This window comes from Hemibagrus wyckioides, unplaced genomic scaffold, assembly GCF_019097595.1.
Source record: "Hemibagrus wyckioides isolate EC202008001 unplaced genomic scaffold, SWU_Hwy_1.0 Contig20, whole genome shotgun sequence".
NCBI classification, from domain to species: Eukaryota; Metazoa; Chordata; class Actinopteri; order Siluriformes; family Bagridae; genus Hemibagrus; species Hemibagrus wyckioides.
In genome coordinates, this window is record NW_026690781.1 from 124,186 (window position 1) to 196,274 (window position 72,089).

At 37.9% G+C, this 72,089-nt stretch overlaps 1 long non-coding RNA gene and 2 other non-coding genes across 3 annotated transcripts; 2 read left to right on the forward strand and 1 right to left on the reverse strand.

Moving 5' to 3' along the window:
- Positions 1 to 9,357: 9,357 nt before the first annotated feature.
- On the reverse strand, positions 9,358 to 9,832 carry LOC131350090 (uncharacterized). Its single transcript, XR_009204129.1, has 3 exons — positions 9,725 to 9,832; positions 9,520 to 9,615; positions 9,358 to 9,407 (listed from the first exon to the last, which is right to left on the reverse strand). It is a non-coding gene; the product is annotated as an uncharacterized LOC131350090 (long non-coding RNA).
- Positions 9,833 to 30,201: 20,369 nt separating this feature from the next.
- On the forward strand, positions 30,202 to 30,274 carry trnar-acg (transfer RNA arginine (anticodon ACG)). The gene has a single exon. It is a non-coding gene; the product is annotated as a tRNA-Arg (tRNA).
- A 26,018-nt stretch (positions 30,275 to 56,292) lies between these two features.
- Positions 56,293 to 56,364, forward strand: trnae-uuc (transfer RNA glutamic acid (anticodon UUC)). Its single transcript has one exon. It is a non-coding gene; the product is annotated as a tRNA-Glu (tRNA).
- Positions 56,365 to 72,089: the final 15,725 nt, after the last annotated feature.

Here is a 72,089-nt window from a genome sequence, read left to right on the forward strand (position 1 = left end):
ATGATATTAATATTGAAAAGAGAGCTTTTTGTGAAATGTATATTCAGTGCCATGAATAACGTCTGGATTTTTGGTTGTGGTCATTTGTTTCTGTTTACTGGAGAGTTATTGAGGCTCAATGCCTTGGTTTTATTAAATGTTATTCAATAAATAATAGCATTTATTCAAGTTGGATTGATTCATATTCTGTCTTGGAAAAGTCTCTAAATATCTGTTCACTCTTAAACTCTTCCAGTAATCAGTTCTGCTGTTTGTAACACCTCAGCTTATGGACAGACTGAGATGCAGACAGATACCATAAGCACAGACACAGCTCTTATTTTATATGCCACCATTTGCTCTTTAAAGACTTGTCTCATTTGTTTTAAAATGGATTTGAATGGGCTTGAACACACGTATGAAAACAAACAAAACGTTACACGTCTCATTATCAACTTCTTTGGAACATTTATTAATAAACTTGAACAAGCATCGGCTCTGTACATCCGACATTAACACTATAAACGTTTTACATAGAGTGCATTGTATAACGTAATGACATCACACCCAAATGAACCGTAATACATTCAATAAAACAAGAGTAGTTCAGCTGATGCCGTAATCTAACGAGTAAGAGTGCAATACTTAACACCCACACTTGCTCTTAGTTTATTAAGTTACCTGAAAACAAAATAACAAATAAGGCTTCTCTTTCACATAAACGATGTAAACATAAACCTTTTACTCTTTTAAGTACCAAACACGTCTCGAGCAAACCTCTTTAACTTTAGCTTAGTGGCTGGCTTTGTCATAATGTCAGCAACCATTTGCTCTGTAGGTATTCCAAGATTACCTTGCCATCATTCACAGTTTCCTTTATAAAGTGCTGCTTGATGTCAATGTGCTTGCACCTTTGCCTGTAAACTGGGTTTCTGGCTATTGCTATTGTACCTTGGTTGTCTTCATACACTTTTGTTTGTGCGTATTGGTATGTATCCATACCTTTGAGTAGCTGCTCTAAGTAGATACATTCCTGAATGGCTGATGATAAGGACATGTATTCTGCTTCGCAAGTAGATAATGCTACTGTTGGCTGTTTTCTGGTTTTCCATGAGATCAGAGTAGTAGAGTAGTAGAGGTCACAGTATTTATTTCCACAATGAAATATTGAAATTTGGAGATTTTAGAGACTCAATGGTGAGGGACAAAATAGTCTGTGGGATTCCTGATAATGGTCTCAGGGAAAGACTGTTATGTGAACCAGCTCTGACACTGGAGAAATCAGTCAATATGTGTAGACCTGCTGAAATAACTTGTGCACAAGCCAAGGAACTACATAGAGAAGATGCTGCAGTGCAGGCCATTAAAAAAGAGGAGCAAAACACATTTTGCAAAGCAAAAGCAGCAAAGAATGAAAACCCCAAAGAGTAAATGTTGAAGATGTGGAGGCAAAATCTGCAACAATAATGTCTCTCCTGCGATGTCTTGCAGACCAAGATGACCTGTTAGACCTCCTGAAAGGCTTATTGAAATTTGTTAAATATTTCAAGGACTGGGGCTATATTCATGTGTTTTACCTCTTTTCTCTCTCTTATGTTAGTCAGCATGACTATGGTGGCAGATTTGTGCTCCCAAACCATTCTCCAGAAATCAGCCACTGTCTCCGGTTTCGGACCTGCAAACAGACCTTTTTAAAGCTTTCCAGCAGAAAGTCATGACATTCAGTAAATTCATTCTGACATTCACTCTTCTGATCTGTATGCTGTGTAACGTGTGGGTGACTGCTTCTGTGTTAGAATCTTGAAAACTGATGAAACCCTCAGATGAAAGGTCACTTACACTAACTACTAGCTGTAGTTAACTTTAGGTCTACACATATTGACTGCTTTCTCCAGTGTCAGAGCTGCTTCACATAACAGTCTTTCCCTGAGACCATTATCAGGAATTCCACAGACTATTTTGTCCCTCACCATTGAGTCTCTAAAATCTCCAAATTCACAAGTCTTACTTAGTGTGTGCAGTTCCGCAAGGTACTGGTCAAAACTCACTCCTTGTGTCTGGTCAGCAGAGAAAAACTTCTCAAAAGTGACATTCTTACTTGGCACGAAGTATTATGGAACATGTGCCACACACAAGACCTGAAATAATTGTTTGGTCTAAAAACCACACACCTGGCAACACACAAACATCATCTGACATTCACTGAATTGAACTAGATGACTGTTCCTGAGAAAATTCAGCAACTTATTATTTCAATCAATTTACGCACTAGGCTTTCTCACAACAAATCAATCTCACTGTTGGATATGTAATCTAATGATGATGAGGTAGTTCTAGGTTTCGCCTTGTTTTATATAAGCTGTATCCGATACTGCCATCCTGTGGTGAGATTGAGAATTGACCTAATACAGGAGACTTACTATCAGGTACCACAGAGTATAGAAGTAATGCATTAAGTCTCTTTATATACTTTCACAAGAAGACCAGCCTGTAACCACTTAATGAAATAAAAATAATAAATGAATTAAATGACTTGAATGAAATTTTATTTTTATACTTGTACAGAAGGCCATCATACAGAGGTGGCAGCAGGAATAACACAGGCTACTGACTTAACACCTTACTACACACTGTGTCACTTTAAATTTCATTCATCTCAGGTTACTTTTAGAAGCATTACTGCACTTTAAAGCTTTGGACCCTGTGTTTTCTATAATGTATTATTTTCATTTTGAATGTACTTTTTTGTGATTTCAGTATTTATACCCTATACTCTTATACTTACACTCTACCCATGTGTGTACTTACCCCCACTGTTACCCATAGCCCCTCCCTGCATGCTTAGTCTCGTCAGCACTGTGAATGTCATACATGTGTCTTAGACCTTGAGTTCAAGAGAATTATTATTTCATCTCATCACACTGTATGTGGCTGTGATTATCTTGAAATACCACATAGTTAAAGCTCTGTGAAGAGATTCTGGCACTTAGGTTTAAAACACTTAAATCCTCATTATTCCCATCCTACAGTTCTGTTATTTATTTTAAAGTAAATTGTTCTTCATAAGTATACCAGTAATTGTTAAGAAGTTTCTGTCAGTTCACATTTCACAATACAAATCAAATCCAGCTCCAAGAAGAGATTCAGGGTCTAAGGTGATCTGTTATAAAGAAGGTATCAGCTTTCATATAAGCATTTCTTTAATGTTAACTAATGCAGTAAATAAAGTAAGTTAACAGAGCCTTAATGTAAAGTGTTATCACAGTATGTTTATATGGTTTATTACTCACATAAATAATTGTAATGTGATAAATGTATTGATTATGTCCACTGAAAAAAAATCAGCTGAATCAGAATAAACCTAAGCTTTTAAACTTTATTTGTAGAAAACATTGTTTTCCTTCTAGGATTAAGCTCTTATTAATGCTCAATATTCTTAAATGGAGGCTTGTGCTCTAGTCATCTCTTAATTTTGGGCAAACAAAGTTTGCATTTGTCCACCCTCACAGGTTTTTTTAAAAAAAAAATTTTTTTAACATTTCACAGGCTGAAAGACTGAATTTGTCAAATGTCAGATTCATTCAATCACCGCAAAACAAAAGACTTGAAGAAACCAACTCGGGTAAAACAACAAATCTACGCATGGAGTCCAAAATTCTGTGACCACATTAATAATCCGGGATTTTTCTTCAACTGCATTTTTTCCTATTTAAAATATAGAAAGTAAACAATAGTTATTTTAAGATTCTGTACTCTTTCTAGGTGTCTATTTAAAGGTCAGATTTTCCTCATGTCTGATCTTTTTTACTGAAGCATGTGTTCAAGTGACACACTGATGCATTTGATCTAAAATGGCTTGTAAGGTTTTGCATAAACTTGTGGTGTCCATGCAGCTCAAATGCACACACTCATTTAAAGCAAAAAAGGCAACATGCTAAATGCTAGAAGCTCAGAAAGGCATCTTGCATAAATTTCAAAGATTTGCAGAAAGAAAGAAAGTTGTTGTCAAATAATATAATCTGTAAAACAAACTGATGTATTAAATTAGAAAAAAATGCCAAAAAGAAGCATTTTTACTAGTGGTCTCAGACATTTGGACCCCACTATGTATTTTATTATGGCCTTTGCAAGGCTATAAAGTGTCCAGCTTTTATATATTTCTTTTCTGTTTTGTACATTCCTTATTTTGAAGGCTAGTGTATTAATTTAAGTGTGTTCATTTATGACAGAAATGGCCTCAATGTGTCTTAAAATGTCCTTGTTTTGTCTGTGCAGGCAACATTTATAACTGATTCCAGGTGTTTTGAGGAAATGCATCTCAAGCTCTGACATACTGCTGTGGCTGAAATTGATTTTTAAGACACTAATGTACATGGAAGTTGCTGGACAAAGCTCAGTCTGATGGTGTGGTTTTAGATCATTTGTGGCATATCTTGCTTCTTGTCATAGATAAATGTGATCTGTCTGAAAATGGAAAAATGGTGTTGGCAGTAGGACTAAAAGGGAACTGGAAGCAAACATTTTGATCAGTGGAGTTAATAAAGCTTATCTAACAGTTAGAACAGCTGTCCTGTGTTGTAATTATTTTATTGTTCATATTCTTCTTATTAACATGAGTTAATCATAATGGACTTTATACTGGACAATGGCAGCACACTGAGCGCTTACTCTAAATAAATGATGTTTATTATTATTTTTGTGGGAAATGGTGATGGAGTTCTAACTGAAAGACTACAAACTAAAATATATCATCCTATCATCACATACTCTCCCATCCAGCATGTCTAGACAAACATGCGTACACATGCACACGTGCACACAATCTTGGTATTTCCAATGACCTTCGTATTGGTGTAGATATTTAATGGAACATGCCATTTCAGAGGCTTGTACCAATCACTGTAGTTCCATAAAGCTCAGTCTTTACAATATGAATAGGTAAAAATCATCTTCTGTTGTGACCTAAATCTTTATAAACTACTGTGTTGAGACAGTGTGTAGAATTCATGCACTTGTCAGCCGTAAGAGTGTTTTATATTCTGACTCACATGTCAACAGAAACAGAAGCTGAATAGATTCTGGATGAAGCCTTAAAAATAATCAGACATGATCTTCCATGAGAGCGTTCTCTGGACATCAAATAAACCCAATAAATAGTAAAATACTAATAAAATAATAAAGGACAAATAATAAGAAACGCGGAAAACATGCTGATTTATTTTTGTTAGTTCAGATTCATTCTGGTTTAAATGTTTTATCATTATTTACAGTAACTTTAGGAGATAAAACTCATTCATAATGGTTAATAAAGGTGTCATGAAGACGCTGTGATTTCTATTTCACCAGCAGAGGGCGCGCTGAGACCGTCAAATATTCCCTAACAAGAACCTGAAACATCTCAATGGCGCCATCTAGAGGGAATCGTGCAGAAAATTATTTCTGTATCTTTGAGAATTTTTAAAAGCATCAAATTTTTTTGGTAAACGGAAATGAAACACGTTGTGGAAGTGCAATTTTCATACGTTTTCATTAAGATTAAAATGGATTAGAATATAGCTCATATCTGTATATATGATTATATCTACATATATGATACAGTATAAACAACTCAATTCAATTCAGTTCAAAGTGTTTATTGTCTTGTGCACAGTGAGGAAAACAAGTTTCCCTGTACAATGAAATTCTTTCTTTGCTTTTCACAGTTAATGCCAAGACAAGTCACACACACAAAAATATAACTCAGTGTTCTAGTATTCAGTAGCATATGGTGAGATGCTGTTGTTTAACTGTTTAATTGTTTCATCTCAGTACACACACACACACACACACACACACTCTCTCTCTCTCTCTCTCTCTCTCTCTCTCTCACAGCATTTCACACAGTAACATGACTGTTGTTTTAGAAAAATACTGATATGTAATACAGCAATACTCTACTCTTTTTACTGTGTAATTATATGAGAAACAAATGAGAAATGTTTATGATGTGTTATAAAAAAAGACACTTGAGACACGTGTGTAATGAACCAAAAAATAATGTATTAACTATTTACAAGCAATGACAAACTGTACACTTATTACTGATATTAATATTTTATATAATATTTTAACATTTTATACCACAACACATTTGTATAATTTAATAGTAAAAGTCTTAAAAATGTAATATTTACATATTTACAACAATGCATAATTCAACAACAATACAATTATATTTATTTATTTATTTATTTATTAATATAAATGACGATAATACACATAACATAAATAAACAACATTAATATATTATAATTTTATAATTATAAAAATCCTATACATTTAATACAAATTAAATGCAAATGCAAAAAAAACAAGACTCACATATTTAACTAGATGCCATAACTACTTTAATCATACCACAATTATATCATTAAAATGATTTACATTTAGAGATTATGCTAGAGATGGTGGTAAGAATCCTCTGGATGCCTGCGCAATCACACCGAGATTCATAAAGTGACCGAATGATGTAGCTATGAACTATGGGCTATGAGCTCATAAGAGGTGTTCTTAAAAAACTACAGAAGAGGCCTGAGCATGAACACTGGGCTCTTGGGTCTACTGAAAATTTTGGAAACAGGTTACATAGTTAGCTCCAAAATGTTTTTTTAAAAAATTTTTTCCAACACAACAGACGAGAAGGTATCAAGGCTGGGTTTAAAGGTTTAAAAGGCTGAAATACTTACATAATTATTAAAAAAGACTAATGCTGAAATCTAGGGGTGAAATAATTATCACACATACTTACCACAGATACTTACCATACATCATGGATATGAGGTGATGAACATGAGGTGATGACTGAGCTTCTGAACTTTTGAACACCTCTCCCATGGAAATAGAAACCAAGTTAACGGGGAAACGGATGATCCATACAGGTGGTGGGATCCATACAGGAGAGAGACCTCTCATAGGTGGGGATGGGCTCCTCACAGGTGATGGGATCCATACAGGAGAGAGACCTCTCATAGGAGGGGATGGGATCCTCACAGGTGGTGGGATCCATACAGGAGAGAGACCTCTCATAGGTGGGGATGGGATCCTCACAGGTGGTGGGATCCATACAGGAGAGAGACCTCTCATAGGCCAGATGTCATTGTCCTCAGCGTCACTGAGCTCTCTGTTGTAGCTGAGCTCATCCTCGGGAAACACAAACGTCTCCCTCTGTGTCCCCGTGTCAAAGAAGATAAACAGACAATGTGGCACATTTAAAAACGTCTCATAAAAAGAAGCAGAAACCCTTTTTAATAGCACTGTGTATGTTTTGTAAAGCAGGAAAACCTCCCTATCAAAACAAGACGTATTTACACAAGTTATATTAGTAAGAGTAATTCTGCAGTATGATTAATGCTGTCAGACCTAGACTACAGTCTACTGGTCAAATTTAAGAAAAAGTATCGCAAAAGTAACATAACATTACTTTTTATAAAAAAAATAACTAAGTAATGCAAGTAGTTACTTTTTTAGGGAGTAACACAATATTGTAACGCATTACTTTTAAAAGTAACTTTCCCCAACACTGAATATAATATATAATAAAATATATAATGAAATAACAAATATATAATATATTTGTTATTTTTCACATTTTAGTAAACCATTTAAAGGTTGTGAAATTCTGTAAAAATGATCTGTATATGAGTGAAAAATTCAGTTTGTGTTGCGTTTAAAGGAAACTTTTATACATATACTGATGGCTAAAAATAATCAGAATGAGACCGCAATAGGAACAAATATAAACATTTATTTAAGCAAAGTCTATAAGAAGTATACAAATAAGTTAATTTCTAAACAATTCTATACATGTATTTCCAATCTATAGGCTATTGATGGGAATAGGGGGAGTGGGATAGGAACAGAGGGATAGATTAATAAGGGATGATTATTAAGGGATGAGGGATCTTAAATGCTAAGGTTAAGCCCTTCTTCAGGTCCTGGGGTTCACTGTACAAACCTGTAGGAAAGAAAAGAGATTTTTTAAATATTAAGTTGATCAAAAATAGAAATAAAATGATTTCATATATACGTGTGGAGCCTGAGCAATGTAGGAAAAAGAAGTGAGAGAAAAGAAGATGAAATGAAACAGAGGAAGAAAAGATGAAGTGGGTAAGGGGAAAGACATTGCTCAGAGCTCCTCCAAAATGTCCATCATCAGCTGGACGTGCAGCTTGAGGAGTCGCTGAACTGTGGTGGCTAAGGCTGCTGGGTCACTGTAGAGCTCCAGAGGCTGAGTGAAGAGTACTTCAGCAAGCTCTGTAAGGTAATCCTATTGACAAATTCCACACACATCCAACATAGTGTCACTGAGTTTAAGATACAATCCTGAGAATTTGTGGATCGTGGCATCAGAAGATATTCAACACTTACAATAAGCACTGTGAAGTACAGCTCTGCTGCAGGCTCCCACACGTCCACGTCCCACATGCTGAAGAGCGCAAGCAGGCGCTCCAAGAAACCTCCCTTAAACTTTTGGAAAGAAAGACAAGCTTCATTAATGCCATGTCTTATCAGGTTTAAAAAATATGGAAAAAGAAAACCAGATCAAATAGACCATGTTCTGAAACTCAAACATTACTTAGAAATCTCCTGATAAGACACTTACTGGCTGAGGTTTTGAGCCATTTATAAAGTAGCTGAAGAAAATCAGCTCAAAAAAACATCCAGGAAGTTGTAGTGGTGGTCCTGCACAGAGTAGAAAAGATACAAAAATAAATTAGCTTTACATATTGGAGTCCTGTTTTCTATATTAGCAAAATCTTTTATCTTTAAACATCTGTCATTTCACACAGGCGTTTATTAGCTTACACAGGAGCTGAGCTCTGCTTTAATCGATTCCTGATTGGAAGGCGTCCTCAGGAATCGAATCAGGGTCTCGTAGGCCAACTGCACACCAACTGCATCCTGTTAAAGCAAACGAAAAAATCTCTGTAACTCACTTTGGCTATGGCTGAGAAACTGAAATTATTTCCATCACAAAAGTGATACAGTCTTTCATCATTCTGAAGTCACCTGGTTGTTAGCTGCTGCCAGTCGCATGACGATCTTCTTTCCAGCCATGAACAAGAAGTTCTGCTTGTGGATGCTGGCAAGCAGAGTCTGAATATAAGACAGCACACAATATAAAAGTTAAAGGAGAGTGGACTTTACCTGCGCAGTAACAGCAGCTGAATAAAGGTTTTACTCACAGCAAACGCCTCACGAAGCGCAGGCACCTTCAGGCCGATTTCAGTCACCCCTCTGTCTGAAAGATGGCAGCTAAGAAACAAGAGATGTAAATGTTTAGTGTATATTAAACATACAATACACTGTTACATCATTAAAGAGTGAAGAGGATCGTACCAAATAAAGGGCACCTCCAACTCCTCTGGGTTAAGGCGCTCCTCACTCTCCTGCAAGCCAAATCATTAAATCATTAAAACTCACACAGTAAATTTTACAGTATCCGAATCAGGGGAATAGCAGCATATGTAGATACACATCAGGTCTGAAAGTCTGAATTACCTCACAGTCGTTGTGATCATAGTCCCAAGTGGAGGTGAACATCTGTCCATCTTCAGCCACATACCGCAAAGTGCAGGTTACCGTTGTAATGGTTTGCTGTTGAATAAAAAAAATATCCACACTGAAGACAAATAAAAGCACAACTGACAAAATTCTAAAAGTTACTAACTACAAGATACACTTCATGACAGTGCAATAAATTTACCACAAAATAATGTGGCACGACGAATGATGTCTCCATTCGGTTACAGGAGATGAACTCTGTAACCCTCCCAGATTCAGCCTTAAGAGAACAAATTAAAGTGAACACAATTAGTCACTGCAATTAACAAAAGTTTTGTGATGCCACAACGAATAATCCCTTACCTGAATGCCAGTGAAACTCCCCTTATCACTGGTATAATAAGGGAATCCCTGTAAAAGACAATTAGATGAAACTCAAGATCTACAACCACATTTCACAAAAGTGCTCTTCTAAAAATCATGTCAGTTCAAAAATGTCCATTCTCTTCATCAGAGTAATAAAGACTGTGATTACCTCGCGAGTCAAGCAGTGTGTCTCTGCGCTTTCAAACCAGCAGAGCCGACTCTCTGGACCCCTCATCATTCCAATGATGTCTCTGCTTATGTCCACTGGCTAGAAATAGAGAAACAAAACTTAACATTAGATCTTGTAAAGAAGGATGTTTGTGTGTTTGTATCTCAGTTACAGCAGTGTAGAATACCTGGGAGAGGGAGGAGACTACAGACACACACTGAACATCACGGCAGGCACTGTCCGGCTCATCAGCATCGAGCGGCTGTGAAATGTAGAGCATGAAGATCATAAGTGCTTCTTATCATATCAGATTTATACTAACATTCTTTACAGTAAAAACAACCTTTTGTTTTGAAAGGGTGTAGATGGCCTGCAACAATGCTTAGGTAGGTGGTTCATGTCAAAGAAACATCCATATGGATGGCAGGACAAAAGGTTTCCCAGCAAAACATTGCCCAAAGCATGACACTGCCTCCGCCAGCTTGCCCTCTTCCCATAGTGCATCCTGGTGCCATGTGCACACACACCCGTCCATCCACACCATGTTAAAGAAAACTTGATTTATCAGACCAGGTCACCTTCTTCCATTGCTTCGTGGTCCAGTTCTGATGCTCACGTGCCCATTGTTGGTGCTTTCAGTGGTGGACAGGGGTCAACATGGGCGCCCTGACTATGCAGTCCCATAAGTAACAAACCGTGATTTACTGTGTATTCGGACACCTTTCTATCAGAACCAGCATTAACTTCTTCAGCAATTTGGGCAACAGTAGCTCGTCTTGTGGATCGGACCACATTGGCCAGCCTTCACTCTCCACGTCCATCAGTGAGCCTTGGCCGCCCATGACCCTGTCACCGGTTCACCACCGTTCCTGCTTTGGACCACGTTTGATAGATACTGACCACTGCAGACCGGGAACATCCCACAAGAGCTGCAGTTTTGGAGATGCTCTGATCCAGTCGTGCAGCCATCACCATTTGTCAAACTCGTTCAAATCCTTTCACTTTCCCATTTTTCCTGCTTTTAACACATCAACTATGAGGACAAAATGTTCACCTGCTGTCTAATATATCCCACACACTAACAGGTGCCATGATGAGGAGATCATCAGTCTTATTCACTTCACCTGTCGGTGGTCATAATGTTATGGCTGATCGGTGTACATCTATAACCATGCCCTTTAGCGCGAGAGCTGATTAATCAGTAGTCTAAGTATGATTTAGTATAAAACCAGTAGTCAGGGTTGTTAAAAGTGACTTTTTAATGGGGATGAGTATTATATTGTGGAAATAAATGAAATTCTCGTTGGTCAAGCTCATCAACTCGTTCAGGATTTTAGTGTGTAATGTAAAACAACAGCCAAGTTCACTAGCAGCTTAACTAACATTAGGCTAAACATTATATTTATATTATATTTACCGATAAAATGTGTACTAATTACAACAAATAGACATGTAGATATAATTAGTCCAACTATTACAGTGTAATTTAAATCGGTAAAAATCGGCTAAAGTCCGCTAGCGCGCTAGCTAGCGGATCACAAGGCTAATCATGATTTAGTGTAAAACCAGTAGTCAGGGTTGTTAAAAGTGACCTACTAACAGGGTAAATATTTCATTCTGGAAATAAAATAAATTCTTGACCAAGCTTAAGGATTTTATTGTGTCATTTAAACCAGTAGCCGAGTTCGCTAGCACGATAACTAGTATGATGCTAACTGTGTAAATGAAATGATTAGCGAAGTTCTCTAGGTATATAACATACATCTGTAACTAAGTCCTTTAGACCTGACTAAATCACTAGTCTAGTCATGATTTAATGTAAAACCAGTACTCAGGGGTGTGAAAAGTCACCTTTTAAATGGGTAAATATTATATTATGGAAATAAACTAAATTCTCGTTACCCGAGCTCATCAACTCGGTTCAGGATTTTAGTGTGTAATTTAAAGCAGCAGCATGTTCACTAGCAGGTGAACTATTATTAGGAGAAATATCATATTCACATTAATATAACCAATAAAGTGTTAAATAATTACAACAAATATACAAGTTCTCTCGGTAGATATGATTAGTCCAAATATTACACTGTCATTGAAATCGCTAAAAATCGGCTAAAGTCCGTTAGCGCGCTAGCTGCTGAATCACAAAGCTAAGCACGATTTATTTTATTAAAACCAGGAGAAGGGGTTGTTAAGAATGGACTTCTAATGGGGTAAATATTTCATTGTGGAAATAAAATAAATTCTTAAACCGAGCTTAATGATTTTATTGTGTAGTTTAAACCAGTAGCCAGGTTCGCTAGCACGGTAACTAGCATTAGGCTAATTCACGGCAAGATGAGGTGTCTTGTGTGCTACATAACATTAGACTGTAACACTGTCACTTTAACATGATTTATTGTAGAAACAGTGTGGCATTAAAGGATAAAGATCATCCTACCTTGAGGACACTGAGTGTGTTCAGCAGGAGCAAATTATAAAATGTAAAATATATAATTTGTATAACTTGCTGGTTTCCGTACAGTTCGGTTTTTCTCGGAGGTTTTCGGTAGATGCCGTAAACAGGAGTTTTTTTTTTGTTTTTTTTTTAAGGTCGTATCGTCTTTAAACTGGTCCTACAGCTTGAATTCTAACTGTACAGCTACATGCTGCCTTAAACTTCAGCTATGCTTCACTCCCTGGGCTTCCCGGACATTTCAGCTTATTATTATGATTATTATTATTATTTATTCATTATTGACTCTTGTTACTAGTTAGTTTTTTTTTTGATGGAGTGAATAGAATAAGTTAAAATACTTACAATAACATGAAGTATCTTATTATTTTAAGGATTTTTCATTGTCCGTGTTTGTCGAGTTGTTAAAGCGGAGAGAGAAAGGGGCTGTGAGGAAAGGCAGCTAGCTGAACAAAACCAATCGGTACAAATAAATGGAGCTAGTGTGGCAATGTAGAGTGCAGCTTAGGCAAAAATATCAAGCTGTTTGTTTCAATTCTGTTCAGCAAGGTTTTGTTTCTAGCTGTCGTGAATAAAATAGTTAGGAGTAGTGTAATTTACGATAAAGGGCGAATTTTTGAGAGGAGACACAATTGGACTCAAAGGGGATGTGAACCACTGGAGTAAGAAAGTGCTAAAGTAATAGACTGTAATAGAAATGTATTTTAATCTGCATTTTTTGGGGGAAGATATTTTTAAGCATTGAAATAAGTGCACAGTGTGACTAACAGTGAAGCCGTGATACTGGAAGAGCCCTGTATAACACCTATAAATGCAGCTAAAATGTAAATACTGTAAATGTAAATAAAATAGTTTTTAATGCAGTGTTATAGGAAGATTACAGTAATATAACTTGTGTAAATACTTCTTGTTTTGATAGTGAGGCTTTCCTGCTGTATAAAACATACACAGTGCTATTAAAATAAGGTTTTCTGCTTCCTTTTATGAGATGTTATTAGATGTGTTTCATTGTCTGTTCATCTTCTTTGACACAGGGAGACGGAGGGAGACGTTTGTGTTTCCAAAAGATGAGCTCAACTACAACAGAGAGCTCAGCGCTAACGAGGACGACAACAGCCGACCTGCTCAGCAAAATGAAGCTGGAGATGGTGGTGAACATGAGGTGTCAACGAGGAACCTGTCCCCTGATAGAAGCCCATCCCCACCTGTGAGAGGCCTCTCTCCTCTCAGGACCCCATCCCCTGTGAGCAGTCCATCCCCTCTCCGGACCCCATCCCCTTTGAGGAGGCTACCACCTTCAGGGAGTCCACAGCCTTCAACAGTTCCTTTGCCCCAGCCTTATTTCAATATCGACATCCACAACATTGTGGCTGGTATGTACTATGCTCCTGCCACAATGATAACGCTTGTCCCACGCCAGGGCATAAGGAGGAGGCGGGACGAAGAGGATGGCAATCAAGAAGCCCCTCTGAGTAGACGGCAGCGTGTGGATCCTGATGGGGAGGTGGAGTTCATCAGGACGCCTGGACTTGAGGATTTAGAGAGTTTAATCAGTCACATGTACAGTGAATTTACACAAGCTACTAATGCTACAATTAGTCTGTTTCTTCACAAATTAACTAGCTAACTAACTCACAGGTTTATTAACTTTTAAGCATTAGAAAGAAAGGAGAGAAAAATTTACAAGGTCTCTCTCTCTACTACCTTATAAATTTGGCCATTTTAATGTTTTACATTTAACAGAAAATATTAGTTGTAATTAAACTTACATGAAACTAATTTATTGCAGAAGCTGTGGATTTGCTGGGAGAATCGTCAGATACTCCCTCAGTCCTCCAGGTATGTGTCAGTAAAATATTTTAACTACATTTGAAACGTGTAGGCTGCTTTTGTCTAAGTGTGTGTCTGTGTGTCTGTGTCTGTGTCTGTGTGTGTGTGTGTGTGTGTCTTAAGGTTGTTGAACCAATCCTGCCGCAGCTACCCACAGAAACTCACTCCACATCTTCAGCTGTTGTTCTGGTAACCAAACCTGTCATTTATTTACTAAATCTGATCTCTGGATTTTCCAAGCGACAGAATGTTTGAAAGTGTTAGTGTGAAACTGCTATGATAAAAAACACTGATGATCCTCATCTTCTACTTTTCACAGCCCCTCAGTGCTGGTGAGCTGAACAGCACCTGCTGTAATGTTGAGTACAACACTGCAGACTCCTCCAACTCCCAGTCTGGGGTATTGTACAGTGCTGCAGCTGAGATACAAACACACACACATCCTTCTTTACAAGTTCTAATGTTTAGTTTCTCTATTTCTAGGCAGTGGACGTTAAGGGATACTTCCTCGGGATGATAAGGGGTCCTGAGAGTGGATTTTGCTGGTTTAAAACCACCAAGACGCGCTACTTTGACCATCTGGTAATCACCATCTTTGTTACATGTTTCATTTTTATATATTTTTTAATTTAACAGCAAACCTTTAAAAAGGTGTCCTGCACGTTCCTGCATGTGGCTAAAGATGGTCAGGTGAACACCTCCACCTGGGAGCAGGAGCAGGTTGACTCTCCCCACAGTGATTCAGAGGAACAGTACGACTCTGAGGTAATTCTGTGTTTCAGACCTGATGTGTATCTACAGATGCTGCTATTCCCCTGAATGGGAGGCTGTAACATTTACTGTGTGAGTTTTAATGATTTATTGCTAATGTGTCTTGCAGGAGAGTGAGGAGAGCCTTAGCCAAGAGGAGATGGAGGTGCCCTTTACTTGGTACGCTTCTCTTCACAGTTTAATGGTATAAAGGAGTAATGTATGTTTAATACACTAAGCATGTAAATCTTTTGTTTCTTAGGGACCATCTTACAGAGAGAGGGGTAACTGATATCGGCCTGAAGCTGCATGCTCTCCGTGAGGCGTTCGCTGTGAGTAAAACCTTTGTTTAGCTGCTGTTTTTGCTCAGGGGAAGTTCACTCTGCTTTAACTTATATTATGTGCTGTCTTATATTCAGATTCATGAGTAATATGAGTAATTAAGGAATAATAATTAAAATAACAAGCATCAAAAGCTAATTTTATAACAATCACAGCCTGCTAAAAAAAGGACATTCTTAGGATAAATATTAAAATAAAATGTACATAATGAAGAGGGCTCTGGGATATGCAGTAGTTGGACATTTGGCCCATGTCATACATCATCTGTGTATCTTTAGTAAAGTACTGGACATGCTGAGGCTTACATACTGCTTCATTTTAGGGTTTAAAATAAATAAACGGGTTAAAAGGGTTTGTAAATAAACTTATAGTTGTATAGTGTTTATATAGTTTACTTTAATAAATGTTTTCATTTGCTCCTATTACCGTCTCATTCTGATTATTTTTAGTCATCAGTATGTCTACTGTATAACTGCAATAGTGTGAATGAGAGTACATTCCTACACACCATAAAGTCTGATCATCTTTATTTGCACTGACCTTCATCAGTGATGCTGCCACTGCTGGAGCCACCACTACTTTTAGAACATGGTTGGGAAGAAGCAGAAGACAGGGTTTCACCAATTAGAGGCTTAGGAGTTGTGGATGGCGATGGAGTCAGGGTAGGGGATGTACTCTTAGATGTGGAGGAATTCCCAGACTGAGGTCTCTTTTTCAGATCAACCTTCTGTGGAGATTGTAGGCTAGTGTTAGGTTAGATTGATGGAAATGAACAATACTCATAAAACACACTGACTTGGTACAGTTAATATATAGTAGTTTCTATCAGAGATACACACTCGCTCACTTAAGACTTTTTGTACAGTCCCCTCTGAAAATACTCAAATGTTTTTTTATACTTTGAAGACAATTTGGCTTTAAGTTCCAAAAAAGTATATAAGGCTATAGACCAGAATTCTCAGATTTCATTTCCAGATATTTACATCTAGATGTGTAAACAACAACCTGTTATTTGAAATCTCATTTTTTCCACAATCAAAATACTGGACATGTGACTGGTGTGTCCTGTTGCACAGATGTCCTGTGCTGACTGAATGAATGTTACTGATACTGAACAATTGGGAGAGCTGGTACAGTTCACAAAGTCTCAGAATGATTTTGCTCTCTGGTCAGCTCTCCTCATTTCTCTAGCTGGTCATTTAAACTCAGTAAAGATGAACGTTTTGCCTAGATTTCTGTATTTATTTCAGTGTGTTCAACATTTTCTCTCTAAAACTTTATTATATTTATTATATCTATTATTTATTATATCTAAGACTTTAAACCCACACATTTCATCTGTTTTTTGGGGGAAAAACAAGCCAGAATTCGGAGGGAAATACGTCAAAAGCCAAAGGTTGAGGGTGGGCTTGCCCTTCATAATTTCTTATTTTACAACTGGGTGACAAATATACAATCTACACTGTTCTGGTTTCAGAGTCATTTCGGGCTCTGTGATTGGGTCCCAGCTTGGGTCAGTATTGAAGAGGGTTCTTGCTCCCCGGCCTGACCAGCTGCACTACTGTGTGGTCCTCTTACTGCCGTCTCACGTTTTCCTAAAAGTAATTCCCTTGTCCAGCAATTATTACCAATTTGGTCCCAGAATTTTGATCCATAACTTTTTTTTGGCTATAAATCTTTTTATAAATCTTTTTGTCTTGAATGTTTTGACAAAGAAACAGATCAAGCCTTGTCCTTTGGTTGCACTTATCGGACTTCCTCCGAGTGTCACAGGTTTGTCCGGATGTTCTGCAAACGCTTTTGCTTTTTTAACATTATTAGCTAGATGGCATATTCTTCTGCTATGGAAACAAATTCTCCCTCCATCTTTTGATGACTGGCAGTAAGATGTTATGAGCTTCATTCATTTGGATAAAATTAGGTACACAATAAAGGGCAATACTGGCAGATTTTCTGAAACTTGGGGCCATTAATTATTATTTTTTCTGATTATGTGAATTCTTCTATAGTTGGTCAGTCTAATCATTAGGATGTCCTTATAATTGTGGCTTGATCTTGATCAAAAGTGTATTGACTACAAGTATGTGCACTGTGTATACATAATTTATATTAATGTTTTGTTTGCTGATGTAAACAATTGTGATTATAGTTAGTTAGTTAGTTTCTAAACTCTGATTCAAACTTTCTTCTGTACATAATTGACACACTTTATAATTATATATTGAGGGGGTTTTTTTTGGTTTGTATAACTGATTGTGGGGAAAAAATGTTGTTTCTATTCTCCTGTATCTTTATCCTTTTATTATTATAAAAGTTCAATGAACAGATCAAGCAAAAAAGAAAGAAAGAATGAAAATGACTGAAATAAATGAAAGTTTCATAGTGTTATTGGAGTCTCCTTCCCTATATGGTACATTGTGGTGTAATTTATACATATTGATTTGTCCATTATGACTTTTGAAGGCTTTATTATGTCCATTTTAAGATGAAAAAGGAATATAAACTGATATCTACTGGTTTCCTGTCAGGGTTGTGGACTGTTTTCTGGCCACTAGAGGCCCCCACTGCCTTTTTGTTGGTTTCCAGTCTCTGTCATTATGTCTAATAGGCGGAGGTGGACAAAGTACACAACTTCCTTACTTGAGTAAAAGTACAGATACTACTGGTCAGACATTACTCCATTACAAGTAAAAGTTGTAAAGACAGGTTTTTACTTAAGTAAAAGTACAGAAGTACTAGTTTTTAAAAGTACTTAAGTATTGAAAGTAAAAAGTAAATGTCAACGCATTGTTTTTTGTTGCACTGTTGTATGCAATACTTAGAGTACCTTTTGTAGCAACCTTGTGAATATACTGACCAGTTTGTAGTATCTGTTGAATTAAAAGCTTTTAGAATGTTACAAAACCTATAGAAATTAAACAACTGAATTGACAAAAAAGATGGGTATAATCATTTTCATTTTTATTTAACACTCCTACCACCCCAACAAAAAAGTACAGGTACATCTCAAAAAATTAGAATATCATGAAAAAGGTCAATATTTTTTGTCACTCAGTTCAGAAAGTGAAACCCATATATTCTATAGATTCATTACACATAGAGTGAAATATTTCAAGCCTTTATTTCTTGAAATTGTGATGATTATGGCTTACAGATAAGGAAAACCCAAAATTCTGTGTCTCAGAAAATTAGAATATTGTGAAAAAGTTCAATATTGGAAAGTCATGGTGTCACACCCTAATCAGCTAATTACCTCAAAACACCTGCAAAGGTTTCCTGAGCTTTTAAATGGTCTCTCAGTCTACAGCAACACTGCTTTAACAAAGAGTTATATATATTTCCACATTTCATTTACATCGTTTTAATATGCATTTACACCATTCTCAAGGCTCCTCCCTCCTGTGTGCAATGCGTTGTGGGCAATATTACCCATTAGAGTGTGCATTGTTCTGCACTTTGAATTTCTACTGGAAGTAGTAGACCATCCAGGAATTTTTGGAATACTCTTTTCAGTATACTACGATTTAGAGCATACTAATTCTAATTTTGAATACTATTTAGGACTATTTTTTACAATTTCATAGTAAGAGAATTTGGACACAGAATACGTTTTTGTGTGTTAACTAACATCATTACCAATGTGTTGGTGGTGTATAATATACAAAGCATATCTTCGTCCATTTTGCCAGCAATTGATCAATTGAGTTCAAAAAATTACGGTAAACCACTGAACTTTACGACAGGTGATGCTACAAGAGTGAAAAAAATCATCCTCTGAATAACGTAACTACTTTCTACTCGATGACCTGGACAGAAATGTAGTGGAGTAAAAAGTAGAATATTTGTCTTTCAAATGGAGTGAAGTTAAAGTAACAAGTATCCAGAAAAATAACACAAAAGTAAAGTACAGATACTCAAAAAGTGTACTTAAGTACAGTACTCAAGTAAATGTACTTCTTTACTGTCCACCTCTGGTGGCAAGTGGTACTGGTTTTTCTGTCCTTGCTAATGGGGCAGGTCTGGCTCTTCCTTCTCTTGATCCCCCTGGCATCCTCTGGTTAGTTCCTTGTGCAGCTTTCTGGTCTGCATGTAGCATGAAGCTCTCTCACTAAGTTGACAGAGGCTTGATTTTGGGGCAACCACTGTCATTTTTCCATGTGGGGATTCACCAGGGTCCTCACCAGCTCCTCCAAAAAAGCCTCCTCTTGTAGGGTTTTCCCATGTTCCTTCCAGGAAATATTTACACATGCATTGTATACTGAGACTTCCAGTATATTGTAAAAGACAGCCATTGGCCATCTTTTGGTCTTCCGTTTGCATGTGAAGATGGCAATGACCTTGTCTAGATGATCGATTCCTCCTTTGTTTTTGTTGTAACTCATAATCTTGTCTGGCTTTTTGTCCTCCCTACTGCTCGCAGCAGCATTCTTGTCAGGAGCGGACATCACAAAAACATTTTTATTTTTTCTGGGACGGTATGACACAATTGTAGTTGACTCTGAAAATGCAAACTTAGAGGAAAGACGAACCCTGTCTTTTATTCCAAGAAGTGCAAGAGGAAGTCCAGGTTTATTTTTCTTGACCATTACCACTATGACAATGTCACTTTGCTCTCGGTCTCAGTATCACTTTTATTCACAAAGATATGGTCAGTAACCTAATAGACACTGTATCTCTTGCTCATGTTGAAACAGACTGATGCTGCTGCAAAATGAAACTGATAACACACATGAGCCTTATTTATAGATAGAAATGTTCAGAGAATTCTGTGCATATTGTTCACACCCCATCCCCAAAAATGATATAAAATATTCTGTGAGAAAAGTTGTGTTCCCTCGCGGTCAGGTGTCCCCATGGAAGACAGGGTGGGTGGGGGAAGGGGTAAGCTGTGTCTGTGTGCTGGGTAATTGAGCCAAATTTGATTCACAGATCAACCCATAACTTTTATATGATGCATGTATGCATATAACAGTCAATATTCTCAGCGGGTCATATTTCCCCCGTAGCACCATAGAGGTCACTTTTTTTTAAAGACCTTTAGAATTTACTAAAATGGTGACAGTTTCTTCTGTTGTGTTAAAATAGCTGTCTTTGAGGACATCATGAAGCCTTGTTCCAAGTAAATAGTGTTTTTTACATATCTTAACTTGAAAACGGGTCGAATTTGATCCTAACACAATATAAGGGTTAACAAAGCTCTATTGAGATATGACTCACTTCCTGTTTAGGTCTTTACCCTAGAATTGTATTGGATTCCACCAACATCCACCTAGGGTTTCTATAGTCTGTCATAAAAAATGAAATTGGAAATGGAAATTTATTGGGGAAAAATTATTATTTTTGGTCAAAACCCTCTGTAGATGAAACAATACTACATTTGGTGGTGATAAGATCAGTCTAGTTCACAAAAGTGTGTTTTTCAGATAATTCAAAATGGCGGAAAATTCAAAATGGCGGTAAATTCAATATAGCTCACTTTAAGCCCAGTGGGTGCATTGGTATCACTGTGACACAAAGATTCAGATCACAACTCTAGGACAAACAATTCAAAGGTTATAAGCAACAATGTACAAGTTTGGCCTGTTGGTGGCGCTACAGAGATTTAGAAAATGGCCTCTGTTGCAGTTTGCCGACTGTGAAAGTTTTTTGTCTTCAAAATGTCCGAGTTGTGATTAAAACCGAACAATTTTCTTCTGGTGTCACACTGATGAACATTAAGGAGATTGAAACTAGACTATTATTATTATTATTATTATAACTTCACTGTAATTTTATTAAACACTTTAATTAAACATTTTCTTTTCTTTTCTTTTCTTTCAAAAGCAATTATAGCATTTATTACAGGTCTAGAAACAAACTGTACATTACAGACAGAAAACAGTACAAAGCATTGATAACATAATATTTCTTACCAAAAAAAACCTTTCATGCTATATTTCAGTTAAATAAAATGCACTTTTAGTAAAAGAGAGAGAGAGAGAGAGAGAGAGAGAGAGAGAGATAATATAGCACAGAAACAATTAGATACATTAAAGCAAAGACATTAGACATTCCTGCAAGAATAAATATATATAATGTCTTTTTACTGCATATAAATACAGTTTGTGGTGCACACACAAATACATTTATTAAAGCCACTATCCAAAAATATATATTATTCAATTACTATTTCTAAACATCTACATATTTTATTCCCCCGTTTATTCAGTCCTGATTATACAAATTTAATTATACAAAGTAAATAGTCCCTTGATCCTATATTCTATGAGCTGTTTGATTGGGTAGACTGCACACACTCTGTACAATCTGCAACGATGCTCGATCTCTGCTGTTTATTTACTAACAGCTTGCATTTACTCAGTATTCTCACTAGGTGGCAGCAGCGGGTCTTTTGTATTTCACCTTAGCGTACTGGACACGCTCGTATTCCTTTGTGCCACCAGTGGTCAGAGACGAGCCCTGAGTGCGGGAGGAGAAGAGAATGCTGGAGTAGTGAACATCATCCTGATGTGTGACACATACCTGTCCACTCTGGAAATACGGGTCTTCAGTGGAGCTGTGACTTTGCCCTGATTTGGACTTTCTCCTCCTGAGAAAATTGAAAGCATTTTAAGCAAATGCAATGTGTCACTGATCCTGTAAATGATCTAACTCTGTACATACCACATCCACAGAGCTCCCACGATGATTATTAATAAACTTCAGTTTGTTATAACGTGGTTTCTTCCTCAGCTCAGATTAGAGCTATAGATATAGATTATAGATCAGCTATAGATTACTGAAGGTAATTATTTCGGCTAATGGACCTCAATTTGTAAACCTTTAAGCAGTCATTGGACAAGCAAAAACAATTAGGCATCACACTTCCACATTGCATTGACAGATTTTTTTTCTGTTACAGAAATACTTCAGTCCCAATTGAATTGTTTCTGAAAAGAAAAATTAGAAGGTGGCTATCACAGATACAGCCACAGTTCTCTTCTCAAATGCAGGAAAAGCAGCAAACGCAAATAAGAAGTTCAGTTCATGTGAGAGTATTTTATCCACAGCAGAAGGTACATGTGAAGCAGTTCAGGGGAAGGGAAGAGAAGTGGAAGGCCATTAGGTCCAGTTACTTACCTGGTCTGGGGAAAGGGCAAGTCCTACAAAAAGCATGTAGATCAGTTAAAAGCAACAAAATGAATGAATACTGAGCAGGATGTGGAAGCGCTGTCAGACAAAACGTCTGTGACACTTCAGGAACAGGGTTAAGAGCAAGTGAAAATTCAACAGTAGTATCAGAAATATCTCAAAGGTCTGTTAACATTAAGCCTTTCTGTGTCTGAAGAGTATGCCAGAGGTTAAATCTGTAAAACCCCAATGAATCTGGATAAAGATGCTGTGGATTTTTTGTTAAGGGTTTATTTATTTATTCATTTATTTTGGTTGGCTGTTGTGTTATTTGTGAAAGTGGTACAGTGAGTGTAGTGTATTAAATATAATACAAAAAAAGTTAAAAAAAAAATGTTTTGGGATGAGTTGGAAAAGTAGTAAATTGTTATTGTCTGTTTTTAAAGACAAATGTGTTGATATAGTCTAGGACGTGTATGTACAAAAAGAAAGTAGAGCCATGGTGCCATGTGATGTGAAGGGTGTGCTTGTGTATGCACTATGAGGTACATGGTGTTCATGTCAAGTCTGTTAATAAACTTCAGTTCATGTTATAATGTGGTTTCTTCCTCAGCTCAGAAATTCCAGGTGTCCACCCAGCCACGACACTACTGTAGTTCCATTTTGACAACTATGATGCAGTTCTGTCTTTTGTGCTTGTTAACAACAATCACTGGAACTTGCTGGTTTGTAATTCTTTCTTGTTGATTTATTTTATTCTTTTTCATTTTGTATTATTTGTCTTTTAATCCACACCATTTCACAAGTAGTGAACAAAATATATTTCTGAATCATAATGCTTTTCCCTTTTTTTGGGGAAAGTATATTCACACATTGACGATTGATCAGATAGATAGATAGATAGATAGACTTTATTGATCCCATGAGTGATATACTGTATATATATATAAACAGTAACAATCATTTTTGGAAAGTTCTAGCAACCACAGCTGCCAGTGTTTTTCACCACAGATGGACCAGTTTGTTTTTAATAATGTATAATCTAAAATAAAAATAACGCATAATCTAAAACAAAATCTGTGTGAAAGAAAAAATAAGTGTTGTGGTAAATTATTAAATGTTGCAGAAAGGAAATCCAAACTTGTTATCCAAACCCTGGTGTCTATCTGACCACAACATCTCTCTGACAGCTTTTCCTCCATATTTAGAGCTGATGCTGCTTTGAACTCTGAAGTTTCTTCCTCATGGTGCGTTAGTTCCTAAGTCTCATCTATGAACTGATCACTTGACCAACATGCTGCAATCACCTTTGTGAATGAACTTGAACATGTACAATTAAAATCACATCTTGAGCTTCACTTGTTATCAGTTTATTTGGCATTACAACAACACCAGATCATTAGTTCTACAGATTTAACAGGTTTAGACTGTTGGCTAGAAAGTATTTGCTTGTGAGAGGAAAACAGTGGAATTACTTCTGAACACCAAAGTTCCAGCAGATGGAGAATTTCTACAGTGTAATTATATGAGAAATAAATGAGAAATGCTTATGATGTGTTATAAAAAAAAGACACTGGAGACATGAGTATTTAAACAAAAAATAATTTATTAACTATTTATAACTATTTACAAGCAATGATGAACTTTAAACTTATTACAGATATTAACGTATTTTATACCACAACAAAATGCTTGAATCTAATTGAAATGTGTGCATTATTTTAAAACATTTTAGTACGATCACTTTAGCATTATTTTAGTAGCATTTATTATACGTTAATATTAATAATAATTATTTCTAAAATAAATGTGTATGCCAGACATAATCTGAGACAATGAATGAATTTAAAAACTGATTGTTGTTGAATAAAGTAATCCTTAAAAGGTTGATGTGACATTTTTATGAAATGCTTACTGTATGTAACATTAATGTTTAATAAATGAAACATTGCTATCATTGGCAAATCGCTGTGGTATAAATATCTTAATAAACTCTAAACTTGGGGGTTCGGGTGTTTAGGGGGTTTAGAAGGGAATGGGGGGATTTGGGGGGGTGGGGGTACACTACATTTTTATAACTTATTCAAAAAAATCTTAATCTTAAAAATGTAATATTTACATATTTACAGAAATGCATAAATCAACAACAATGCAAATAATATTAATATAATTATATTATTAATGTAAATTAGACTAATAACACAGGAAATAAAAAACAACATTAATAATCTAAAGATCCTATACATTTAACAAAAACTAAATGTAAAAACCAGCAGACATTTTCTACAATTCTACAATCATTAAAATGTTTACATTTATAGATTATGATAGAGATGAGACTAATGCTGAAATCTAGGGGTGAAATACTTACCACACATACTTACCACAGATACATACCTTACATCATGAATACGAGGTGATGAACATGAGGTGAAGACTGAGCTTTTTAAAGTTACGTCTCGTTCACAAAAATACTAACTACTAAAAATACTAACTTACTTTAACTAAGTGGGGACTAGGACAGGCATCCTGATGAACTCCATCTCCCCATCAGGATCCACAGGATGCCGTCTACTCAGAGGGGCTTCTTGATTGCCATCCTCTTCGTCCCGCCTCCTCCTTATGCCCTGGCGTGGGACAGGAGTTATCACTGTGGCAGGAGCATAGTACATACCAGCCACAATGTTGTGGATGTCGATATTGAAATAAGGCTGTGGACTCCCTGAAGGTGGTGGCCTCCTCAAAGGGGATGGGGTCCTGAGAGGGGATGGACTCCTTAGAGGGGGTGGGACTAGGTGATTCCCTTCACTCTCACTCATACTGACTTATATAAATAAAAAAGGTCTGTCTCTAAATATCTGAGCTTTTTTTCTTATTAATTCTTATTTTTACACATACACACTGTTTGTCTACCTGTCAAAAGTTTTAGAACACCCCAATTATTCCAGTTATTTATTGCAATTCAAGTCGTTCAAGTCCAATGAATAGCTTGAAATGGTACAAAGGTAAGTGGTGAACTGCCAGAGGTTAAAAAAAAGGTAAGGTTACCCAAAACTGAAAAATAATGTACATTTCAGAATTATACAAAAAGGCCTTTTTCAGGGAACACAAAATGGGTTAACAATTTAAAGCTGTTCTGCAGCAATGGAGGTTGATCAAGCCTTGAAAGCTGGTGCTACTAATTCCTACAGGCCTTCCAGCTTTTCTGGATTACTTACAACCCCCTCTGTCTGCATAAAAGCAGTGTTGGAACACACTGTGGTACCATACCCTCGTGAGCATCAGTTGAACAGTATTGTACTGCAGAAAGTAGTGTGTCGCTACAAAAATGGCGAGAAAAAGGCAATTAACAACGGAAGAGAGACAGACCATCATAACACTTAAAAATGTAGGTCTTTCCTACAGAGAAATTGCAAAGAAAGTCAAGGGGTCAGTGAGTACAGTTTCCTTCACCATCAAAAGGCACTCAGAAACTGGGGCAAACTCTGACAGGAAGAGGTCTGGCAGACCCAAAGCCACAACTGAATCAGAGGACAAATTTCTGAGAGTGAACAGCTTGCGTGATAGGCAGCTCACAGGACAACAGCTTCAAGCACAGCTTGATAGTGGTCGTAGTAAGCAAGTCTCAGTTTCAGCTGTGAAGAGAAGACTTTGAGCTGCAGGTTTGACAGGACGAGTTGCAGCAAGAAAGCCATTACTAAGACGTCAGAATAAGACAAAGAGGCTTGCCTGGGCCATGAAACACCGCCATTGGACTACTGAAGACTGGAAGAAGGTATTATGGACTGATGAATCAAAATTTGAAATCTTCAGTTCATCACGCAGGATCTTTGTACGCCGTCGAGTAGGCGAAAGGATGGTTCCACAGTGTGTGGCATCAACTGTCAAACATGGAGGAGGAAGTGTGATGGTCTGGGGCTGTTTTGCTGGATCCAGGGTCGGTGACTTGTACAGAGTGAGAGGCACCCTGAACCAAAACGGCTACCACAGCATTCTGCAGCGCCATGCAATACCCTCTGGTATGCACCTAGTTGGTCAGGGGTTCATCCTACAGCAAGATAATGACCCAAAACATAAGTCCAAGCTATGCCAGAACTACCTCAGGAAAAAAGAACAAGATGGTAAGCTTGAAAACATGGAGTGGCCAGCACAGTCTCCAGACTTAAACCCCATGGAGCTGGTTTGGGATGAACTGGACAGAAGAGTGAAAGCAAAGCAACCAAGTGCCACACATTTATGGAAACTTCTGCAACAGATTTGGGAAGAACTTTCTGAAGAATATTTCATTTCTATTGTAGAAAGAATGCCACGAGTGTGTTCAGCTGTTAGATCTGCCAAAGGTGGCTACTTCGATGAGTCAAAAGTTTAGAATACATTTTGGTCTAGAAATTGATTCCATGATTTCTTTTTTAACTCCAATTGCTTATTTGTACTATGCTTTCATTTCAGAGTGCAATGAGACATTAAACTGAATAATTTTCAATAAAAAACTGTAAAAATTGGGGTGTTCTAAAATTTTTGACCTGTAGTGTGTAATTTTATATATATATATATATATATATATATATATATATATATATATATATATATATATATATGCATAAACTTTTAAGCCATAACATTATGACCACCTGCCTAATATTGTTATTCCTCCTTTTGATGCCAAAATAGCCCTGCAGCCCTGACCCATAGAGGTGTGGTCTTCACTAGATCTCTGAATGAATAATATACATATATATATATAAATAAAACAGTGGGTTATGGCAGCGACTGAGGGCAGGACTAGTGAGAAAACTTGAACACAATCAAAGGGGGCTGAACACAAATGCAGATAACCAGATCACAGTTCTGGAGAAATGTTTACTTATCTTTAATTAGATAATAATGCAGGTCAAATAATCCACAAAACAAATCCAACAAGTCAGCTCAAAAGACTTGACAGTAGTTCCAAAGAATAAATCCCCAAAATCCACAAGGTTAATCCAAAAGCATACAAAAGGTTCACAGGAGTCTAATCAAAAAACAAAGTCAATACTTCCAAAAAGTCATTCTAATTAGTCCACAAAATAAATCCATAAGGCATTCAAAAGAGCACTTGTCAATCAATCAAAACAAAGAACTATACCAGATGCACAAAGTCTTTTAAGGACAAGGCCATAAAACAGAGCACACGGCTGACCTAGACTTAATCAAGGTACAGGAAACACTAAGCAAAGTATTTGTGGAGGAAAAGGGTGACTTAAATACACAAACCTAAACAAAGCACAGGAGACACCTATTAGACATAATGACAGAGACTGGACACCAACAAAAAGGCAGTGGGGGCCTCTAGTGGGCAGAAAACAGTCCACAACCCTGACAGGAAACCAGTAGATATCAGTTTATATCTTGCTCTGTTCATGTTACAATTAGTTGCATATCTTACCTGTATATTTCAGTCTAGTTGTGTTGATATTTAACATGATCAGAAAATGACAAATGATTTTCAAAGTCTTTTCCTGTTTCATCATAAAATGGACATAATAAAACGTCCAAGAGTCAGAATGGACAAACCCATGTGTATAAATCACACCAAAATATGGATTTGAATTAAAACACTTAAGCAAAACATTATTTCAGACTTTTGGATAACAGCTTGATAGACTTTTATTTGATAATTATGTGCAGTATTGAGATTAAAATTTATACTTGATTTGGATTGGTCAGAAGGTGTTCAGCATGGACCTGATAGCAGTTCAGGTTTCAAATCAAATCTCTCTTTTTTAAAGAATGTCGTTTTTCTGATTATATATATACAGTTATACAAACCAAAAAACAGTGTATGTCAAATATGTACAGAAGAAACTGAATTTGAGTTTAGAGACTAACTAACTAACTAACTAACTAACTAACTAACTAACTAAATATAATCACAATCGTTTACATCAGCAAACAAAACATTAATATAAATTATGTATACACAGTGCACATACTTGATCAAGCCACAATTATAAGGACATCCTAATGATTAGACTGACCAACTATAGAAGAAGAATTCACATAATCAGAAAAAATAAAAATTAATGGCCCCAAGTTTCAGAAAATATGCCAGTATTGCCCTTTATTGTGTACCTAATTTTATCCAAATGAATGAAGCTCATAACATCTTACTGCCAGTCATCAAAAGATGGAGGGAGAATTTGTTTCCATAGCAGAAGAATATGCCATCTAGCTAATAATGTTACCGTTAAACGTGACTTTATTGGATTACCCGCAGAGCTGGCAAGGAGTTCACCAAATCGCTCAGTTAATAACGGCCGGGAACGCTTCCTCAACGGAATCCGAAAACGATCACTGATTGCAGCCAGCAGCATGTTGGTGTTGTGTTCATTTCGATTCACTGCGCAAAACGTTACATAACCAAAGCCACAGTACCATTGACCTCTTCAACTTAAATTGTACTTAATCTTCTTGATGAACCGAGGTGAACTCTCTCAGCGTTGCTAAGCCTAAATGCTACAGTTTTACCCACTTCCAGTCCTATGTGACAATTCTAACTACTTTACTAAATGTACTACAGTACATTAACAACTATAATGTTTTGAGTACATTCTATGTGTTGATTGGTTCTTAAAGTACATGTCTTGTGGCCAGCCCAGCAGGAGACTCCAGAGTGTGTAAAGGCCTGACATGAGCACACCATGGTAACTGTTAGAAAAACACTAACTGATTTGTCATCACTTATTTATTTGTAGGCGATATTGGAGTAGTGTTTGGATATTTTATTTCTGGATTAACTTGATTTGTCTAACGCTTACTCTATCTCCTTGCTATAGCTCTCAGTGTGTGACTGAGAATGCAGAACAGAGAACAGAGAATGCTTTGGTTTCAGCTGTGAGTGCTGTGATCATAATTTGGGCATGAATCAGATCGTCTCGGGATATAGCGCTAACAAAGACTACAGCCATTCCGATCATGTCTAAATCGAAAGCCAAAGGGCCGCCAGAAAGCATAGCGCTACGTATAGCGGCTGCGTTTTCGGAATCCCAAAACGATCACTGATTGCAGCCAGCGGTGTGTTGGTGTTGCGTTCATTTCGATTCATTGCGCAAAAACGGTATATAACCAAAGCTACAATACCACTGAACTCTTCAACTTAAATCGTTCTTAAGCTTCTTGATGAACTGAGGAGAACTCTCTTTTGGCTTATTTTCTCTCTCGGTGTCTGTGAGTGTTAGTCCCAGTGTCAATAGAACTAATCATGTAGTGTATCCGGGTTGCAGGATTTTTTAATTTATTTGTTTGTTTTTTTTATTTAAAAAGCACAGAAGGTATCATTTGGGTATGAATCTGTTCGTCTCTCGATATAGTGTCAAAAAAGACTACAACTATTCCAATCATGTCTAAATCAAAAGCCACTGCACCAGGCCAGAGGGGCGCCAGAACGCATATCACAACATGTAGCAGCTCCTTTTACCAGCTGGTCCAGGTGCATGGGATGCCGTGATCGTATAGTGGTTAGTACTCTGCGTTGTGGCCTCAGCAACCCCGGTTCTAATCCGGGTCACGGTATTAGCTTTTCCACATCACCGCTGAACGCTAGGCATGGCTTTTGACCTCTGGCCGTTTGTCACTTGAAAAGCATAAGCAGGTATGACCCCGCTCCCCTTAAGGTTCACGTGGGCCAGTGGCGCAATGGATAACGCGTCTGACTACGGATCAGAAGATTCAAGGTTCGACTCCTGGCTGGCTCGGCTGCCTTTTAAGAGCCCAGAGGTGTGCCCCAAACTCCAGCTGCCGAATTGCTGGCAGAGTAACACCTCCCACAATCCCTGAAACGCGGAGAGTCCTGTACTGGGAGGTATGCTGGTTTTCTGCACCAGGAACACCAGCTCACGCTCTGTCTAGCAGCTGATCTTCCGCTGGAGTGACAGCTCGAGTAGCTGGATGTTCGGTCAGCGCTGGCCGATTTTGTGATCTGCAATGCAAGGTTCCCATACAAAGCTCTGGATGATACCGCGCCGGAAATTAAACTGCTTGGTGGTCGAGTAAAATGCCGATCTCAACTCTCCTGGGGAGCTCTCCCATATGGTCTAGCGGTCAGGATTCCTGGTTTTCGCCCGGGTTCGACTCCCGGTATGGGAACATGACTTTATTGGATTGCCTGCAGAGCTGGCAAGAAGTTCACCAAATTGCTCAGTTAATAACGGCCGGGAACGCTTCCTCAACAGAAACCAAAAACGATCACTGATTGCAGCCAGCAGCATGTTGGTGTTGTGTTCATTTCGATTCACAGCGCAAAATGTTACATAACTGATTTGTCATCACTTATTTATTTGTAGGCTCCCATAGGCCAGTGGTGCTACTTGAAGAACGATAGTCTGGGTCAGCCGGCCAATCACAGCTCACCTGGGAAATCTTTCTCGCCCAATCACATCGGCCCGTTACATCTTTATTCCCCAATCCCTGTGCTGAAAAGATGGACAGACAATGATGGCCGCGCCCATAGCGAGCCAATCGAATCTCTCACAATTTTATCGTTCTCCGCTAATCGCAACAATGGCCCGCCCACAACAATCGATGGATCTTATGATGTGTCATTCAAGTCAAATGTATTCGCATAATTACAGTGTGGCACAGAAGCGGATTACAAACGAATTACTGCGTCAGGTAAGAGACTATGTTTTTTCAGTGTGGGATTTACCTTTTTATTTTAATAACTTTGTTTAACCTTTATTTTAGTAGGTTTTTATTTATCTTTACTTTAACGGTTGTTGTTTACACATCTAGATGTAAATATCTGGAAATGAAATGTGAGAATTCTGGTCTATAGCCTTTTATACTTTTTTGGAACTTAAAGCCAAATTGTCTTCAAAGTATAAAAAAAACATTTGAGTATTTTCAGAGGGGACTGTACAAATAGTCTTAATAAGTGAGCGAGTGTGTATCTCTGATAGAAACTACTATATATTAACTGTACCAAGTCAGTGTGTTTTATGAGTATTGTTCATTTCCATCAATCTAACCTAACACTAGCCTACAATCTCCACAGAAGGTTGATCTGAAAAAGAGACCTCAGTCTGGGAATTCCTCCACATCTAAGAGTACATCCCCTACCCTGACTCCATCGCCATCCCCAACTCCTAAGCCTCTAATTGGTGAAACCCTGTCTTCTGCTTCTTCCCAACCATGTTCTAAAAGTAGTGGTGGCTCCAGCAGTGGCAGCATCACTGATGAAGGTCAGTGCAAATAAAGATGATCAGACTTTATGGTGTGTAGGAATGTACTCTCATTCACACTATTGCAGTTTACCAGTCTCTAACATACAAAAGCCAACATGGTTGCGGACCATGAACTTTGACAGGGTATTCAGAAATGAACACATCTATCTACAAAATACATAGACCACCCTGAGCAAATTGTGTCAAGACATAGAGCAGGGTAAAGGTATAAACCATATCTAAGGTGTTGAATGTTCCAAGGAGCACAGTGGGTTCTATCATTGTGGAAACATGTTTGGAATCAACAGGATATCCAGCCAAACTCAGTAACCAGGTTAGAATGGCTTTGATCAGAGAGAAAACAAAAGCCCACTGACAACTTTAACAGCTTTAGAAGTCCTCTGCAGAAAAGGGAGAACTTGCTGGAAGTACAGCCATCTCAGAAGTTCTCCATCAGTAAGAGCTTTATGTTGGAATAGCTAAATGAAAACTGCTGCTGAATATAAGCACTGCTCAATATTTGGGCAATACCACTGTTATTGTGAAGCATGGTGTTGGCAGGAGTACTTCTCAGTGGCAGGAGGGGAAAGACGGGTCAGAATTAAGGGAAGGATGAAAGCAGCCGAAATACAGAGAGGTTCTTAAAGAAAACTTGCTCCACAGTGGACACAGCCTCAGATTTTAAGACAAGGTTTAACCTTTCAGAACGACAACACGAATATATCCAAGACAACCCTGGAGTGGCTTTGGAACAACTTTCTAAATGTCCTTAAATGGCCCAACCAAATCCCAGACCACATAGGACTTCAGTGAAGCAACATGAAGATGGCAGTTACACCTGTAGCCTGTAGAGTCTTGTCAAAGGAGACTTAGAGCTGTACTCAGTAAATTGTGCATAAATCATAAGTGAGAAGTGGATTAAATTGTTTCCAAACCTACAGTGTCAATGATCTTTACTTTTATTCCTTTTTCACAGATGAGCTGTCAGGTATACTAAGAAAACTTTCCCTGGAGAAGTACCAGCCCATCTTTGAAGAACAGGAGGTATAGACATGGCCGTCTCTAAAGTCTGCAACTTTTTCTTGTACTTACATGTTATTTAAATAATGGATTTAACACAATAGTTAATAGTTTGATTTTCTCTTCAACCAAATTCCTATTTCCAAACACTACAATTGCATGCTTGCATTTTTCCTCTCTGTAAATTACCTGTATTGTTTTATTTACAGGTAGACATGGAGGCCTTTTTGACTCTGACTGATGGAGATCTGCAGGAGCTGGGGATTAAAACAGACGGGCCCAGACAACAGATTCTGGCAGCCATTTCTGAAAGTAATGCTGGAAAGGTGTGTTTTTTAAAAACTGCTAGTCAGCGTTGTCTAATCTGGTCCCATGTTTATAGACGGTTCTGTTATATCATATGAATTTTATTATTTTACTATCCACAGTTTCCAGTCATCTTTTGGGAGTAGCGCAGCATCCTGCAGGTTATTCACATTTTGAGTATTAAACACAAGATATAATAGATATAAGATATAAATTAAACATTATATAGATTGTAAATTTTCACATTTTTTGCAGAATCTTTGTGTACTTATTGCCATTTCACTGTATCTGGAAGCTCTAATATACTTTATATTTATTTTCTTATACTCCAGTTTGGGCAAGACATCAGCTGCATTCCCTTAACAAAAGGTAACACTTTTGGCCAGATGAGGGACTGGAGAATGGTGCCAACTCACTTCAAGACTGATCGTACCCAAAGCAAATGAGAAGTCACAAAGGACCTCACACGTTATTCTGCATAAGGGACCGCATCTTAGAATAACGCATACAAGCATTGACATAGGGTCGCATATTGGATGTGTCTATTTTGCCATCCAATTTGTGGTGTTTAATGTATTGCTAAGTTTGGGCATGATGACAAATAACTGTCTCAGATGATATGATGTACACCGATCAGCCATAACATTAAAACCACTTGCCTAATACTGTGTAAGGCCCTATCGATACAAAAACAGCTCAGACCTTTCAAAGCTTGGAGTCTACAAGAGCTTTGAAGTATGCTGTGGTATCTGGCACCAGCAGTATCTACAAGCACAGGTAATAAATAAAATAAGAAGGAATATAACAAAAAATACTAAAATACCCCAATTTAAGGGTACAAAAATATAACAAAAAATATACAAAAATATAACCAAAAATATTAGACATTTGTAGTCTAAAATTTAGCTTTGCTCCAGAGACTTTCAGTGGGGTGTACTCATTTTTGCATCACCCTAATTTGAGTAAAACTGAAAATTTTGTTCTCTAAGTTATATTATTAACCTTACTTTCATGTTATAAAAGTTCAGATGTTATGATTAGTCCCGACTGACCTTTCTGACCTGCTTTCCTTTCTCGAATCTGCTAGAAACATGGACACATGGACACATGGAAACATGGTTCAAGATGTTTTTCAATTTAATATTTCAATAAAAAATCCACTTTTGAAACTCTCAAAGTTTAGTAGAGAAAACACAAAACAATGACTATGGAAATGCTTAAATTAAGTAGACTTTACTAGCAAAAAGTATTTCTTGCATAGAGAAAATTAAGTAATAAATACAAAGACTAGTCTTAATCTACATAATAATCTGATGCAAAAAGTTACCTTCATTGTTTAAATTAGATCAGGCTGGATATTTTTATCAGCGTACAAACAAACAGTACCATCTACATTTACAAGATTTATCAGACTCTCTTATCCAGGAGCAACTCACATTTCCACAGCTGAGCAGTTAAGGGGTAAAGGGCTTTGCACAAGGGTCCAGCAGCAGCAGCTTGGATTAAATTGTTTAAATTGCAGTTTTATTTAAATAGCACACAAAGGTAATATTTCTAATCATGTCATTTCATATTTATGGCAAAAAAATAAAAACAGCAAGCCCACTCAAATCCAGTTTAAAACAAATGAGACAAGTCTTTCAAGAGCAAATGATGATATATAAAATAAGCTGTGTGAGCTGTGTCTGTGCTTATGGTATCTGTCTGTCCATCTCAGTCTGTCCATAATCTGAGGTGTTACAAACAGCAGAACTGATTACTGGAAGAGTTTAAGAGTGAACAGATATGTAGAGATTGATATGATTTTTTTCCAGAGGATGAAAGCTGATTTATAAGGTCATTCAGGTTCATGTACCATTGCATCTTGTTTTAATGCTGTTTAACTCTTTATATCTGACACTAAATACAAAACCATCCTGTGCCATTTCTGTGCATGTGATTTATTTTTGTAAAGTGGTCAGTCTGGTATATCTCATGCCATAATCCAGAATGTTCCCCTTTACAACCCACGGTGACAAAGGTGTCACAAGCCCTTTAAATGTCCTGGGAAGTTCCTTTTATAGCTTTATCCTTGATTTTAACTCATGAAGTCTTAAAATAACACCTACTGAACATCCTGGTGGGTCATGTGATAGGTCATGTGATTTTGTGTTCCCACAACAACATTTCCCAGATGTCTGCATGCCAGGCAAATGTGATGGTACTAGCTCATTTTAAAAAGGTTCTTTCTTCTAGCTAAAAGGTAAGATTTGACCATTTAAGAATTCTAATGCTTACATAACATGTCCTTTATTACACTTAACCTGATGTGAACACATTTCTTGAACAATTTCATATAAAACAAATCAGTATATTATACAAATTCATATGTCACAACGGCCCTTTAACATTAAAATTGTCACAGAAAAACTGATGTGACATATATGACACATTAGTTGGCTTTTTTTTTTTAACTTTTAAGATTATAAACTGCTCATTTAATTTAGCTGATTCAGTGATATTTAGTTAATATTTTTACATTATTGTTACATTTATTATCAATTTATTATTATTTGTCATTATTATTTATTATAATAATTTATTAACACATTCATAATAATAATTTGTTAACAGGCATTGTGAAGGAGTACAACACATTCATGGGGTGGGGGGGGTCGACCTCCAAGATGCATGCGTCACAAGGTACAAGTACCACATGAGGTCACGGAGGTGGTTCCTCTACCTGTTCTGGCAAACCATAATGCTTGCCTATGTCAATGCATGGCTGATCTCCCGCCGTGACTGTAAACTACTTGGTGTCCACAAGCCACTGAAACAAAGGAGCTTCCAGGCTGAGGTTGCAACTAGCCTTATTCTCCTGCATTCCCAAAGGGGCCGGCTATCACTCAACACCAACTCCACCACCACCTCCCAAGAAAGTTCATGTTGGAGTTCCAGATGATGTTCATGTGGACCAGGTTGCACACGGGCCTGTGAAGTGTGGTCGTTGCAAATTCTGCAAAATCAATGCAACCACCACCCTCTGTGAGAAATGTGATGTGCGTCTTAGTTTCACTGAGGAAAGAAATTGCTTCAAATGTTTCCATTTGGCCTAGGTTATTGCCACATAAACAAATTTCATGGGGTTTCATGAGAAATGGGTCCGGCTGCTTAACGCCCATTGTGACATATATGTAACATCACAGATCCCTGACAGTAGGGGGTGGTATTTTGAAGAAAAAAAAGTTGAGAAATGTGTTATTTGGCATCTATTTAGTCTGTGTTATGTCCCCCATCATTTTCCCTGAAGGAGAAAGGGGTCTGGGTTCTTATGGGTTAAGGCACAGTGAACTCTATAATGTGTGCTTTAATTGCCTCTGTATTCCACAGTTTTACATTTCTACACAAACAAAAAGTTTAAGTCCACATTCTCAGATGCAAAATGTAAAATACTGCAAAATGTAAAACAATAGTTACCCACAAAAACAGGATCAAAATGTGGAGGTGAAAAGAAACTGCGCAAGATCGAAGCATGCTATCATATCTGTAAAACATGAGCCTGATGATGGAACTGCTGATTGCAGAAGCAAAATGAATTCTGAGGAGTATAGAAACATCAACTAAAGTTCAGGAAAAATGCCTCCAAACTAAAAACTTCAAAACTAAAAACTGGGAAATTCTTGTGAGAAAAAGTCAGTCACTTGATCTGAAACCTTAAGAAAAAAAGGGGGACTAGCAATAAATGCATGATATGGAGAAAATTGTGGACATGGCTGTAAATCATGAGCATCCCCTTCTAAATAATAAAACTGCTTGAAGCCCAAACTGGATAAAGAAACAGAGTTCATTTTTATTTTATTTTTTATTTACTGTACTTTAATGTACTTTTGTTAAGAAACTAGAAAGTACTAAAAACACACAAATTAAATCACTCTAGTGTTTCACTAACAGTGTTTTGGAATGACTGAAAGACAATAAGCATTCCTTTCCATTTTAAACATCTAACCAACCTTCATTTTCATGAACAGGATTTTTATTTATTTATTTATTTTGGAAAACACCTTAAAGACTACTGATATTATAAACTATTTCTTCTTAAAGAGTAACCTTGAGAGTTCAGAGTAACTGCATTATAAATGATGTGCTACAGTGGTGTGATTTGGTGTAAACTGTAAATCCACATTTTTAGTCCTCTACAATTTAGATTTTCAGATTTTTATCTCAAGATTTCAGACTTTTTATACACAACTGTGCTCTGGATGCTTAAATGTAAATGTGCAATTCCCCAAATGTTACAGATTTTTCTACATTTTGGAAACAAACTTTCCAAGACTATAAATATCTGAATTTTGTTGGATGTTATTTGTCATTTTTCACATTTTAGTAAAACAAAGTTTCTGAAGTTCTTTAAAAAGGATTTGTATATGAGTGAAAAGTTCATTTAGTGTTGTGTTGCTTTTTAAAGGAAAATTATATAGACATACTGATGACTAAAAATAATCAGAATGAGACGGTAATAGGAGCAAATGAAAACATTTATTAAAGTAAACTATATAAACACTATACAACTATAAGTTTATTTACAACAATATTATTTGCAGCTACTATTTATACTAATTACTATTAGCAGTTATCTATATAGACAAGGATAGAGGGATACATTGATAAGGGACGATAAGCTTCCACAAAATGTCCATCAACTTCTGGACACACTGTCTGAGGAAAGGTCTCAGTTTGCTGGCTAAGGCTGCTGGGTCTTGGTAGAACTCCGGGGGCTGAGTAAACAGCACTTCAGCGAGATCTGTAAGCTGATCCTATAGACAAATTACATCATCACTGTCACAATCCAACATAGTGTCACTGAGTTTAGGATACAATACTGAGAATTTGTGGATCACAGCATCAGAAGATATTAGACACTTACAATAAGCACTTTAAAGTAGGTCCTTGCTGCAGGCTTCCACACGTCTACCTCCCACATGCTGATGAGCGCAAACAGGCGCTCCAAGAATCCTCCCTTAAGCTTTAAGAAAGAAAGACGACAAGCTCCATTAATATCATGTCATATCAGGGTTAACAACATGGAAAAATAAAATGAGATGAAATAAACCATGTTCTGAAACTACATTCAAGCATGGCTTTTAAATCTCCTGATAAGACTCTTACTGTCTCAGGTATTGAGCTGTTTGTAAAATAGCCGAATAGAAGCAGCTCGAAAAAGATGTCCACGAAGTTGTAGTGGTAGACCTGCACAGAAGAGAAAAGTTACAAGAAGAAATTAGCTTTACATAATGGAGTCCTGTTTTCTATCACATCAAAATCTTTTAGATTTAAACATTTGTCATGTTACACAAGCATTTATAAGCTTACATAGGACCCGGAGAGCTCTGCTGCAATCGAGTCCTGATAAGAAGGAGTCTTCAGGAAACGAATCAGAGCCTCGTAGTCCAGCTGTACACGACCTGCATCCTGTTAAAGCAAACAAACAAAATAATCACTTTGGCTTCAGTTTTTTTAACGTGGAAACTCATTTTAAACCCTAAAATGAAGCAGTATGTAAGCCTCAGCATGTCCAGTACTTTACTAAAGATACACAGATGATGTATGACATGGGCCAAATGTCCAACTACTGCATATCCCAGAGCCCTCTTCATTATGTACATTTTATTTTAATATTTATCCTAAGAATGTCCTTTTTTTAGCAGGCTGTGATTGTTATAAAATTGGCTTTTGATGCTTGTTATTTTAATTATTATTCCTTAATTACTCATATTACTCAGGAATCTGAATATAAGACAGCACATAATATAAGCTAAAGCAGAGTGAACTTCCCCTGAGCAAAAACAGCAGCTAAACAAAGGTTTTACTCACAGCGAACGCCTCACGGAGAGCATGCAGCTTCAGGCCGATATCAGTTACCCCTCTCTCTGTAAGATGGTCCCTAAGAAACAAAAGATTTACATGCTTAGTGTATTAAACATACATTACACCTTTATACCATTAAACTGTGAAGAGAAGCGTACCAAGTAAAGGGCACCTCCATCTCCTCTTGGCTAAGGCTCTCCTCACTCTCCTGCAAGACACATTAGCAATAAATCATTAAAACTCACACAGTAAATGTTACAGCCTCCCATTCAGGGGAATAGCAGCATCTGTAGATACACATCAGGTCTGAAACACAGAATTACCTCAGAGTTGTCCTGTTCCTCTGAATCACTGTGGGGAGAGTCAACCTGCTCCTGCTCCCAGGTGGAGGTGTTCACCTGACCATCTTTAGCCACATGCAGGAACGTGCAGGACACCTTTTTAAAGGTTTGCTGTTAAATTAAAAAAATATATAAAAACACTGCAGACCCATATGTATACAAAATTCCAAGAGTTACTATCTACAATAAAGACTTCATGACATTGCAATAGATTTACCACATAATCCTCAAGTGGCTCCATGATGGTTTCCACGCGGTTACAGGAAAGGAGCTCTGTAACCTTCCCATATTCAGCCTTAAGAGAACAATTTGAAGTGAACACAATTAGTCACTGCAACTAACAAAAGTTTTGTGACGCCACAACAGATAATCCCTCACCTGTATGACAGTGAAATGGTCCTCGATGGTGGTCTGATGCAAATGACAATTAGCTGAAACTCAAGATCTACTTCTCAAAAGTGTTCATCTAATAATCATTAATATCAATTCTCTTCATCAGAGTAACAAAGATGGTGATTACCAGCTGGTCGAAGTAGCGCGTCTTGGTGGTTTTAAACCAGCAAATCCACTCTCAGGACCCCTTATCATCCCGAGGAAGTATCCCTTAACGTCCACTGCCTAGAAATAGAGAAACTAAACATTAGAACTTGTAAAGAAGGATGTGTGTGTGTTTGTATCTCAGCTGCAGCACTGTACAATACCCCAGACTGGGAGTTGGAGGAGTCTGCAGTGTTGTACTCAACATTACAGCAGGTGCTGTTCAGCTCACCAGTACTGAGGGGCTGTGAAAAGTAGAAGATGAGGATCATCAGTGTTTTTTATCATAGCAGTGTATCAACACATGAAAGTGTATCAACACTTTCAAACATTCTGTCACTTGGAAAATCCAGAGATCAGATTTAGTAAATAAATGACAGGTTTGGTTACCAGAACAACAGCTGAAGATGTGGAGTGAGTTTCTGTGGGTAGCTGCGGCAGGATTGGCTCAACAACCTTAAGACACACACACACACACTTAGACAAAAGCAGCCTACACGTTTCAAATGTAGTTAAAATATTTTACTGACACATACCTGGAGGACTGAGGGAGTATCTGACGATTCTCCCAGCAAATCCACAGCTTCTGCAATAAATTAGTTTCATGTAAGTTTAATTACAACTAATATTTTCTGTTAAATGTAAAACATTAAAATGGCCAAATTTATAAGGTAGTAGAGAGAGAGACCTTGTAAATTTTTCTTCTTTCTAATGCTTAAAAGTTAATAAACTTGTGAGTTAGTTAGCTAGTTAATTTGTGAAGAAACAGACTAATTGTAGCATTAGTAGCTTGTGTAAATTCACTGTACATGTGACTGATTAAACTCTCTAAATCCTCAAGTCCAGGCATCCTGATGAACTCCATCTCCCCATCAGGATCCACACGCTGCCGTCTACTCAGAGGGGCTTCTTGATTGCCATCCTCTTCGTCCCGCCTCCTCCTTATGCCCTGGCGTGGGACAGGAGTTATCATTGTGGCAGGAGCATAGTACATACCAGCCACAATGTTGTGGATGTCGATATTGAAATAAGGCTGGGGCAAAGGAACTGTTGAAGGCTGTGGACTCCCTGAAGGTGGTGGCCTCCTCAAAGGGGATGGGGTTTTATTTTAATAGCACTGTGTATGTTTTATACAGCAGGAAAGCCTCACTATCAAAACAAGAAGTATTTACACAAGTTATATTACTGTAATCTTCCTATAACACTGCATTAAAAACTCAGTATTTACATTTTAGCTGCATTTATAGGTGTTATACAGGGCTCTTCCAGTATCACGGCTTCACTGTTAGTCACACTGTGCACTTATTTCAATGCTTAAAAATATCTTCCCCCAAAAAATGCAGATTAAAATACATTTCTATTACAGTCTATTACTTTAGCACTTTCTTACTCCAGTGGTTCACATCCCCTTTGAGTCCAATTGTGTCTCCTCTCAAAAATTCGCCCTTTATCGTAAATTACACTACTCCTAACTATTTTATTCACGACAGCTAGAAACAAAACCTTGCTGAACAGAATTGAAACAAACAGCTTGATATTTTTGCCTAAGCTGCACTCTACATTGCCACACTAGCTCCATTTATTTGTACCGATTGGTTTTGTTCAGCTAGCTGCCTTTCCTCACAGCCCCTTTCTCTCTCCGCTTTAACAACTCGACAAACACGGACAATGAAAAATCCTTAAAATAATAAGTTACTTCATGTTATTGTAAGTATTTTAACTTATTCTATTCACTCCATCAAAAAAAAAACTATAAACACTGAAAAACAATTACTTAGCTACATGCTAACTAGCCGTCTAGCTAATCTTTGCTAATACTCCTCGGCTTGACTTAGTAAACTTTAACAAACGTTAAGTAAACATTGGGACTTTTATGAAAAGCTGATGTTAACATATCTGAAAACATCAACACTGTTTTCTTCTTCCCTGCTCGTTTCACTGGAGTCTGCCATTTTGTCCGCTAGCTTTAGCATACTGATCGGGTACGTAAAGCGATTAGCCGAATAAAGATTAGCCGAACAGAATTTCTCAAAACCATCTAATCATATAAAACGATATTCCTGATTGCGGTTTTTTGTAATAACGCGGTGTTTAAAAGACTTTATACTTAAGTGAAAAAGAGGAAACTCAGTAACTCACCGTTCCAGGGGTCGTACAGTCCGCTCCATCCGGGCTCGGGATCCACATCCGGGTGCTGAGGCTCGGCTCTTCCCCCGAAGTTCATCATCGCTGCGCTGTAGAGTCGGTGTAGGAGTCAAATCCAGTAGTGGAGTACAGAGAAATCCGAAACACGGGTGTAGCAAAAATGCCAAAAGATAATCCAAATCTTGCGACCTTCAGAACCAGTATAAACCAACACTAACTAGTATAAAACAGCACTAACTAGCATAAACCAATATAAACCAGCACTAACTAGTATAAAACAGCACTAACTAGTATAAACCAATATAAACCAGCACTAACTAGTATAAACCAGTATAAACCAGCACTAACTAGTATAAACCAGCACTAACTAGTAACACGAGTCAATAATGAATAAATAATAATAATAATCATAATAATAAGCTGAAATGTCCGGGAAGCCCAGGGAGTGAAGCATAGCTGAAGTTTAAGGCAGCATGTAGCTGTACAGTTAGAATTCAAGCTGTAGAACCAGTTTAAAGATGATACGACCTTAAAAAAAAAAAAAAAAAACTCCTGTTTACGGCATCTACCGAAAACCTCCGAGAAAAACCGAACTGTACGGAAACCAGGAAGTGAAGTCCGTAAAAAATGCATTTACAAATTATATATTTTACATTTTATAATTTGCTCCTGCTGAACACACTCAGTGTCCTCAAGGTAGGATGATCTTTATCCTTTAATGCCACACTGTTTCTACAATAAATCATGTTAAAGTGACAGTGTTACAGTCTAATGTTATGTAGCACACAAGACACCTCATCTTGCCGTGAATTAGCCTAATGCTAGTTACCGTGCTAGCGAACCTGGCTACTGGTTTAAACTACACAATAAAATCATTAAGCTCGGTTTAAGAATTTATTTTATTTCCACAATGAAATATTTACCCCATTAGAAGTCTATTCTTAACAACCCCTTCTCCTGGTTTTAATAAAATAAATCGTGCTTAGCTTTGTGATTCAGCAGCTAGCGCGCTAACGGACTTTAGCCGATTTTTAGCGATTTCAATGACAGTGTAATATTTGGACTAATCATATCTACCGAGAGAACTTGTATATTTGTTGTAATTATTTAACACTTTATTGGTTATATTAATGTGAATATGATATTTCTCCTAATAATAGTTCACCTGCTAGTGAACATGCTGCTGCTTTAAATTACACACTAAAATCCTGAACCGAGTTGATGAGCTCGGGTAACGAGAATTTAGTTTATTTCCATAATATAATATTTACCCATTTAAAAGGTGACTTTTCACACTCCTGAGTACTGGTTTTACACTAAATCATGACTAGACTAGTGATTTAGTCAGGTCTAAAGGACTTAGTTACAGATGTATGTTATCTACCTAGAGAACTTCGCTAATCATTTCATTTACACAGTTAGCATCATGCTAATTATCGTGCTAGCGAACTCGGCTACTGGTTTAAATGACACAATAAAATCCTTAAGCTTGGTCAAGAATTTATTTTATTTCCGCAATGAAATATTGGCCCTGTTAGTAGGTCACTTTTAACAACCCTGACTACTGGTTTTACACTAAATCATGATTAGCCTTGTGATCCGCTAGCTAGCGCGCTAGCGGACTTTAGCCGATTTTTACCGATTTAAATTACACTGTAATAGTTGGACTAATTATATCTACATGGCTATTTGTTGTAATTTGTACACATTTTATCGGTAAATATAATATAAATATAATGTTTAGCCTAATGTTAGTTAAGCTGCTAGTGAACATGCTGTTGTTTTACATTACACACTAAAATCCTGAACGAGTTGATGAGCTTGACCAACGAGAATTTCATTTATTTCCACAATATAATACTCATCCCCATTAAAAAGTCACTTTTAACAACCTTGACTACTGGTTTTATACTAAATCATACTTAGACTACTGATTAATCAGCTCTCGCTCTAAAGGGCATGGTTACAGATGTACACCGATCAGCCATAACATTATGACCACCGACAGGTGACGTGAATAAGACTGATGATCTCCTCATCATGGCACCTGTTAGTGTGTGGGATATATTAGACAGCAGGTGAACATTTTGTCCTCATAGTTGATGTGTTAAAAGCAGGAAAAATGGGAAAGTGTAAGGATTTGAGCGAGTTTGACAAATGGTGATGGCTCCAGGACTGGATCAGAGCATCTCCAAAACTGCAGCTCTTGTGGGATGTTCCCGGTCTGCAGTGGTCAGTATCTATCAAACGTGGTCCAAAGCAGGAACGGTGGTGAACCGGTGACAGGGTCATGGGCGGCCAAGGCTCACTGATGCACGTGGAGAGTGAAGGCTGGCCCATGTGGTCCGATCCACAAGATGAGCTACTGTTGCCCAAATTGCTGAAGAAGTTAATGCTGGTTCTGATAGAAAGGTGTCCGAATACACAGTAAATCACGGTTTGTTACTTATGGGACTGCATAGTCAGGGCGCCCATGTTGACCCCTGTGCACCACTGAAAGCACCAACAATGGGCACGTGAGCATCAGAACTGGACCACGAAGCAATGGAAGAAGGTGACCTGGTCTGATAAATCAAGTTTTCTTTAACATGGCGTGGATGGACGGGTGTGTGTGCACATGGCACCAGGATGCACTATGGGAAGAGGGCAAGCTGGCGGAGGCAGTGTCATGCTTTGGGCAATGTTTTGCTGGGAAACCTTTTGGTCCTGCCATCCATATGGATGTTGCTTTGACATGAACCACCTACCTAAGCATTGTTGCAGGCCATCTACACCCTTTGATGGTAACGGTATTTCCTGATGTCTGTGGCCTCTTTCAGCAGGATGATCCACCGTGCCCCAAAGCAAAAATGGATCAGGAATGGTTTGATGACCACAACAATGAGAATGAGGTGTTGACTTGGCTTCCAAATTCCCCAGATCTCATTCCAGTCGAGCATCTGTGGGATGTGCTGGACAAACAAGTCCAATCCATGGAGGCCCCACCTCGCAACTTCCAGGACTTAAAGGATCTGCTGCTAACATCTTGGTGCCAGATACCACAGCACACCTTCAGGGATCTAGTGGAGTCCATGCCTTGATAGTCAGGGCTGTTTTGTCAGCAAAAAGGGGTCCAACAGCATATTAGGCAGGTGGTCATAATGTTATGGCTGAGCAGTGTATGGTATCTACCTAGAGAACTTCACTAATCGTTTCATTTCCACAATATCATAGTGAGTATAAAGGTTTTAATAATTATACAGTATAATATTTTTTATAGATTTGGGTGGTGGACAGGGGCAGGAGGTTTTAGAGAGTTTAATCAGGTCACATGTACAGTGAATTTACACAATCTGACTGCTACAATTTTTCTGTTTCTTCACAAGTTAACTAATTATCAAACTCACTGCTTTATTAACTTTTATGCATTAATAGGAAAGTTTGATATTGTGTAATTGAAGAGTCATAATTCTGAGTCACAGAAAAATAATCTATTGCAGAGCCTGTGGATGTGCTGGAGGAATCAGCAGATACTCCCTCTGTCCTCCAGGTATGTGTCAGTTAAATAGTAATATTTTAACTTCATTTAAAACCTACAGGCCACTTTTTTCTAAGTATGTGTGTGTGTGTGTGTGTGTTTGTGTGTGTGTGTTTGTGTGTGTTTGTGTGTTTGTGTGTGTTTGTGTGTGTTTGTGTGTGTGTTAAGGTCATTGAGCCAATCCTGCAGCTGCTGCCCACCGAACCACACGAAGAACCTTCAGCTGTCATTCTGGTAAGAAAATCCTTCATTTATTTCCTAAAGCCAATCAATGGATTTTACAAGGTTGTTTTTACTGTAAAGAATGTTAGTATAAATCTGATATGATAAGAAGCACTTATGATCTTCATGCTCTACATTTCACAGCCGCTCGATGCTGATGAGCCGGACAGTGCCTGCCGTGATGTTCAGTGTGTGTCTGTAGTCTCCTCCCTCTCCCAGGTATTCTACACTGCTGTAACTGAGATACAAACACACAAACATCCTTCTTTACAAGATCTAATGTTAAGTTTTGTTTCTCTATTTCTGGCCAGTGGACATAAGCAGAGACATCATTGGAATGATGAGGGGTCCAGAGAGTCGGCTCTGCTGGTTTGAAAGCGCAGAGACACACTGCTTGACTCGCGAGGTAATCACAGTCTTTATTACTCTGATGAAGAGAATGGACATTTTTCAACTGACATGATTTTTAGAAGAGCACTTTTGTGAAATGTGGTTGTAGATCTTGAGTTTCATCTAATTGTCTTTTACAGGGATTCCCTTATTATACCAGTGATAAGGAGAGTTTCACTGGCATTCAGGTAAGGGATTATTCATTGTGGCATCACAAAATGTTATGAACTGCAGTGACTAATTGTGTTTGTGTGTTTTAAGTTTGTTGAGCCGAACATCCAGCTGCTGCCCACAGAACAACCTCAAGACCCTTCACCTGTTTTTCTGTTTTTTTCTAAGTGACAGAATATTAGTATGAAACTGCTGTGATCAGAAGCACTCATGATCTTCCTGCTCTACTTTTCACAGTCGCTCGATGCTGGTGAGCTGATCAGCGCTTGGTGTAATATTCAGTTCCTCTCTGCACAGGCCTCCATCTCCCAGTTGAAGGTATTCTACAGTGCAGCAGCTGAGATACAAACACACAAACACCTGTCTTTACAAGTTGTAATGTTTAGTTTTGTTTCTCTATTTTCAGTCAGTGGAAATGAAAACATACTTTCTGGGGATGATAAGGGGCCCACAGAGCCGTCTTTGTTGGTTTAAATCCACCAAGACGAGCAGCTTGAATCACATGGTAATCACAGACTTAATTACTCTGAGGAAGAGAATTGACCTTGATGATTATTAGACGCTCACGTTTGTGAAATAGATCTTGAGTTTCAGCTTTTTGTCATTTGCAGGGATTCCCTTATGAGTCCTCCATAGAGGACTGTTTCACTGGCATACAGGTAAGGGATTATTCGTTGTGGCATCACAAAACTTTTGTTAATTGCAGTGACTAATTGTGTTCACTTTAATTTGTTCTCTTAAGGCTGAATCTGGGAGGGTTACAGAGTTCATCTCCTGTAACCGAATGGAGACATCATTCGTCGTGCCACATTATTTTGTGGTAAATTTATTGCACTGTCATGAAGTGTATCTTGTAGTTAGTAACTTTTAGAATTTTGTCAGTTGTGCTTTTATTTGTCTTCAGTGTGGATATTTTTTTTATTCAACAGCAAACCATTACAACGGTAACCTGCACTTTGCTGTATGTGGCTGAAGATGGACAGATGTTCACCTCCACTTGGGACTATGATCACAACGACTGTGAGGTAATTCAGACTTTCAGACCTGATGTGTATCTACATATGCTGCTATTCCCCTGATTCGGATACTGTAAAATTATTTGGCTTGCAGGAGAGTGAGGAGCGCCTTAACCCAGAGGAGTTGGAGGTGCCCTTTATTTGGTACGATCCTCTTCACTCTTTAATGATGTAACAGTGTATTGTATGTTTAATATACACTAAACATTTACATCTCTTGTTTCTTAGCTGCCATCTTTCAGACAGAGGGGTGACTGAAATCGGCCTGAAGGTGCCCGCGCTTCGTGAGGCGTTTGCTGTGAGTAAAACCTTTATTCAGCTGCTGTTACTGCGCAGGTAAAGTCCACTCTGCTTTAACTTTTATATTGTGTGCTGTCTTATATTCAGACTCTGCTTGCCAGCATCCACAACCAGAACTTCTTGTTCATGGCTGGAAAGAAGATGGTCATGCGACTGGCAGCAGCTAACAACCAGGTGACTTCAGAATGATGAAAGACTGTATCATTTTTGTGATGGAAATAATTTCAGTTTCTCAGCCATAGCCAAAGTGAGTTACAGAGATTTTTTCGTTTGCTTTAACAGGATGCAGTTGGTGTGCAGTTGGCCTACGAGGCCCTGATTCGATTCCTGAGGACGCCTTCCAATCAGGAATCGATTAAAGCAGAGCTCAGCTCCTGTGTAAGCTAATAAACGCCTGTGTGAAATGACAGATGTTTAAAGATAACAGATTTTGCTAATATAGAAAACAGGACTCCAATATGGAAAGCTAATTTATTTTTGTATCTTTTCTACTCTGTGCAGGACCACCACTACAACTTCCTGGATGTTTTTTTGAGCTGATTTTCTTCAGCTACTTTATAAATGGCTCAAAACCTCAGCCAGTAAGTGTCTTATCAGGAGATTTCTAAGCAATGTTTGAGTTTCAGAACATGGTCTATTTGATCTGGTTTTCTTTTTCCATATTTTTTAAACCTGATAAGACATGGCATTAATGAAGCTTGTCTTTCTTTCCAAAAGTTTAAAGGAGGTTTCTTGGAGCGCCTGCTTGCGCTCTTCAGCATGTGGGACGTGGACGTGTGGGAGCCTGCAGCAGAGCTGTACTTCACAGTGCTTATTGTAAGTGTTGAATATCTTCTGATGCCACGATCCACAAATTCTCAGGATTGTATCTTAAACTCAGTGACACTATGTTGGATGTGTGTGGAATTTGTCAATAGGATTACCTTACAGAGCTTGCTGAAGTACTCTTCACTCAGCCTCTGGAGCTCTACAGTGACCCAGCAGCCTTAGCCACCACAGTTCAGCGACTCCTCAAGCTGCACGTCCAGCTGATGATGGACATTTTGGAGGAGCTCTGAGCAATGTCTTTCCCCTTACCCACTTCATCTTTTCTTCCTCTGTTTCATTTCATCTTCTTTTCTCTCACTTCTTTTTCCTACATTGCTCAGGCTCCACACGTAAGTATGAAATCATTTTATTTCTATTTTTGATCAACTTAATATTTAAAAAATCTCTTTTCTTTCCTACAGGTTTGTACAGTGAACCCCAGGACCTGAAGAAGGGCTTAACCTTAGCATTTAAGATCCCTCATCCCTTAATAATCATCCCTTATTAATCTATCCCTCTGTTCCTATCCCACTCCCCCTATTCCCATCAATAGCCTATAGATTGTAAATACATGTATAGAATTGTTTAGAAATAAACTTATTTGTATACTTCTTATAGACTTTGCTTAAATAAATGTTTATATTTGTTCCTATTGCGGTCTCATTCTGATTATTTTTAGCCATCAGTATATGTATAAAAGTTTCCTTTAAACGCAACACAAACTGAATTTTTCACTCATATACAGATCATTTTTACAGAATTTCACAACCTTTAAATGGTTTACTAAAATGTGAAAAATAACAAATATATTATATATTTGTTATTATATTATATTCAGTGTTGGGGAAAGTTACTTTTAAAAGTAATGCGTTACAATATTGTGTTACTCCCTAAAAAAGTACCAAATTGCATTACTTAGTTATTTTTTATAAAAAGTAATGCGTTACGTTACTTTTGCGATACTTTTTCTTAAATTTGACCAGTAGACTCGTTCTCTTTTCATTTTATACACATAGAAACCTATATGTGTTACATTACAAAGTAAACTCACAGTCCAAGTTAATAAAGACATTAAAGAGTGCAATATAGTCTTCCTAAAGTCATTCTAAAATTAGATCAATCTGCAAATGTTTTCTTCAGGTCTGCCTCCATTTCTATATATGCCTTGTCCAAAAAGCTTGTAAAGGTTTTGCGATCGGAGAGCACGGCCCCTGTCCATTTCCCTGATTTTGCTGATGATATTACAAAATGTCGGCGCCTCCACAGTGAAGAGTGGCTGCATCTCCTCAACAATAAATGCAGCAACCAATTTATTGAGTTCAGTCAAACTAATTGTTTTACCTGGTGGTGAACTGAAATCTAGCTTTTGTTGTTCAGCAGTAGGCGGGGTATATTAATACTGACATACATGGTTTGTTTATGTAAACTAATGTTAAATAATATCATTTAAGGGGACCATAATGTAAAGCATTATTGACTGAGACATTTCCCATATGAGTAACATAGTTATTCTACCATAATTTAAATCATATCTAAGGCTGGGTTTGATTAGGAGTGGGATTATTAGATAGATGAATTCAGACCCTCGCTGTGAAACATCACCCCCTGGACACAGGTGGACACAGCGTCCCTCATTTATTCCAAGTGTAGGGTGGCTTGAGTTCAGACACCATTAGTCAGGTGTGAGCATTAATCATACTGCAGAATTCCTCTTCACTAAACAGCTTACGAGACAGATACCCCCTGCTGAAGAAATCTGTTTGCTTCACTTTTGTTCAGTCACACAGGACAGCTGTTCTAACTGTTAGATAAGCTTTATTAACTCCACTGATCAAAATGTTTGCTTCCAGTTCCCTTTTAGTCCTACTGCCAACACCATTTTTCCATTTTCAGACAGATCACATTTATCTATGACAAGAAGCAAGATATGCCACAAATGATCTAAAACCACACCATCAGACTGAGCTTTGTCCAGCAACTTCCATGTACATTAGTGTCTTAAAAATCAATTTCAGCCACAGCAGTATGTCAGAGCTTGAGATGCATTTCCTCAAAACACCTGGAATCAGTTATAAATGTTGCCTGCACAGACAAAACAAGGACATTTTAAGACACATTGAGGCCATTTCTGTCATAAATGAACACACTTAAATTAATACACTAGCCTTCAAAATAAGGAATGTACAAAACAGAAAAGAAATATATAAAAGCTGGACACTTTATAGCCTTGTTAAGGTCATAATAAAATATATAGTGGGGTCCAAATGTCTGAGACCACTAGTAAAAATGCTTCTTTTTGGCCTTTTTTTCTAATTTAATACATCAATTTGTTTTACAGATTATATTATTTGACAACAACTTTCTTTCTTTCTGCAAATCTTTGAAATTTATGCAAGATGCCTTTCTGAGCTTCTAGCATTTAGCATGTTGCCTTTTTTGCTTTAAATGAGTGTGTGCATTTGAGCTGCATGGACACCACAAGTTTATGTAAAACCTTACAAGCCATTTTAGATCAAATGCATCAGTGTGTCACTTGAACACATGCTTCAGTAAAAAAAGATCAGACATGAGGAAAAAAGATTGCCTTGTTGGCAATCACAGACGTCAGACATTTCTTGTAGTTGGCCACCAGGTTTGCACACATCTCAAGGAATTTGGGCCCACTCCTCTTTGCATCCACGACCCATTTTTAATGCCCTGGCTGAGGGAAGGAGGTTCTTACTCAAGATTTGACGGTACGTGGCTCCGTCCATCGTCCCTTTGATGCGGTGCGGTTGTCCTGTCCCCTTACCAGAAAAACACCCCCAAAGCATAATGTTTCCACCTCCATGTTTGACGGTGGGGATGGTCTTCTTGGAGTCATAGGCAGCATTCCTCCTCCTCCAAACACGACGAGTTGAGTTGATGCCAAAGAGCTGGATTTTGGTCTCATTTGACCACATGACCTCTGAATCATTCAGATGTTCACTGGCAAACTTCAGATGAGCCTGTACATGTGCTTTCTTTAGCAGGGGGACCTTGCGGGCGCTACTGGATTTCAGTCTTTCACGGCATAATGTGTTACCAATTGTCTTCTTGGTGACTATGGTCCCAGCTGCCTTGAGATCATTGACAAAATCCTCCAGTGTAATTCTGGGCTGATTCCTCGCTGTTCTCAGGATCATTGAAAAACTCCATGAGGTGAGATGTTGCATGGAGCCCCAGAGGAAGATTGACAGTCCTTTTGTGTTTCTTCCATTTGGGAATAATCGCACCAACTGTTGTCACCTTCTCACCAAGCTGCTTGGCGATGGTCTTGTAGCTCATTCCAGCCTTGTGTAGGTCTACAATCTTGTCCCTGACATCCATGGACAGCTCTTTGGTCTTGACCATGATGGAGAGTTTGGAATCTGATTGATTGCTTCCTTCTGTGGACAGGTGTCTTTCATACACTTAACAAGCTGAGATTAAGAGCACTCCCCGAGAGTGCTCCTACTGTAATCTCAGCTCCTTACCTGTATAAGACACCTGGGAGCCAGAAATCTGACTGATAGGGGATCAAATACTTGTTTCACTCATTAAAATGCAAATCAATGTAGAACTTTTCTGAAATGCATTTTTCTGGATTTTTTTCTTGTTATTCTGCCTCTCACTGTTCAAATACACCTACCATTAAAATTACAGACTGATCATTTCTTTGTCAGTGGGGAAACGTACAAAATCAGCAGGGGATCAAATAATTTTCCCCTCACTGTATATTTTAGTTACTTTATGTCTTGTGCAGGTGAAACGTTCAGTTCCCTCAGTTTCCAATACAGGGTTGGGGTAAGCACTATTTCTAACAGTCATGGACACCTGTCTCAATGCTTTCAAAGTACACCCAAGTTGTATAGTCTGAAGATACAGTATATACATAGTATTCTATGCATAAAAGGCTAACATCAATAACAGAAGCACCATGCTTTAAGAAAGACACTTTTCCTTCTTCTACAAAATACACACTGGCGTAGACGAACTTGTAATTGGCATCCACAACAGCCATCATTATTACAGAGAAGCTGGACTTGTAATTATGGTAAAGACTGCCACCTTTAACTGGAGGCTGTGTACGGATGTGTTTACCATCAAGCGCAATAAGCAATGTGGGAATTGCCATTTAGATTGAAAATCATGCGCTATTTTACGCCATTCTGCCTCTGTTGTGGGTCTAGCAAAAGAACAGAAGAACAGATTTGAACATTATTTCTTTGTCACAGAGCATAAAAATAAAACATTTCTGAAGCATTGCAAATATGGATTCATTACTTAAGGCTTCATTGACTATTACAGAATAAACATTAAAATACAAAAAGCAGTGACCTTGAAAATACAAATACTCTGGGACGTTATAGCTATATTGATCATCACAGCATACTACTGTTTTTTGTACATTACTGGTAATCAGTGGTGGAAGATGCATTCAGATCATTTATAAACTATACATATGTATACTTTTATTAAAATTACTTTTAGTTATGAGTTATACATGACTGAAAACCCAGATAGTCATTTTATTGGTGACTGTTTTGTACATAAAATAATCATAATGTAAAGAACATTCTGTAAAATCATCAACTTGATATCTGGAATATTGAGTAAGGCCATGTTGAAGATTGAAATCATTACAAAATGATTGGAACAAAAAATTTGATGGTCCTAACCTCATAGTAAAATTGACACTGTAGGCTGGAATTCACAGACCATCACAAATAACTGATGCATTTTACTGAAACAGACGTTCATTTTTAAGCTAATTTTACTAAAAGTTATTTTTTACCAATGTACAAAATGTGTCCTTTAAGTACAGCATTTGAGTAAATGTTGTGAATCAGTGAGTACCTACAGGAGCAGCACAGGTCTCCATGACTGTTAGAAATGGTGCTTACCCCAACCCTGTATTGGAAACTGAGGGAACTGAACGTTTCGCCTGCACAAGAAATAAAGTAACTATAAAATATAGCAATACACACTTAAAAGTAATACTTGTTGAATCAAATATTGTTCTGCCAGACCCACCTGTTGCCAAAAACCGCATGGTCACAGCTAGACGCTCTTTTGGGGATATTGCCCGTCTCATTTGTGTGTGCTGCTTGGTTATGAGAGGTCCAACCATCCCCAGCAAGATATCAAACTCCTCTGCTGTCATCTGCAGAAGCTTCCTGAATCCAGTATTATCGTACATCTATTTGTATGGTGAGCACAATATTATAGTTTATAGGTTTTTACCAGAAAAAATGGGCAAGCCTACAGTATGGACAAGGACCAAATTGTGATGGCTATATGACTGGATCAGAGCATCTCCAAAACTGCAGCTCTTGTGGCGTGTTCCTGGTCTGCAGTAGTCAGTATCTATCAAAAGTGGTCCAATGAAGGAACAGTAGGTTATGGTGGCAAGTGAGGGCAAGACTAGTGAGAAAACCTGAACACAATCAAAGGGGGCTGAACACAAATACAGATAACCAGATCACAGTTCTGGAGAAATGTTTACTTATCTTTAATTAGATAATAATGCAAGTCAAATAATCCACAAAACAAATCCAACAAGTCAGCTCAAAAGACTTGACAGTAGTTCCAAAGAATAAATCCCCAAAATCCACAAGGTTAATCCAAAAGCATACAAAAGGTTCACAGGAGTCTAATCAAAAAACAAAGTCAATACTTCCAAAAAGTCATTCTAATTAGTCCACAAAATAAATCCATAAGGCATTCAAAAGAGCACTTGTCAATCAATCAAAACAAAGAACTATACCAGATGCACAAAGTCTTTTAAGGACAAGGCCATAAACCAGAGCACACGGCTGACCTAGACTTAATCAAGGTACAGGAAACACTAAGCAAAGTATTTGTGGAGGAAAAGGGTGACTTAAATACACAAACCTAAACAAAGCACAGGAGACACCTATTAGACATAATGACAGAGACTGGACACCAACAAAAAGGCAGTGGGGGCCTCTAGTGGCCAGAAAACAGTCCACAACCCTGACAGGAAACCAGTAGATATCAGTTTATATCTTGCTCTGTTCATGTTTCAATTAGTTGCATATCTTACCTGTATATTTCAGTCTAGTTGTGTTGATATTTAACATGATCAGAAAATGACAGATGATTTTCAAAGTCTTTTCCTGTTTCATCATAAAATGGACATAATAAAGCGTCCAAAAGTCAGAATGGACAAACCCATGTGTATAAATCACACCAAAATATGGATTTGAATTAAAACACTTAAGAGAAACATTATTTCAGACTTTTGGATAACAGCTTGATAGACTTTTATTTGATAATTATGTGCAGTATTGAGATTAAAATTTATACTTGATTTGGATTGGTCAGAAGGTGTTCAGCATGGACCTGATAGCAGTTCAGGTTTCAAATCAAATCTCTCTTTTTTAAGAATGTCCTCTTTCTGATTATATATATACAGTTATACAAACCAAAAAATAGTCTATGTCAAATATGTACAGAAGAAACTGAGTTTGAGTTTAGAGACTAACTAACTAACTAACTAACTAACTAACTAACTAAATATAATCACAATCGTTTACATCAGCAAACAAAACATTAATATAAATTATGTATACACAGTGCACATACTTGATCAAGCCACAATTATAAGGACATCCTAATGATTAGACTGACCAACTATAGAAGAAGAATTCACATAATCAGAAATAAATAAAAATTAATGGCCCCAAGTTTCAGAAAATATGCCAGTATTGCCCTTTATTGTGTACCTAATTTTATCCAAATGAATGAAGCTCATAACATCTTACTGCCAGTCATCAAAAGATGGAGGGAGAATTTGTTTCCATAGCAGAAGAATATGCCATCTAGCTAATAATGTTACCGTTAAACGTGACTTTATTGGATTACCCACAGAACTGGCGAGGAGTTCACCAAATCGCTCAGTTAATAACGGCCGGGAACGCTTCCTCAACGGAATCCGAAAACGATCACCGATTGCAGCCAGCAGCATGTTGGTGTTGTGTTCATTTCGATTCACTGCGCAAAACGTTACATAACCAAAGCCACAGTACCATTGAACTCTTCAACTTAAATCGTTCTTAAGCTTCTTGATGAACTGAGGAGAACTCTCTTTTGGCTCATTTTCTCTCTCGGTGTCTGTGAGTGTCAGTCCCAGTGTCAATAGAACTAATCATGTAGTGTATCCGGGTTGCAGGATTTTTTAATTTATTTGTTTGTTTTTTTTTATTTAAAAAGCACAGAAGGTATCATTTGGGTATGAATCTGTTCGTCTCTCGATATAGTGTCAAAAAAGACTACAACTATTCCAATCATGTCTAAATCAAAAGCCACTGCACCAGGCCAGAGGGGCGCCAGAACCCATATCACAACATGTAGCAGCTCCTTTTTCCTGCTAGCCCAGGTGTGTGGGGTGCCGCGATCGTATAGTGGTTAGTACTCTGTGTTGTGGCCGCAGAAACCCTGGTTCGAAGCCGGGTCACGGCATTGGCTTTTCCACATCACCGTTGAATGCTAGGTATAGCTTTTGGCCATTTGTCACTTGAAAAGCATAAGCAGGTAGTACCCCGCTCCCCTTAAGATTCTAGGTTCGACTCCTGGCTGGCTCGGCTGCCTTTTAAGAGCCCAGAGGTGTGCCACAGACTCCAGCTGCCGAATTGCTGGCAGAGTAACACCTCCCACAATCCCTGAAATGCGGAGAGTCCTGTACTAGGAGGTATGCTGGCTTTCTGCACCAGGAACACCAGCCCACGCTCTGTCTAGTGGCTGATCTTCCGCTGGAGTGACAGCTCGAGTAGCTGAATGCTCGGTCAGCGCTGGCCGATTTTGTGCTCTGCAATGCAAGGTTCCCATGCAAAGCTCTGGATGATACCGCGCTGGAGCTCAAACTGCTTGGTGGTCGAGTAAAACGCCGATCTCAACTCTCCCAGGGAGCCCTCCCATATGGTCTAGCGGTCAGGATTCCTGGTTTTCACCCAGGCGGCCCGGGTTCGACTCCCGGTATGGGAACGTGACTTTATTGGATTGTCCGCAGAACTGGCGAGGAGTTCACCAAATTGCTCAGTTAATAACAGCCGGGAACCTGGTGGTGAACTGAAATCTAGCTTTTGTTGTTCAGCAGTAGTTGTTATCATGTGGGTGTGTGTGAAAGTTAGAGAGAGACCTTTGCACACTAACCTTGATGTGTCTGAGAAAATCAAAATATGTACCTCAGCCCTCACAACTACATGGAGTACACAAAAACAAAGTAAGTGTATTTCTGCACCTGTGGCCTTTGGATGGTGAGAAGTACAGACTAAACCTATGTATGGCCTGTGTATGAAATGCTTGTCTTTTCTTGATGGTAAAGCCAGTTTGAAACTACCTTAAAATCCTTCAGCGATACACTTTTCCATTTTTTCTGTAAAATATCTACTCTGCATCAGATTTATGAACATTGTCACCACTGCCTCGCGGTGCCTTGTGCTGATGAGGATCACATTCCTCCCCCATTTCAGAATATAACTCATGACCATGGTGTTCTGCACCAGGGTGGGTGGTCTCTCTCACTTTCTCACACTCACACACACACACACAAAAGCCAGAAACTAAGCTTTCTTTGCTCAGGCCTATCTAAAGGGTTAATGGTGCCACTTGGTCATCAACAGTAAAAATCACAAACTTTACCTCTTCCCAACAGGGAAAACCAGCAACAATCAAGAATGCATGATTATATAGTGTCATGGCTGTGCAGACAAAAAATGTGGTTATAATGGAAGTCTATGGGGCAAAAACAGCCACCAACAGTAAATTAGGGAGAAAAAATTTAATCTGATGCTGCAAAAAAAACCAAAAATGCATCAGAGCTAATGTTGTTACTAATCTTTGACATGTCCAAGACTGTGATAAAAAGTAAAAAAAATATCCAGTCCACAATTACTTTATATATTGTTTTTTCCCCAAATCAGTGACATCATTTATGAACTTGGCAATTAAAGAGTTAAAATCCTGGATGTTTTTGAACATTTAGTAGTTTTGATCAGAACTGAGGTTGATTAACAGATTTATGCAAACAAAAGTTGAAAAAAAAAATCATCTGATATATTTTTACAGCAGTTTATTTTAGTGCATGTTTTCATCCCCAAACATAACATTAGGGTAGTGAATTTGAACTATTTCTATTTTTTTGCAGATATATGCAGAATTCTACAGAGTTACTCGACTTGATCTCAGGCAGATCTTTCTTAGTTACTTGGACTCACTTGCACCACGATTGATCAAGCTCTATAGATCAAGAAGTGGAGCCTTGGGAGGAGAAATTCAAATACTCCTAGACAGACTTGATGAACGGGTAACAACATCAGTTTACTTCAAATTGTGAGGTTTTAAAAAACATGACTGCATACTACAAATGTTAGCTGTAGTAAAAGCCATTTACTTTGTCCATGTTTTTCCTGCTTCCTATTTGTGTTTTAGACCACTGCTATCCTGACACACAGGAAATCTGCAGCACTTTGTGGCCTTCCCTTGTTTCTGAGAGAAAAGGAGGACAATCTACTGAGAACGTATCTGCTAATATTTTTTATCTTATCCGTCATGTCTAACATGGCTGGCCTGTGGAGAAGTTTGTGAGAATGCTATCCTTTCTCAAATTGCATTTTAAGGGCATTCAGAATGTGCTATTGGGAGTGTATAGACTACAACCCAAACGACTCGCCTTAAAACAAAAATGTAAGTGTACTAAATATTTTAATGATTAGTGAACATAAGAAACCAAAACGCTCTAAATTTTACAGCAGTTGACTGACAATTTGGGTCGTCAGTAAAGTGCTGTAATATCTTAATGTTTCATAAAATGACACATAACCCAGCACACTTGCTCATTTGACTGATGTAGGATACAACTAAGCTGAAAGATAAGGGTCTTACTCAACCAATGCTGCTTGGAAGTGTGCTGGAATTTGAACACAACCTTCTGATCAAGCCTTCTGTCACTGAGCCATTACAACCATGCCAGAGCAACACCATAACTAGTTTGCATTGATTCAGCTATTTCTCCCACTGAATTAATGGCACTTAAAGATTCCAGTGAAGCAGTGCAAGCTAGCTGTAGTGATGGCTTTGAGTCTCTGATAAGAAGGTTGTGTGTTCAAGTCCCAGCACAAAACATAACTTCCTTGATTGTATCCTTGAGCAAGCCACTTCTTCTTTTTCTTATTTTTGTCCTGTATTGATTTTGACCCATAGTTTGTTGTCTCTGTAGGACACAGTCCAGAAGGAAACCTGCACTAAGGGACTCAAAGTAGATATCCTCAGTTTTGCTGAAGATGTGGCAATAACCAACCCAAACACAAGAAGTATAGCTGTGGTGCTGGAAGAGAAAATTGTGCTTGATGATGTTGATGACCTGCCAAATGCATTTGCTTTACTTTTTGGTATCATTTATGCACTTAACATTGAGTACCTGAAGAAGTATACCTTCGAGGTGACCCAGACATTATTTCTGCACCTTGGCTCTCAGTGTACTGCAAGAGTGCAGTCATTGAAGAATAAGCTTCTGAAGCTGGATGTTTAATCTTGGCTGCTGTTTATAAAAAAGTTAACAGTTATCTATGCACTTTCATAGTTTTGTTATTGGAGCTGAGTTTGTTGGACTTGTTTGTTGAACTGTTCAAGCTGCAGCTGTGAAGCCATAGCAAAGTCATTTTTGGTCTTTTTCCATTGTTTTACCCAAATCTGATTACTTAGAAATATACAGAATACTTGCTGACTCAAAAGGTTCAGACTGTAGTTTCATGGCCATAGCAGTGAATCCAGAAAAGTCGTCGTTGTATATTTCTCAATATTTCATCTAGTTGTGTTTTGTATTCAGTGATTATTTGTTCTTTTTATTTGTTTTGGTCTCAAATTCTCTAATACTGCTTTTTTCACTCCTTGGACTCAGATTGTTTATGTACCATTGTTTAATTCAGGCTTACTCTTTTATAATTGGTGCAAAATTTTATATTGTCCTATTTGCAAACTTTCTTTCATGTTTGTATCGATTTATTGCATTATAATTGATATTTTATTGAAGATAAATGATATTAATATTGAAAAGAGAGCTTTTTGTGAAATGTATATTCAGTACCATGAATAATGTCTGGATTTTTGGTTGTGGTCATTTGTTTCTGTTTACTGGAGAGTTATTGAGACTCAATGCCTTGGTTTTATTAAATGTTATTCAATAAATAATAGCATTTATTCAAGTTGGATTGATTCATATTCTGTCTTGGAAAAGTCTCTAAATATCTGTTCACTCTTAAACTCTTCCAGTAATCAGTTCTGCTGTTTGTAACACCTCAGCTTATGGACAGACTGAGATGCAGACAGATACCATAAGCACAGACACAGCTCTTATTTTATATGCCACCATTTGCTCTTTAAAGACTTGTCTCATTTGTTTTAAAATGGATTTGAATGGGCTTGAACACACGTATGAAAACAAACAAAACGTTACACGTCTCATTATCAACTTCTTTGGAACATTTATTAATAAACTTGAACAAGCATCGGCTCTGTACATCCGACATTAACACTATAAACGTTTTACATAGAGTGCATTGTATAACGTAATGACATCACACCCAAATGAACCGTAATACATTCAATAAAACGAGTAGTTCGGCTGATGCCGTAATCTAACGAGTAAGAGTGCAATACTTAACACCCACACTTGCTCTTAGCTTATTAAGTTACCTGAAAACAAAATAACAAATAAGGCTTCTCTTTCACATAAACGATGTAAACATAAACCTTTTACACTTTTAAGTACCAAACATGTCTCGAGCAAACCTCTTTAACTTTATCTTAGTGGCTGGCTTTGTCATAATGTCAGCAACCATTTGCTCTGTAGGTATTCCAAGATTACCTTGCCATCATTCACAGTTTTCTTTATAAAGTGCTACTTGATGTCAATGTGCTTGCACCTTTGCCTGTAAACTGGGTTTCTGGCTATTGCTATTGTACCTTGGTTGTCTTCATACACTTTTGTTTGTGCGTATTGGTATGTATCCATACCTTTGAGTAGCTGCTCTAAGTAGATACATTCCTGAATGGCTGATGATAAGGACATGTATTCTGCTTCACAAGTAGATAATGCTACTGTTGGCTGTTTTCTGGTTTTCCATGAGATCAGAGTAGTAGAGTAGTAGAGGTCACAGTATTTATTTCCACAATGAAATATTGAAATTTGGAGATTTTAGAGACTCAATGGTGAGGGACAAAATAATCTGTGGGATTCCTGATAATGGTCTCAGGGAAAGACTGTTATGTGAACCAGCTCTGACACTGGAGAAATCAGTCAATATGTGTAGACCTGCTGAAATAACTTGTGCACAAGCCAAGGAACTACATAGAGAAGATGCTGCAGTGCAGGCCATTAAAAAAGAGGAGCAAAACACATTTTGCAAAGCAAAAGCAGCAAAGAATGAAAATCCCAAAGAGTAAATGTTGAAGATGTGGAGGCAAAATCTGCAACAATAATGTCTCTCCTGCGATGTCTTGCAGACCAAGATGACCTGTTAGACCTCCTGAAAGGCTTATTGAAATTTGTTAAATATTTCAAGGACTGGGGCTATATTCATGTGTTTTACCTCTTTTCTCTCTCTTATGTTAGTCAGCATGACTATGGTGGCAGATTTGTGCTCCCAAACCATTCTCCAGAAATCAGCCACTGTCTCCGGTTTCGGACCTGCAAACAGACCTTTTTAAAGCTTTCCAGCAGAAAGTCATGACATTCAGTAAATTCATTCTGACATTCACTCTTCTGATCTGTATGCTGTGTAACGTGTGGGTGACTGCTTCTGTGTTAGAATCTTGAAAACTGATGAAACCCTCAGATGAAAGGTCACTTACACTAACTACTAGCTGTAGTTAACTTTAGGTCTACACATATTGACTGCTTTCTCCAGTGTCAGAGCTGCTTCACATAACAGTCTTTCCCTGAGACCATTATCAGGAATCCCACAGACTATTTTGTCCCTCACCATTGAGTGTCTAAAATCTCCAAATTCACAAGTCTTACTTAGTGTGTGCAGTTCCGCAAGGTACTGGTCAAAACTCACTCCTTGTGTCTGGTCAGCAGAGAAAAACTTCTCAAAAGTGACATTCTTACTTGGCACGAAGTATTATGGAACATGTGAAACACACAAGACCTGAAATAATTGTTTGGTCTAAAAACCACACACCTGGCAACACACAAACATCATCTGACATTCACTGAATTGAACTAGATGACTGTTCCTGAGAAAATTCAGCAACTTATTATTTCAATCAATTTACGCACTAGGCTTTCTCACAACAAATCAATCTCACTGTTGGATATGTAATCTAATGATGATGAGGTAGTTCTAGGTTTCGCCTTGTTTTATATAAGCTGTATCCGATACTGCCATCCTGTGGTGAGATTGAGAATTGACCTAATACAGGAGACTTACTATCAGGTACCACAGAGTATAGAAGTAATGCATTAAGTCTCTTTATATACTTTCACAGGAAGACCAGCCTGAAACCACTTAATGAAATAGAAATAATAAATGAATTAAATGACTTGAATGAAATTTGTTTTTATACTTGTACTTCCTGATATAATAAATAGCTTTTCTTTCCTTTTCTTTTTTAAACACTTCAGTTTCAGACATCTGAATCAGTGTTTATAAGTTAGGTCTGGTGATTAATTTCAGCTGGAGGATGTGGAAAGAAAACAAGGCCTGTCCCTGCACTTTCCTTCACTTAAAGCACTCTCAAATTTCCTTCAGGATGAATGTAAAAGTTTACAGAATTGCCATATTTGGCTGACGGTCTGTGTGCTCAGCTGTTTAAAGAGGCAGAAGGCCATCATACAGAGGTGGCAGCAGGAATAACACAGGCTACTGACTTAACACCTTACTACACACTGTGTCACTTTAAATTTCATTCATCTCAGGTTACTTTTAGAAGCATTACTGCACTTTAAAGCTTTGGACCCTGTGTTTTCTATAATGTATTATTTTCATTTTGAATGTACTTTTTTGTGATTTCAGTATTTATACCCTATACTCTTATACTTACACTCTACCCATGTGTGTACTTACCCCCACTGTTACCCATAGCCCCTCCCTGCATGCTTAGTCTCGTCAGCACTGTGAATGTCATACATGTGTCTTAGACCTTGAGTCCAAGAGAATTATTATTTCATCTTATCACACTGTATGTGGCTGTGATTATCTTGAAATACCGCATAGTTAAAGCTCTGTGAAGAGATTCTGGCACTTAGGTTTAAAACACTTAAATCCTCATTATTCCCATCCTACAGTTCTGTTATTTATTTTAAAGTAAATTGTTCTTCATAAGTATACCAGTAATTGTTAAGAAGTTTCTGTCAGTTCACATTTCACAATACAAATCAAATCCAGCTCCAAGAAGAGATTCAGGGTCTAAGGTGATCTGTTATAAAGAAGGTATCAGCTTTCATATAAGCATTTCTTTAATGTTAACTAATGCAGTAAATAAAGTAAGTTAACAGAGCCTTAATGTAAAGTGTTATCACAGTATGTTTATATGGTTTATTACTCACATAAATAATTGTAATGTGATAAATGTATTGATTATGTCCACTGAAAAAAAAGTCCAAAATTCTGTGACCACATTAATAATCTGGGATTTTTCTTCAACTGCATTTTTTCCTATTTAAAATATAGAAAGTAAACAATAGTTAATTTAAGATTCTGTACTCTTTCTAGGTGTCTATTTAAAGGTCAGATTTTCCTCATGTCTGATCTTTTTTACTGAAGCATGTGTTCAAGTGACACACTGATGCATTTGATCTAAAATGGCTTGTAAGGTTTTACATAAACTTGTGGTGTCCATGCAGCTCAAATGCACACACTCATTTAAAGCAAAAAAGGCAACATGCTAAATGCTAGAAGCTCAGAAAGGCATCTTGCATAAATTTCAAAGATTTTACTTCAAGTTGTTGTCAAATAATATAATCTGTATAACAAATTAATGTATTAAATTAGAAATAAACGCCAAAAAGAAGCATTTTTACTAGTGGTCTCAGACATTTGGACCCCACTATATATTTTATTATGGCCTTAGCAAGGCTATAAAGTGTCCAGCTTTTATATATTTCTTTTCTGTTTTGTACATTCCTTATTTTGAAGGCTAGTGTATTAATTTAAGTGTGTTCATTTATGACAGAAATGGCCTCAATGTGTCTTAAAATGTCCTTGTTTTGTCTGTGCAGGCAACATTTATAACTGATTCCAGGTGTTTTGAGGAAATGCATCTCAAGCTCTGACATACTGCTGTGGCTGAAATTGATTTTTAAGACACTAATGTACATGGAAGTTGCTGGACAAAGCTCAGTCTGATGGTGTGGTTTTAGATCATTTGTGGCATATCTTGCTTCTTGTCATAGATAAATGTGATCTGTCTGAAAATGGAAAAATGGTGTTGGCAGTAGGACTAAAAGGGAACTGGAAGCAAACATTTTGATCAGTGGAGTTAATAAAGCTTATCTAACAGTTAGAACAGCTGTCCTGTGTGACTGAACAAAAGTGAAGCAAACAGATTTCTTCAGCAGGGGGTATCTGTCTCGTAAGCTGTTTAGTGAAGAGGAATTCTGCAGTATGATTAATGCTGTCACACCTGACTAATGGTGTCTGAACTCAAGCCACCCAACACTTGGAATAAATGAGGGACGCTGTGTCCACCTGTGTCCAGGGGGTGATGTTTCACACCGAGGGTCTGAATTCATCTATCTAATAATCCCACTCTAATCAAACCCAGCCTTAGATATGATTTAAATTATGGTAGAATAACTATGTTACTCATATGGGAAATGACACAATCAATAATGCTGTACATTATGGTCCCCTTAAATGATATTATTTAACATTAGTTTACATAAACAAACCATGTATGTCAGTATTAATATACCCCGCCTACTGCTGAACAACAAAAGCTAGATTTCAGTTCACCACCAGGTAAAACAATTAGTTTGACTGAACTCAATAAATTGGTTGCTGCATTTATTGTTGAGGAGATGCAGCCACTCTTCACTGTGAAGGCGCCGACATTTTGTAATATCATCAGCAAAATCAGGGAAATGGACAGGGGCCGTGCTCTCCGATCACAAAACCTTTACAAGCTTTTTGGACAAGGCATATATAGAAATGGAGGCAGACCTGAAGAAAACATTTGCAGATTGATCTAATTTTAGAATGACTTTAGGAAGACTATATTGCACTCTTTAATGTCTTTATTAACTTGGACTGTGAGTTTACTTTGTAATGTAACACATATAGGTTTCTATGTGTATAAAATGAAAAGAGAACGAGTCTACTGGTCAAATTTAAGAAAAAGTATCGCAAAAGTAACGTAACGCATTACTTTTTATAAAAAATAACTAAGTAATGCAATTTGTTACTTTTTTAGGGAGTAACACAATATTGTAACGCATTACTTTTAAAAGTAACTTTCCCCAACACTGAATATAATATAATAACAAATATATAATATATTTGTTATTTTTCACATTTTAGTAAACCATTTAAAGGTTGTGAAATTCTGTAAAAATGATCTGTATATGAGTGAAAAATTCAGTTTGTGTTGCGTTTAAAGGAAACTTTTATACATATACTGATGGCTAAAAATAATCAGAATGAGACCGCAATAGGAACAAATATAAACATTTATTTAAGCAAAGTCTATAAGAAGAATACAAATAAGTTTATTTCTAAACAATTCTATATATGTATTTACAATCTATAGGCTATTGATGGGAATAGGGGGAGTGGGATAGGAACAGAGGGATAGATTAATAAGGGATGATTATTAAGGGATGAGGGATCTTAAATGCTAAGGTTAAGCCCTTCTTCAGGTCCTGGGGTTCACTGTACAAACCTGTAGGAAAGAAAAGAGATTTTTTAAATATTAAGTTGATCAAAAATAGAAATAAAATGATTTCATACTTACGTGTGGAGCCTGAGCAATGTAGGAAAAAGAAGTGAGAGAAAAGAAGATGAAATGAAACAGAGGAAGAAAAGATGAAGTGGGTAAGGGGAAAGACATTGCTCAGAGCTCCTCCAAAATGTCCATCATCAGCTGGACGTGCAGCTTGAGGAGTCGCTGAACTGTGGTGGCTAAGGCTGCTGGGTCACTGTAGAGCTCCAGAGGCTGAGTGAAGAGTACTTCAGCAAGCTCTGTAAGGTAATCCTATTGACAAATTCCACACACATCCAACATAGTGTCACTGAGTTTAAGATACAATCCTGAGAATTTGTGGATCGTGGCATCAGAAGATATTCAACACTTACAATAAGCACTGTGAAGTACAGCTCTGCTGCAGGCTCCCACACGTCCACGTCCCACATGCTGAAGAGCGCAAGCAGGCGCTCCAAGAAACCTCCCTTAAACTTTTGGAAAGAAAGACAAGCTTCATTAATGCCATGTCTTATCAGGTTTAAAAAATATGGAAAAAGAAAACCAGATCAAATAGACCATGTTCTGAAACTCAAACATTACTTAGAAATCTCCTGATAAGACACTTACTGGCTGAGGTTTTGAGCCATTTATAAAGTAGCTGAAGAAAATCAGCTCAAAAAAAACATCCAGGAAGTTGTAGTGGTGGTCCTGCACAGAGTAGAAAAGATACAAAAATAAATTAGCTTTACATATTGGAGTCCTGTTTTCTATATTAGCAAAATCTGTTATCTTTAAACATCTGTCATTTCACACAGGCGTTTATTAGCTTACACAGGAGCTGAGCTCTGCTTTAATCGATTCCTGATTGGAAGGCGTCCTCAGGAATCGAATCAGGGTCTCGTAGGCCAACTGCACACCAACTGCATCCTGTTAAAGCAAACGAAAAAATCTCTGTAACTCACTTTGGCTATGGCTGAGAAACTGAAATTATTTCCATCACAAAAATGATACAGTCTTTCATCATTCTGAAGTCACCTGGTTGTTAGCTGCTGCCAGTCGCATGACCATCTTCTTTCCAGCCATGAACAAGAAGTTCTGCTTGTGGATGCTGGCAAGCAGAGTCTGAATATAAGACAGCACACAATATAAAAGTTAAAGTAGAGTGGACTTTACCTGCGCAGTAACAGCAGCTGAATAAAGGTTTTACTCACAGCAAACGCCTCACGAAGCGCGGGCGCCTTCAGGCCGATTTCAGTCACCCCTCTGTCTGAAAGATGGCAGCTAAGAAACAAGAGATGTAAATGTTTAGTGTATATTAAACATACAATACACTGTTACATCATTAAAGAGTGAAGAGGATCGTACCAAATAAAGGGCACCTCCAACTCCTCTGGGTTAAGGCGCTCCTCACTCTCCTGCAAGCCAAATCATTAAATCATTAAAACTCACACAGGAAATTTTACAGTATCCGAATCAGGGGAATAGCAGCATATGTAGATACACATCAGGTCTGAAAGTCTGAATTACCTCACAGTCGTTGTGATCATAGTCCCAAGTGGAGGTGAACATCTGTCCATCTTCAGCCACATACAGCAAAGTGCAGGTTACCGTTGTAATGGTTTGCTGTTGAAGAAAAAAAATATCCACACTGAAGACAAATAAAAGCACAACTGACAAAATTCTAAAAGTTACTAACTACAAGATACACTTCATGACAGTGCAATAAATTTACCACAAAATAATGTGGCACGACGAATGATGTCTCCATTCGGTTACAGGAGATGAACTCTGTAACCCTCCCAGATTCAGCCTTAAGAGAACAAATTAAAGTGAACACAATTAGTCACTGCAATTAACAAAAGTTTTGTGATGCCACAACGAATAATCCCTTACCTGTATGCCAGTGAAACAGTCCTCTATGGAGGACTCATAAGGGAATCCCTGCAAATGACAAAAAGCTGAAACTCAAGATCTATTTCACAAACGTGAGCGTCTAATAATCATCAAGGTCAATTCTCTTCCTCAGAGTAATTAAGTCTGTGATTACCATGTGATTCAAGCTGCTCGTCTTGGTGGATTTAAACCAACAAAGACGGCTCTGTGGGCCCCTTATCATCCCCAGGAAGTATGTTTTCATTTCCACTGACTGAAAATAGAGAAACAAAACTAAACATTAGAACTTGTAAAGACGGGTGTTTGTGTGTTTGTATCTCAGCTGCTGCACTGTAGAATACCTTGAACTGGGAGATGGAGGCCTGTGCAGAGAGGAACTGAATATTACACCAAGCGCTGATCAGCTCACCAGCATCGAGCGGCTGTGAAAAGTAGAGCAGGAAGATCATGAGTGCTTCTGATCACAGCAGTTTCATACTAATATTCTGTCACTTAGAAATAAACAGAAAAACAGGTGAAGGGTCTTGAGGTTGTTCTGTGGGCAGCAGCTGGATGTTCGGCTCAACAAACTTAAAACACACAAACACAATTAGTCACTGCAGTTCATAACATTTTGTGATGCCGCAATGAATAATCCCTTACCTGAATGCCAGTGAAACTCTCCTTATCACTGGTATAATAAGGGAATCCCTGTAAAAGACAATTAGATGAAACTCAAGATCTACAACCACATTTCACAAAAGTGCTCTTCTAAAAATCATGTCAGTTCAAAAATGTCCATTCTCTTCATCAGAGTAATAAAGACTGTGATTACCTCGCGAGTCAAGCAGTGTGTCTCTGCGCTTTCAAACCAGCAGAGCCGACTCTCTGGACCCCTCATCATTCCAATCATGTCTCTGCTTATGTCCACTGGCCAGAAATAGAGAAACAAAACTTAACATTAGATCTTGTAAAGAAGGATGTTTGTGTGTTTGTATCTCAGTTACAGCAGTGTAGAATACCTGGGAGAGGGAGGAGACTACAGACACACACTGAACATCACGGCAGGCACTGTCCGGCTCATCAGCATCGAGCGGCTGTGAAATGTAGAGCATGAAGATCATAAGTGCTTCTTATCATATCAGATTTATACTAACATTCTTTACAGTAAAAACAACCTTGTAAAATCCATTGATTGGCTTTAGGAAATAAATGAAGGATTTTCTTACCAGAATGACAGCTGAAGGTTCTTCGTGTGGTTCGGTGGGCAGCAGCTGCAGGATTGGCTCAATGACCTTAACACACACACACACACACACACAAACACACACACAAACAAACACACACACACACACACACTTAGAAAAAAGTGGCCTGTAGGTTTTAAATGAAGTTAAAATATTACTATTTAACTGACACATACCTGGAGGACAGAGGGAGTATCTGCTGATTCCTCCAGCACATCCACAGGCTCTGCAATAGATTATGTTTCTGTGACTCAGAATTATGACTCTTCAATTACACAATATCAAACTTTCCTATTAATGTATAAAAGTTAATAAAGCAATGAGTTTGATAATTAGTTAACTTGTGAAGAAACAGAAAAATTGTAGCAGTCAGATTGTGTAAATTCACTGTACATGTGACCTGATTAAACTCTCTAAAACCTCCTGCCCCTGTCCACCACCCAAATCTATAAAAAATATTATACTGTATAATTATTAAAACCTTTATACTCACTATGATATTGTGGAAATGAAACCATTAGTGAAGTTCTCTAGGTAGATACCATACACTGCTCAGCCATAACATTATGACCACATGCCTAATATGCTGTTGGACCCCTTTTTGCTAACAAAACAGCCCTGACTATCAAGGCATGGACTCCACTAGATCCCTGAAGGTGTGCTGTGGTATCTGGCACCAAGATGTTAGCAGCAGATCCTTTAAGTCCTGGAAGTTGCGAGGTGGGGCCTCCATGGATTGGACTTGTTTGTCCAGCACATCCCACAGATGCTCGACTGGATTGAGATCTGGGGAATTTGGAAGCCAAGTCAACACCTCATTCTCATTGTTGTGGTCATCAAACCATTCCTGATCCATTTTTGCTTTGGGGCACGGTGCATCATCCTGCTGAAAGAGGCCACAGACATCAGGAAATACCGTTACCATGAAAGGGTGTAGATGGCCTGCAACAATGCTTAGGTAGGTGGTTCATGTCAAAGCAACATCCATATGGATGGCAGGACCAAAAGGTTTCCCAGCAAAACATTGCCCAAAGCATGACACTGCCTCCGCCAGCTTGCCCTCTTCCCATAGTGCATCCTGGTGCCATGTGCACACACACCCGTCCATCCACGCCATGTTAAAGAAAACTTGATTTATCAGACCAGGTCACCTTCTTCCATTGCTTCGTGGTCCAGTTCTGATGCTCACGTGCCCATTGTTGGTGCTTTCAGTGGTGCACAGGGGTCAACATGGGCGCCCTGACTATGCAGTCCCATAAGTAACAAACCGTGATTTACTGTGTATTCGGACACCTTCACCTATCAGAACCAGCATTAAATTCTTCAGCAATTTGGGCAACAGTAGCTCGTCTTGTGGATCGGACCACATGGGCCAGCCTTCACTCTCCACGTGCATCAGTGAGCCTTGGCCGCCCATGACCCTGTCACCGGTTCACCACCGTTCCTGCTTTGGACCACGTTTGATAGATACTGACCACTGCAGACCGGGAACATCCCACAAGAGCTGCAGTTTTGGAGATGCTCTGATCCAGTCGTGCAGCCATCACCATTTGTCAAACTCGCTCAAATCCTTTCACTTTCCCATTTTTCCTGCTTTTAACACATCAACTATGAGGACAAAATGTTCACCTGCTGTCTAATATATCCCACACACTAACAGGTGCCATGATGAGGAGATCATCAGTCTTATTCACGTCACCTGTCGGTGGTCATAATGTTATGGCTGATCGGTGTACATCTGTAACCATGCCCTTTAGCGCGAGAGCTGATTAATCAGTAGTCTAAGTATGATTTAGTATAAAACCAGTAGTCAGGGTTGTTAAAAGTGACTTTTTAATGGGGATGAGTATTATATTGTGGAAATAAATGAAATTCTCGTTGGTCAAGCTCATCAACTCGTTCAGGATTTTAGTGTGTAATGTAAAACAACAGCCAAGTTCACTAGCAGCTTAACTAACATTAGGCTAAACATTATATTTATATTATATTTACCGATAAAATGTGTACAAATTACAACAAATAGACATGTAGATATAATTAGTCCAACTATTACAGTGTAATTTAAATCGGTAAAAATCGGCTAAAGTCCGCTAGCGCGCTAGCTAGCGGATCACAAGGCTAATCATGATTTAGTGTAAAACCAGTAGTCAGGGTTGTTAAAAGTGACCTACTAACAGGGTAAATATTTCATTGCGGAAATAAAATAAATTCTTGACCAAGCTTAAGGATTTTATTGTGTCATTTAAACCAGTAGCCGAGTTCGCTAGCACGATAATTAGCATGATGCTAACTGTGTAAATGAAATGATTAGCGAAGTTCTCTAGGTAGATAACATACATCTGTAACTAAGTCCTTTAGACCTGACTAAATCACTAGTCTAGTCATGATTTAGTGTAAAACCAGTACTCAGGGGTGTGAAAAGTCACCTTTTAAATGGGTAAATATTATATTATGGAAATAAACTAAATTCTCGTTACCCGAGCTCATCAACTCGGTTCAGGATTTTAGTGTGTAATTTAAAGCAGCAGCATGTTCACTAACAGGTGAACTATTATTAGGAGTGTGTTAAATAATTACATTAAGTGTTAAATAATTACAACAAATATACAAGTTCTCTCGGTAGATATGATTAGTCCAAATATTACACTGTCATTGAAATCACTAAAAATCGGCTAAAGTCCGTTAGCGCGCTAGCTGCTGAATCACAAAGCTAAGCACGATTTATTTTATTAAAACCAGGAGAAGGGGTTGTTAAGAATGGACTTCTAATGGGGTAAATATTTCATTGTGGAAATAAAATAAATTCTTAAACCGAGCTTAATGATTTTATTGTGTAGTTTAAACCAGTAGCCAGGTTCGCTAGCACGGTAACTAGCATTAGGCTAATTCACGGCAAGATGAGGTGTCTTGTGTGCTACATAACATTAGAGTGTAACACTGTCACTTTAACATGATTTATTGTAGAAACAGTGTGGCATTAAAGGATAAAGATCATCCTACCTTGAGGACACTGAGTGTGTTCAGCAGGAGCAAATTATAAAATGTAAAATATATAATTTGTAAATGCATTTTTTACGGACTTCACTTCCTGGTTTCCGTACAGTTCGGGTTTTCTCGGAGGTTTTCGGTAGATGCCGTAAACAGGAGTTTTTTTTTTTTTTAAGGTCGTATCGTCTTTAAACTGGTCCTACAGCTTGAATTCTAACTGTACAGCTACATGCTGCCTTAAACTTCAGCTATGCTTCACTCCCTGGGCTTCCCGGACATTTCAGCTTATTATTATGATTATTATTATTATTTATTCATTATTGACTCTTGTTACTAGTTAGTGCTGGTTTATACTAGTTAGTGCTGGTTTATACTGGTTTATACTAGTTAGTGCTGGTTTATACTAGTTAGTGCTGGTTTATATTGGTTTATACTAGTTAGTGCTGTTTTATACTAGTTAGTGTTGGTTTATACTAGTTAGTGCTGTTTTATACTAGTTAGTGTTGGTTTATACTGGTTCTGAAGGTCGCAAGATTTGGATTATCTTTTGGCATTTTTGCTACACCCCTGTTTCGGATTTCTCTGTACTCCACTACTGGATTTGACTCCTACACCGACTCTACAGCGCAGCGATGATGAACTTCGGGGGAGGAGCCGAGCCTCAGCACCCGGATGTGGATCCCGAGCCCGGATGGAGCG